The sequence below is a fragment of the Lynx canadensis genome, chromosome A1 (assembly GCF_007474595.2).
Source record: "Lynx canadensis isolate LIC74 chromosome A1, mLynCan4.pri.v2, whole genome shotgun sequence".
NCBI lineage: Eukaryota > Metazoa > Chordata > Mammalia > Carnivora > Felidae > Lynx > Lynx canadensis.
In genome coordinates this window covers 96380953-96453041 of record NC_044303.2, presented here as the reverse complement: position 1 = coordinate 96453041, position 72089 = coordinate 96380953, and the positions used below count along the sequence as shown (strand labels likewise).

The 72089-nt window shown below is 38.2% G+C and overlaps 1 non-coding gene across 1 annotated transcript; it reads right to left on the bottom strand.

Annotated features, from left to right (window-relative positions):
* Positions 1-70609: 70609 nt before the first annotated feature.
* Positions 70610-70716, bottom strand: LOC115526533. Its single transcript, XR_003972621.1, has one exon. It is a non-coding gene; the product is annotated as a U6 spliceosomal RNA (small nuclear RNA).
* Between the last annotated feature and the right edge of the window lie 1373 nt (positions 70717-72089).

Below are 72089 nucleotides of genomic sequence, written 5' to 3'. Positions count from 1 at the left end.
AACAGCAATCAGTACATACCTATCAATAATTACCTTGAATGTAAATAGACTAAATGTTCCAATCAAAAAATACAGAGTGACTGAATTAAAAACCAAACAAAAAGAGAAACAACAACAAAAACAAAAAAAAACAAGAACAATGTATTGGGTGCCTGCCAAAGACAGACTTGAGACATAAAGACATATATAGACTGAAAGTGAAAGATTGGAAAAAGGTAATTCATGTGAATACAAGCGAAAAAATTTTAGGTAGCACTATTCAGACAAAGTATACTTTAAAACAGAGAGTATAATAAGAGACCAAGAAGGGTATTACATAATGACAAAAGGATCAATCCAGCAATAGGATATAGCAATTTTAAATATCGATGCACCCAACACAGGAGTACCTAAATACAAAAGGCAAATACTAACAGATAGAAAGGGAGAAATTGACAATAATACAATAATAGTAGGAGACTTTAACACCCCACTTACATCAGTGGACAGATCATCCAGACAAAAAAATCACTAAGGAAAAACACTTTAAATGACACACTAGATGAAATGGACTTAAAAGATACATACAGAATATTCCATGCCCTAACAGCAGAATTAATATTCTTTTCAAGTACATGTGGACTATTTTCCAGGATACTTCACACATTGTATCACAGAAAAAGTCTCACAAATTTCAAGGACACTGAAATAATATCAAACTTATTTTCCAACCACAGTGGTTATGAAACTAGGAATCAATTACAATAAGAAATATGGAAAAAACATAAACCAACTATGGGTAAATAACATGCTCCTAAATAACCAATGGGCCAAAAAATACCTTGAGGCTAATGTCAATGGAAACACAACAGTTCAAAATCTTTGTACAAAGCAAAAGCAGTTCTAAGAGGGAAGTTGCTAGTGATACAGGTCTATTTGAAGAAACAAGAAAAATTTCAATTAAACAGTCCAAACTTATACCCAAAGAACTAGAAAAAGAAGAAAAAAAACAAAGCCCAAATTTAGTAGAAGGAAGGAAATAATAAAGATTAGAGCAGAAAAAAAAAAAGAAATATAGAGTAAAAAAACAACAACGACAACAAAAGATAAAACTAAGACTTTGCTTTTTGAAAATAAACAAAATTGATAAACCTTTAGCTGGATTCATCAAGAAATCAGAGAGGACCAGAAATGAAACAGAAGTTAAAATTAATACCACAGAAATACAAAAGATTGTAAGACACTACAGTGAAAAATTGGACAACCTAGAAGAAAATTGGACAACTTAGAATAAATGGATAAATTCTAAGAAATCTAAAATGCCCAAAACTGAATCAAGAAGAAATAAAAAATCTGAATAGATCAATTATTAATAATGAAATAGTGTTGGCAATAAAAAAGCTGCCAACAAAAAACTCCAACACCAGATGGCCTCACAGATGAAATCTACTAAGCATCTAAAGAAGAGTTAATACTTATCCTTCTCAAACTATTCTGGAAAATAGAAGAGGAATGAATGCTTCCAAACTCATTCTGTAGAGCCAGCATTACCTTGATTCCAAAACCACACAATGACAGTAGGAAAAAAAAAAAATTACAGACCAATATCCCTGATTAACTTAGATGCAAAGATCCTCAATAAAATATTAACATACAGAATTTAAAAATGAATAGAAAGGATCATACACAAAGACTAAGTGGGATTTTGTTCAGGGATGCAAGGATGATTCAATTATGCAAATTAATCAGCACAGTACACATTATGAAAATGAAATATAAAAGTTGTATTATCACCTCAATAGATGCGGAAAGAGCATTTGACAAAATACGACACCAATTCATGATAGAAATTCTCAACAAAGTACGAAAAGAAGAAACCTACCTCACCATAATAAAGGCCATATATTACAAAACCATGGCTAACTTCATACTTAGCAGGGAAAAGCTGAAAGCTTTTCTTCTAAGATCAGACAAGACTAAGAGATCTACTTTCACCACGTGTTTTCAACGTAGTTTATGAAGTCATAATCAGGCCAATCAGACAAGAAAAAGAAATAACAGGCATCCAAATTGGTAAGGAAGATTCGACTGTCACCATTTGCAGATGAAATTATTCCATATATGTAAAGCTCTAAAGACTGAAGAAAAATAAAAGTAGATGTAATAAATAAATAGGTTCAATAAAGTTGCAGGATACAAATGACTATTTAGAAATCTGTTGTGTTTCTCTCCACTAGTAATGAAATGACAGAAAAAGAAATTAAGAAAACAAGGATGTTTACAGTTGCATTAAAAAGAGTAAAATACCGGGGCGCATGTGTGGTTCAGTTGGTTAAGTGGCCGACTTCGGCTCAGGTCATGATCTCGTGGTCTGTGAGTTCGAGCCCCGCGTCGGGCTCTGTGCTGACAGCTCAGAGCCTGGAGCCTGTTTCAGATTCTGTGTCTCCCTCTCTCTGACCCTCCCCTGTTCATGCTCTGTCTCTCCCTGTCTCAAAAATAAATAAAACTTTAAAAAAATTAAAAAAAAGAGTAAAATACCTAGGAATACATTTAAAAAAGGAGGTGAAATATTTGTACCCTAAAAACTTTAAGACACTGATGAAAGATATTGAAGACAACAGAAACAAATGGAAAGATATTCCATGTGCATGGATTATAAGAATTAATATTCTTAAATGCCCATTCTACCCAAAGTAATCTATTGATTTAATGCAGTGTAGATCAAAATACCAAGAATATTTTTCACAGAACTAAAATGAACATCCTAAAATACATATGGAAGTACAAAAGACCCTGACTAGCCAAGGAAAACTTGATAAAGAACAAAGCTGGAGGTATCATAATCCCAAAGCTCAAGATACACTAGAAAGTTATACTAATTAAAACAGTATGGCACTGGCACAAAAGTAGATACATAGATCATTGGAGAATAGAAAGTCCAGAAATAAATCCATATTTATATAGTAAACTAAACTATGACAAAGGAAGCAAGAATATTCAATGGGGAAAAGACCTTCTCTTCAATAAATGATGCTGGCAATGTGACAGCTATGAGCCAAAGAATGGAACTGGACTACTTTTTTGACAGTACTCAAAAATAAACTCAAAATGGGCTGAAAAAACTCCTAAAAGAAAGCACATGCAATAAACTTTTGGACAGTGGCCTTAGCATTATTTCTCTTCATATGTCTCCCCAGACAAGGGAGACAAAAGCAAAAATAAATAGTTGCGACAACATCAAACTAAAAAGCTCTTCCAGAGTGAAGGAAACCAACAACAAAATGAAAAGTCAGCCTTCTGAATGGGAAAATATATTTATAAATGATATATTTGCTAAGAGATTAATATCCAAAACATAAAATATACTGTTATAACTCAACAACAACAAAAACATCTGTTTAAAAAATGGGTAGAGGACCTGAATAGATACTTTTCCAAAGACAGAAAGGTGGCCACAAGGCACATTAAAAGATGCTCAACATCACTAATTATTAGGGAAATGCAAATCAAAACCACAAGGAGATAGCAAGTCACACCAGTCAGAATGGCTAGTATCAAACTGACAAGAAATAACATGTGTCAGAGAGAATGTGTGGAAATGAGCCCTCATGCACTGTTAGTAGGAATGAAAAATGGTGCAGCTACCGTGGAAAACAGTATGGAGATTCCTCAGATTAAAATAGAAATACACGATGATCTAATTCTACTTCTGAATTTTTACTTGAATTAAAATACTAATTCAAAAAGATATATGCACCCCTCTGTTTATTGCATCAGTATTTATAGTTGCAAAGATGTGCAAACACTCTATGCACTGATAGATGCATGGAGAAAGAAGATGTGGCATATCTGATGAACTATTACTCAGTCATAAAAAGAGTGAGATCTTGCTATTCAGGAGAACGTGAACGGACATAGAAGGTTTCTTGCAAAGTAAGTCAGAGAAAGACCAATACCATGTGATTCCACTTATATGTGCAATCTAAAAAACAAAACAAACTGACAAAAAAACAGAAACAGACTCATGAGCAGAGAGAACAAACTGGTGGTAGTTAGAGGGGTGGGTAGGGGGCACATGTGGAATGGGTAAAGGGGATTAAAAGGTCCAAACTTCCAGTTATAAAATAAGCAAGTGAGGGGAATGAAAAGTACACCATAGGGACTATAATAAAAATATTGTGCCAGCTTTGCATGGTGGCAGATGGTAGCTACATTTATCGTGGTAAGCATTTTGTAATGCACGTAATTGTCAACTTACTATGTTGTGCAACTAAAGCTAATATAATATTTTATGCTGGCATTTCAAATAAAAATAAAAATAAACCTTCCCCAAATCTTTGATTTCACATACTTAGATTCATAAAAAGAAAATATTAAATTGTCTTTGTGTCAAAATGTAAACTAAATTCTTATTCATTATACATAACTTTCTAAAGTTTAGTTAAAAATACTCTTGGTATTATATACTGTTATAGTTACAGAGCTGGTACTTTAAAAAATAATACTGTGATATAATTTATATAGTATCCTTTTTTTTTTCCTCTAGTGGTAAAGAGTATAGAATGATAGAAGCTTTTATTGACACAGTAAAAGGCAAACTTTCTAAATGGAGAGAAAGTGATTCATTCAACTTTCTTATTTGTGTTTTTTTTTTCAAAACAATTTTTATGGCCTGGTTTATGGGAATAATGCAGAAGTAAACTTTCAAGAAGGCTGACAATTAAGTGAAGCTACAAATGATGAATATACAAAAGTGTATTATCTCATATAATCTAGACTAGTGAATAAAGAAGGCAGATCTTAAAATCCTTCAACATTTTAAAGGCATTGTTATAGTTAACTAGCTAGTAAGTGAAGTTTGTTTCTCAGAAAACTTTTAAGTAGAGGTGACAGGAAAAGAAGGGTAACATCAAAAAATATATATTTCAGTAGAAAGGGCTCACTTATGCCAATGAAAGGGCCAGAGTGAGCATTATTTTAACTGGGGAAAATGGCAGGTAATGCCTTGACTAGCCTTGGTGAGTTTCCAAAGGGGAATAGTAGGGAAAAGACCTGGAAAGTTGATTCTGTAGTCCCTGTATGCTTGGCTGTCAATGTCTAACACGATTCCTTGATATTGCACTGGAAATGATAAGGAAAAAATGTATCTTATACATATGAAAAACAACGTTGATAAGAGGCATCACTGCCTTGTTATGATTTCGTAGTTGACACTGTGAAAGCCACAAATAAACAGTGGGAATCATCCCTGCCTTCCAGGAGTCTGCCATACAACACCAAGCAACCAGAAGAAACCCCTAACTATGCTATAATTATTACTTACTCTGCATTTACACATTTTGGTAGTGACAGAACATGGCAAATGCTTAGGTGAATCAGAATTAGCTGAATTCCATCTTATGAAGAATTTTGGGAGGAGAAGAGTTTTAAAAACAGGAGTTGAAACCTAGGCATTTCAGGGGTGCGTGGGTGGCTCAGTCGTTTGGGCATCCTATTTTGGCTCAGGTCATGATCTCATGGTCAGTGAGTTCGAGCCCTGTGTTGGGCTCTGTGCTGACAGCTCGGAGCCTGGAGCCTGCTTCAGATTCTGTGTCTCCCTCTGTCTCTGACCCTCCCCCGTTCATGCTCTGTCTCTCTGTGTCTCAAAAATAAATAAACATTAAAAAATTTAAAAAAAAGAAACTTAGACCTTTCTTTCCCTTTGTCTTGGGGGGGGGTTGTCTGTCTGGGGATGGAGGTCACTTTTATTTCCCTCCTTTTAATATAGGAATAGCTTATTCTGATCTCACTCCTTGCATGACTAAAAATTAAATACTTTTTTAATTCAGTGAGAAATAATTTATTAGACTGGTGAAAAAGAATGGGATCTTCCAAAGGATGATGTGTTCAGGAAACTAGCAGCTACAAACAAATGTACAAAAAACTACATTACTATTTAGTCTGGTAATACTAAGGAAGGACGCTGCTGGTAACTCCATATGGGATCGGCTACAACAATGACATCAACTCCTGATGAACTCAATGCAAACATAGGGAAATGTGAAACTTCCCCTCGTTAATCAACCAAGCCCAGAAAATAACTTTTCCATAGATCTTGAAGATAACTAAATGTACACTGAGTGAATATTGGTAAATTTGATGATCTGGGTAAATATCACCTGTGTCTTAAAAAGAAAATAAGTACCTGAAATAGATATGTTACTGAAAAAGTAGGAAAAGTTTAGGGACACAGCATAAAATGTAGTTGTATATGTAAAGAACCTTAGAACACTTTTCCCCCCTTTTTCTCCCATGAAGGCTGGACACTGTTCGGTAATGGACAAGCAGTGATAGTAGAATTTAATGAGCCACTCTGAAGGGATGTAATCTAACCTCCACTGCAAACTTCAATCTTATTAAAACAACCAGACTGCACATTTATCAAAAGTCTGGTTCTTTGGAATGAAAGCCTGGTGCGATAAAGGTGCTGTAGCCTCTTTACCATAACTTTTATTTATACCCTCCTTAGAACAAATTTTCTGATTCAATAACCATTACCACGTATTCACTGATACCTTATTTAAAAAAATAATACAGTGTCATTTCTGTCTCAGTGAAGCACTGATGAAATATTCAGAAGTTAAGGGTAAGTAATAAAAGGCTCATTTGGCTAGAAATAAGCTCATTATTGTTTGCTATCCTTGCCTTCTGAGACTGAAGATCAGGGCCTTGCTGTGATGATTTCTTTTGCCTCATGCATTTACGGGGTACTCTCCTGTGCTGTAACTGGAGTTAGAACCTACTGAACACAACCTGAGGGGGGGCAGAATATGTCTCCTCAAAAAATACCACTTTGACATACTGATTATTTTGAATTAAAGTTGTTTAAGAAACAGCAGGTGCAAGGACATTCTGACCCTCCAGTGTCTCTCTGAGAGCAGGAAATGAATTTCCTATGGGAGTGCACCCTCCCTATACCAGGAGGGAAGAAAGCATCCTTATCACCAGAGATAGGAAATTCAGGGCTAAGAAAACTGCATAAGAAAGATTGTTACTTCATCACTTTTTTACTACCCCAAGTCCAAAATCCTTTGTTTTGTCAATTCTACACAAATGTATTGTTTCTTTATCTAAAGGGTATAAAGGCTATCCGGTCACTTCTTTGAGCCTCCTATCTTTGGGACTTCATATAATTAGAGAATAGACAGAGAACCGAGAAGAGAAGAAGGAAAAGTTTTCTTCCCCTACATTCAGTAACATTTGGAAATTTCTTTATTTTTCCAATTAATTTGAATCACTCCATATACATGTTTTTAAAGACTTTTATCAAGCCATGTTTTACATGTGTGATGTTGAACACTATACACTGAGGAAGGATGAATGGAGATAAAAGCCTAAAGATACAGTGTGATTATCAGGTTCTATCAGGAAAGTAAAGGTCCACTGATATATTTGTAAGATGATACTGGAGTAGAGTGGCTTCTAATGCAATATGACTGTGTCCTTGTAAGAAGAGAAAAGACACAGAGATAGATGATAATCACAGAGAAGGCATGTGAGGAAATGGAGAGAGAGAATGCCACGTGTTGACAAGAGTGGGGATTGGAGTGAAGCATTTGTAAGTCAAGGATTGCCAACAACACCAGAAGCTAAGGGAAAGGCATTGTACTGATCATCCCCCAGAACCTTCAGACAGAGCAAACGGTGCTCTGTCTGTCTGGAGCTCAAACTCAGCCTCCAGAACTGTGAGAGAGTATCTGTTTTTTAAAGCCACCCAGTTTGTGGTACTTTATTATGGTAGCTCTGGGAAACTAATACGCTCCCCCAGAATGCTACTGGAAGGCAGATCAAATTCCCAGCTAGTGTGGAGAAACCCAGCTCAAGCCTGGGCTTGGGAGCAGTTAGGAAAACCAGAGGCAATGGTCTTTATAAATAAGTGTTAGCACTTTGGGAAGACATTACAGATAGTGAATGAGACCTAAAATTTTAAAAATGGAACATTTGCACTTAGGAGCAGATAAGGACCTCAATGAGCCATCCATAGATGTTGAGGGAAGTTGAGTGGTGTCAATATTGGCTATTACGCAGACGGGGCACAGGCACAGTTCTCCTATGACCTGGGCTCACGACAGAATCCAACTCTTGGCCGTATACTAAGTTTTAAAGTAAATTTGCTTAGGGGCGCCTGGGTGGCTCAGTCGGTTGAGCGTCCGACTTCGACTCAGGTCATGATCTCTCAGTCCGTGGGTTTGAGCCCCGCATCAGGCTCTGTGCTGACAGCTCAGAGCCTGGAGCCTGTTTTGGATTCTGTGTCTCCCTCTCTCTCTGACCCTCCCCGACTCATGCTCTGTCTCTCTCCCTGTCAAAAATAATCATTAAACAAAAATTTAGAGTAAATTTGTTTATATTGATCAATTAAGTAACAAATGCAGGGGGGCAGTAAAATTGTTCTCCTCAATTTATCACTTGAAAAACATATTGGTGGACCTTTCTTCCACGATACAGCCTGTGAATCATGCTGTTATTTCCAAATAAGGTTACATTCAGAGGTACTGGGGTTAGGATGTCAACATGTTGTTTTGGGAGAACATAATTCAAGAGTGTTCAAACTTGACTAAGAGCTTCCCAGGCACCAAAACAAAAGGGATTCTATGAATCAATAAGGAATCATCTCATTCAGATAAGGGAAAACCCAATGGTTCCTTAGATGAAGTCACACTTTTATAATTTGCCAGAGAGCTTTTTCAGGTGAGACCTTCTAGAGATCATTCTGAAGTATGTAATTCCTCGGATTCACCAACCACAACATACACAAGATACACAGGCTGTGACAGAATGGCCTGGAAGCAATGGCAACATCACGGTATGTTCACTGTTGCCACGTATTCACAGACTTTTCAGAACACTTGAATCATTTTTTTTTTAGGTTGTGAGTAGAGCTTTTATTAAGGGAAGATTATTAAGGTAAATCTTCCATTTGTCTAAGACAAATAAATTTGTGGAGTCACAAAAATGAAGGAGCAATTTCAGCCAGAGTGAAGTGAGTTGTTGTATCATATGACACAATTTTGGAAAGCAGTGCTGTCCTCCCAACCAAGTGTCTCCATTACTTGCTTCCCAGTGCTAGAAATTTATTGCCGAGGAAGCTAAGACTTTTATTCCATACTAAATACTAAAACGTAGAAGGCAAGTGTGTACTCCAAAAATTAAAAAAGGAAAGAAAATACAGTGAAAGTCATACTGATGTGTTAACGATCTGTTCTTTCTTGCTAGTAGAGGGCATGGAAGTCAAACATATGTATGCTATCATTTACTAATCCATGCCCTTACCAGGCATTATTAATCAATCATGGTTTTATTTTTTTTTATTTTTATTTTTTATGAACATTTCTTTAATTTGAAATGTGTAAGGAAAGATCACATTAAAAACCAAACTATCTCCCACTATTTTTCTGGCCCTCTACCTGATGCCCATTTTTTTTTCCCAGAAGCCCATGCTCGCAAAATGAGATGCATGCCCAGCCATGGGCAGAGCCTGTTCCTCTGTCCTTCATCTATTCTTTTGTGTCTAGCAGCCCAGTCAGGCCAGTGTATCATTCCAGAGCTCCTTAAGTATTTCATGGCAACTTTCTTCCATTTCATTAAAAATCAAATCTGCAGATTTTATTGTACCCATAATGTGATGAAAATAAATAAAGTTTAGGAAATGGCTATTGCATTGCCATTAGGTAGAACTTTTATGGATACTGAAGTTGAGACAATAACCTTTTCTTCTTACACCCAAGCTGAATTTTTCAGTGGAACAGGCTGGTACCCTACTCCAAACTACCCCCAAGTACATTTATCTCTGCACCGGTAAAGTGGGGACAATAAATATTAAGGAGTTTTGAGATCTGTATGTGTATGCCTAATGTGTGACTATTCTAGCAAGGTTTTTGAAGGTTTAAATAAGTGACAGTGACAATGTTGAACTTTTGAGCCTGTACTGTCAGAAAAAAAAATAGTTAATAAATTCCTCCATCATTTTCTCTCTAACCCCCATACCCCCACATACATTGTTTGCATTCTGAGACACTGCTATCTGCAAAGGCCAACTTGGAACCTTGTGTGTTTCAAGATACCACGCACTTCTGCCCTTCCTAATGAATGTCCCCTTTTATCAAACCCAGTTGTCCTTTCTGTGAGATGTTTCTCATTAATGAAAATTCTCCATATTTCACTGAACTGAGTAAAACCATCTCCTTAATGATCTTGTGCATTATGTCTTGACAGCAACTATCATTTATTTTTATTTTTATTTTTCAAACTAAACACAAACTTTAGGCCATATAGTTTAATTATGACATGGAATCAATCTGTTTTTAATGAGTCAATCCTATGGAAATATTGCCTCATTAAGAGTTAAAGAATCCATGCTATTTTTTCTTTTAAAAACCACTGGCTACTTTATAGAATTGACATCTCTTTTATTAGAAAACACACAGAAAAGAGAAGAGGTTTGCTCTTTGTGATTATTATTTTTTTTTTTTTACATTTGCTCCTGTAAGACATATGTTTTGGCCTGTGGTAAAATTTTATTTATTATGTAGTTAACCAACCAATGTACAAGTCTATTAAGTTTTATAAGAATGTGTTTAGGTTTTAAGATAAAACAATTGACCTGGGGAGTTCTTTTAACCCACAGGGCAGCTCATCTTTACCTAGTCCTGTGTCTATGCATAAATATTCTTACCTGACTATAACGTGGGTAAAGTTAGAAAACCAGAGTCATAATCCTTTAAAGAAATAGCAGCATTTGTTTCCATTTAATGAGAGAGTTCCTTTTGCATGCATTCTTAAAGAATTCTACCCAATTTAACTACTGGGATATTCTGAAGGTTGCCATTTACAGATATGGATCATTCATTTTGAGTCAAATTCTTAGTTTTTGGAGGATCAAAACCTACACACCTGAAGACTGATGGGGATTCTATTTGAAAGTATTCAGTTAGGGCTGGAAAGTACATGTCCATAATGGATAAGTTAAAGTTGCCTTTTTTTCTCAGCAGTTCTGGCTGATTCATTCAGAGCCTGAGGCTGTTCTGGATTTATAGTGCACCTTATTCACTTAGAATAATATAAATAGCTTTTCTTTTTATCAAAAAGCAGATAACTAAAGTGAACAAAATTACAAGACATGTATGTATGTATTTAAGAAAGCGAATTGTTGAACAGACTCTCGGGGATGATGGCAGTGTAGGAGGAGGATCCTGAGCTCACCTCCTCCCCTGGACTCACCAAGACAACTACATGTAATGCTTCTCATTCTGAAAACAACCTGAAAACGGGCAAAACAGACCTTCCATAGTTGAAGATATAAAGAGAAGGCCACACAGCAAAGGGGAAAAGCAGCAGAGACACGGTTGGGAACCAAATACCCCGTGTGGTTGCCCACAAAAGGGAGGGATATTACAAGCACAGAGGAGTAAGGAGATCAAGCCCCACACTGGGCACACTTGGCCTTCAGGACCTTCACCAGGAACAAGAGATACATAATATCTGGCTTTGAAAATCAACAGGGCTTAACTCTGAAAGAGTCAGAGGGCTATAGGAAATGGAGTCTCCAAATGTAAAGGGACAGCATGCTGTATCAATCAGTGTGATACTTAGATCAGAGGTAGAAGTATGAAAAAAGCCTGGGTTATATATGGAAATGTGCCGAATAATTTTAGGACATGTGCTGGAGGAAGAAGAATCTGAAGGAGCTTTCTCCAAGGATAGAAGAATTGGTGGATGCCATTTTTCTTGCTTTCTTTCAACTTATCAGACATCTTCAGGAGTCAGTTCTAACATTCTGTATCTACCTTGCTTACACATATTGCTCCACTCTGGTGTCCCCCTGCAGACCTGCCCCACCCAACACAACCACCTGGGAAAGTGCCCCTCCATGTGGCTCCAGCCCTGCCACACCCAGCAGGCAGCCTCAGTTGGACCGGCATCCCCACAGAGAGACTATGGCCTGGCCACTGGGTGTGAAATGGCACTACTCCAGACTAACCCCAGCCCCAGGGAGAGGGGAATTAGCCCTAAACACCAGGGTGCCCACAGTAGCTACAGGTGACCTGTCAGTCAGCCAAGCTGGGGCATCCCTTGCCCACCAGTGCAACCATGGCAAAGACCAGGAGAACAGAATGGCAAACACAGGCCACACAGGGGACATCCCTGGGGCATCTGGTTCTGGTGATGGCGGGGGGGGGGGGCAGGGGGGGGATTGTGCCACAGGGCACCATTGGATTACTTTTATATGAAGCCATTACTTTCAAGACCAGGAAAGAGCTGACTTACTTCAGACAAAGTAATGAACACAGACAGTATGACAAAATGAATCAGAGTAATATGTTCCAAATGAAAGAATAAGATAGAAAAACAGAAACAGAGCTAAGGAATCTACCTAATAAACAGTTCCAATGGTCATAAAGATGTTCATCAGTGTGAGAGAAGATGAATAAACTCAGTGAGAACTTCAAGAGATAGAAAACATAAAAACTGTAAGAGATAGAACTTCAAGAGATAGAAAATACAAAAAGAACAAGTTGATGTGCTGCTTACCATAGATACACTTCAGACCTAAAGATACATGCACACTCCAAGTGAAGGGATGGAAAAAGATATTCCATTTGGATGGAAGGAAAAACAAAACAAAACTTGGGGAGCAATATTTAGATTAGACAAAACACTCTTTAAAACAAAGTACGACAAGAGATGAGAGCATTATATAATGATAAAGTCATCAATGCAACATGGGGACTTAGCAATTATTAATATCTATGTAGCCAACAGAAGATCACCTAAGTATAAAATGTAAATATTAATAGACACAGAGGGATAAGTTGACAGTAATACAATAATAGTTGAGGACTGTAACATCCCACTTGTATCAATGAATATATCATCCAGACAGAAAATCAATAAGGAAATGGTAGCTTTGAATGACACATTAGACCAGATGGATTTAACAGATATAGACAGAATATTCCGCGCCAAAACAGCAAAATGCACATTCTCTTCAAGTACACATGGAATATTCTCCAGGATATATCACAGGTTAAATCACAGAACAAGTCTCAATCAACTTAAGAAGATTGAAATCATAGTTGGCATTTTTTTCTGACCATAACAGTATGAAACTAGGAATCAACTACCAGTAAAAAAAAAAAAAAAGTAGGAAAACCCCCACAAATACATGGATACATGGAGGCTAAACAACATGCTACTTAATAGAAAATGGGTGAACAAAGAAATCAAAGAGGGATACTTAGAAAAACAATGAAAACAGAAACACAATTGTTCAAAATCTTTGAGAAGCAGCAAAAGCAGTTCTAAGAGGGAAGTGTACAGTGATATAGGCCAACCTCAAGAAACAAAATTTTATACAAGCAATCTAACCTTATACCTCAAGGAATTAAAAAAAAAAAAAAAAAAAAGAAAAACAAAGCTCAAAGTTAGTCCGGGGAGGGAGGATAATAGAGTTCAGAACAGAAAGCAAGAAAATGAGACTAAGAAATAATTGTAAGAGATCAATGAAACTAAGAACTGTTTCTTTAAAAAGATAAACAAAAATGTTAAACCTTTAGCCAGATTCATCAAGGAAACAGAGAGAACATTTAAATAAATAAAATCAAAAATGAAAGAGAAAAAGTTATAACCAACACCACAGAAATACAAAGGATTATAAGAGACTGCTGCAAAACATAATATTCTGACAAATCAGACAACCTAGAAGAACTGGATAAATTCCTAAAAGCACGATCTTCTGAGACTGAATCAGGAAGGAATAGAAAATATGAACAGTGACTACTAATAAAGTTGAACTCGTAATAAAAACAACAACAACAACAACAACAACAACAACTACTCCAGACAAAATAAAGTCCATGACCAGATGGCTTCACAGGTAAATTCTACAAAACATTTAAAGAAGAATTAATACCTATAGTTTTCAGACCGTTGTGAAAAATGGAAAAGGAACAAATGCTTCCAAATTCATTTTATGAGGCTAGCGTTACTCTGATACCAAAACTGGACAAAGATACTACAAAAAAAAAATCACACATCAATATCTCTGATGAGCATAAATACAAAAATCCTCAACAAAATATTAGCAAATGGAATTCAAAAATACATTAAAAGGATCATTCACAATGACCAACTGGGATTTATATCAAGGATACAAGGACGGTTCACCATCTGCATTTAGTCAGTGTGATATACCACATTAACAAAACGAAGAATAAGAAAAAAAAACCCACAATAATCTCAATAGATGCAGAAAAAGCATTTAAGAAAATGTAAATACATTCATGGTAAATACATTCAACAAAGTGGGCACCGAATGAGCATGCCTCAACATAATAAAGGCCATATATGAAAAACCCATAGCTAATATCATAGTCAATGGTAAAAGGCTTAAAACTCTCCTCAAACATCAGGAATAAGACAAGAATATCCCCTATAACCACCTGTATTCAACAAAGTGCTGAAAGCCCTAGCCATAGCAGTCAGACATGGAAAAGAAATAAAAGAAATCCAAATTGGTGAAGAACTAAAACTGTCACTATTGGCAGATGACCAGATACTGTATATGGAAAATCCTACAAAGGCTCCACCAAAAACTATTATAAGTAATAAATGAATTCAGAACATGTGAAGGATACAAAGTGAGCACACAGAAATCTGTTTCATTTCTACACACTAATAACAAAGTAGCAGAAAAAGGAAAGTATGAAAACATTCTCAGTTATGATTGCATCAAAAAGATTAAATACCTAAGAATAAATTTCACCAAGGATCTACACTCTAAAAACTATAAAAACACTCTAAAAACTATAAAAATGTTTTCACTGATGAAAGAAATTAAAGATGACACAAATAAATGGAAGCTACATCATGCTCATATACTGGAAGAATATTATTAAACTGTCCATGCTACTGAAAGGAATCGGAAAATTTAATTCAATCCCTATCAAAATACCAGAAGTATTTTCCCAGTAGTAAGACAAGTAATTCTAAAATTTGTATGAAATCACAAGATTCTAAATAACCAGAGCAATTTTGAGAAAGAAGAACAAAGCTTTGGGTATCACAATCCTAGATTTGAAACTATTCTCCAAAGCTATATTGCAGGGAATAACCAAAATAAGTTAAGGGAATTAAGAGATAAAGACTTCAGATTATAAAACCAGTCACAGGATGTAAAGTACAGCATAGGGAACGTGGTCAAATAGATTGTAATAACTCTGTATAGTGACAGATGGTAATTACACTTACCATGATGAAGCATTTCATAATGTATGTAATTGCCATATCACTATGTTTTGCTTCTGAAAGTATTATTATATCTAAACTATACTTCAATTAAAAATTTAAAAATATTAAAATTAAAGAAAATAAACAGTAAGCGTTCAGAAACAATTTTTATACAACTGCATTGTAAAGATTAGGTACATATTATGTGTATATACACACACGCCAATATATACATACTCTCATACATATATAAATATATATACTAATATGTTGACATATTTATAAGGGCCACCCATAACTATTTATTAAGTATAATAAAATAAAGAATATTTAGCCAATCAAGTGCCTACCACTGGTTGCCACCTTTACCTGGGGGGAAAACAAAAACAAAGCAAACAAAAAACCAACCCTGTACTTATTTAAGCACGTTGTATAGCACAAACATTTTGACTTCAAGCTTCACATTTGTTTTAGATAAGTATATTCATTGATCAACTCCCATAACAGGTAAGCTATGGGATGATTCATATAATCAATTAATTACTCCGAATGAGGACATTGTCTTCAAATAAGGTACACTTACCCAAAGGAGGAAAATCCAAAGGAAGTTTGTGATTTAGAGGAAGATTTTTCTGGCACTCTTTCAATTAGCTTCCTTGACCATAAATGAGAAAACTAGAAGAACTCCCTGTGATTTATCTGGTTTCACTCTTATTAGACAGTGCAGCAGTGGGGATGTTCAAGTGGAGCACCTCCTAAAATGTGAAACACCAGAAATGAGTATGGCGCTAGGCTACACAGAAGGACTCTACAGTCACATAAATTGTGACACACCACATGCTGTGTCCACCTAATGGAAACCCACTGTAGAGATAAACTTCGCCATGATATAGCTGCCTCAGCATCCGTTTTGTGTGGCCAGGTAGCCTGCAGGGGCCTTGAACTGATACTAGCTCCTTTCAAGAGGTGATAGCACAAGCAAATGTAAGCTCCTTGCATGGCTTCCTAGCAGCCCTTGCGAGCAACAGTCTCTCCAGGACTTTTCTCTTGTGTGCCCCTTAGAGAAGACCCCTGTGGAGCTTACCAAAACATTTTTTTGGTTTTTGGTTTGAACTAACCAATCCAGTCTTAGTCTGGAATCCCAAATACTGCACTCATGGACCCTAACAAAGATGGTACCTTAGGTCTCGTCTCTCTGCACTCCGCCTTGACCTCTCCGTGTGGTGGCCTCTTAAGGCCTGCAGTACATTTCCTCTAATACCTCAGTGCAATCTACTTCTCTACTGCAATTTCCATTGTGGTCTTTTGCTGAACCATCTGACACCCCAGGTCTCCGCTTAGCAAATGTTAACAAAGTCACAACACTCATAAGCTATCTTACACATTCTGATGTCTTGCAATAAAAAAAAAAATGTTTAATTTCAATTTTATTTAAATGTGTTTAGTGTGTAATTTTATTTAATGATGGAGTGAATTCTACACTAACTTATTAGGTAGTTTCAAGAAGCATCGACCAGGTATATTCACATTCACTATTATCCACAACATTCTCTATTGTAAACATATGCAGAAAAACAAGGGGACTTCTCAAAAGCCTCAGAGTCAGGTTGCAAAGACGAATGTGTCGCTATTTGTGATTTATAGTCATCCAAACGACCTTTGTAATACGAATAAACAATGCTATGGTGACCTGATCTTCCAATCTTTCCAGAGAGGCATGATTATCCCTCCTCTCTGATGTCACAATGGAAGCCCAGATGGCCAGCAGTGGGAGGAGAATGTCACATGGAATCTCCTCTAAATAGAGTTGATTGGATGAATCAATCACAATCAATATTAATTATTAATCAGTACAGGAAGCTCTACTCCAAGACACCTCCGAAAGTACTAGCTGGATGGAAAAAATTTTTTTTAAGTTTATTTATTTATTTTGAGAGAGAGTGTGTGTGCAAGCAGGGGGATGCAGAGAGTGAGGGAGAGAGAGAATCCCACGCAGGCTCCATGTTACCAGCACAGAGCCTGCTGTGGGGCTCGAATCCTTGAACTATCAGATCATGACCTGAGAGCCAAAATCAAGAGATGGATGCTTAACTGAGTGAGCCACCCAGGCACCTCTGAACAATTTTTTACTCATAGGTCACAGTGCTTTGTGCTGTGACTCACTCCTTTGTCCAAAACTGACTGAGCCAAGGACTAGAAGTTGACTTGAAAGCATACGCCTTATTATATGTTGTTATGTTTACAAAGGTCACTTTATGAACCATCTAGTCTTTTAAATTGGAGTCTCTCTGTGTGTCATTCAATGAATCGAGAAGTGTCACCTATATTTTAATTGGTTGATGTAACTTCCAAAAGAGTTCTATCACTATAGCATTAGTACTCATTAATAGGTCTGAACTAAGATTCAATGTCCATTGTCCAAGATTGGTCAGTGTCAGAGACCCAAGGCATGGTTGGTTCAACATTCAAGCCAAAGGTCCTCTGATCTTTTTCTATCTTCCTTTCTTACTCTCTCTACAGTCAAGATAAACTCAAGAATCACTCTTCCCCTAACTTTCATGATTCTTCTATCTGGGGTTTTTGCTTCATCAGAGAAGTTTTATGCAGTACTACAGATGCCCTTGTATCCTTTTAATTTTTGCAGTCTGTCAGAAATAATCATTCAGGTTTATATAAAAATCAATGTGATGTCCAGTGAACTTGGCCTAATATACATGAGCAGGGAACAGTTATTATGGGAATTTATTGATCTCGTCTTATTTTTGTTGCGTTATAAAGCATATTCATTTATTCAATGTAGCCAAATTCTCTTTCCTTCTAAAAATTGCCCTTATGAAAATATTAACTGATACAGAATCACAGGAAAAAAAAGATGATCATGATACTTAGAAGAGTTTTTTTCCTTTCTCACAATGAAAAATGGCAACTCATCTAAGAAAAAAACAAGCTCTCTACAAGTTTAAGTTCCTAGTCAACCCTTGAGATACTATTGTAATCCCAGTAAAATGAATTTACTTATTATGCCTCTTTTCAAGAAGATCCTCCCTTTTCTTCCTCCGCATTGTAATTGTTTTGCTCATCACTGTTCGTATTTATGCATTAAGAGAGATTTTTCATACATTCTTGGAGAAGAACCCACTGGTCTTGGCTTTTCTGGTTGTAGCTTCCCAACTTTTGTCATGAATAAATGGTTTTTAGTACTTTGCAGGGAAAGGTTGGCCTTATCCCCTATCACCAATGCTGTCTCCCATTGAGCATTTTGGTTCTTTCAACTTTTGCCATTCAAAAACACCCAGTGTTATTGATCCAGCCAATGAATTTCAAAGAGATTCTATAACTCTCGATATTCCAGTCCTTCTAACTGTGGAAAAAAAAAAAAAAAAACAACTAAGGGTAGTATGAGAAAACACTGTGGAAAGTACTCAAAGGTCTGAAAAATATATGCTCTTAGACAAAGAAAGAGATACAAGGCTTATTCCTAGGAATGAGTACCAGAGCTCACCCTCTAAGGGATAGCTGGTTAACCGGGAATAAAACAGAAGAAGAATAGAAGAAATATTCTTGTGCTCCAGCAAAAGGGATGATTTTGGAAGAAGGCAAGAAAGAGTAAAGTTTTGCTAGTTTTACTTTAGCCCCAAAATATGTTAACACACAGCGGAGAAGCATACAATGCTAACCAGTGTGATTGTATCCTACAGCTGCCCCATCTGCCCAAGGAAATGAGCCACTTGTGGGAATGCTCATATCTGAAATATGTATTTATGTCTTCCAACAACCGTTTCTTCTCATTTCACTTTTTTATAAAAAAATGTTTATTTATTTATTTTGAGAGAGACAGAGCACAAGCAGGGGAGGGGTAGAGATAAAAGGGAGAAAGAGAATCCTAAGCAGGCTCCATGCTGCCAGCACAGAGCCCAACACGGGGCTTGAACTCACAAACTGCGAGATCATGACCTGAGCCGAAATCAAGAGCTTAACGGACTAAGTCACCCAGGCAACCCTCATTTCACTTTTTTTTTCTAGCCTGCCCGGCTTTTGCTCAACAGATAGGATTCACCATTTCATTTTCAGTTCTATGCATGTCATCTGCGACCAGAGCCACCTGAATGTACCATACAGACCAGACCCAAGGAAATGCTGTCTTTCCATGTCCAGTCTGTTCTGACTGGTGGCTAACATGGGCTCCAGTTTCTCACTTAAGATATTCTGGATATTTTTTCCCTTGGGTTTTGCCTATTTTAAAAGTTAATCCCAGATGGTTCACAGTTACCTTTTTTTTTCCCCCTGCTCTCCATCTATGTCCTTCTTCTGTTTCTCTGTTAGCTGACTTTAATTACTACCAAACACCTCATTTTTCAGTCTGGCTTTACTTTCATTAGGTGTCATTGACTCAGGGCCAAGCAATTGTGCCAGATCCTTGGTAAACACTTTTTTTCTGTAAATTCTGGCTTTTTTTTTTTTTTTTGCCTTTGGAAGTTTGTTTTGTATTATTTATTAGATTTTATTTGTTTAAGAGCAGTTGTAGGTTTTCAGAAAAATTGCAGACTACACAGAATCCCCATATATTCCTTTCTCCAACCATCCCTCAAATACAGTTTTACCAATTAACTAACATCTTTCATTCGTGCAGAAGGTACATGTTTTATAATGAATGCACTCATGTTGATACATGATGAACTAAAATCTATCATTTACATTAAGTTTCATGTTTTGTATTGTTCAGTTCTACGAGTTTTGACAAGTCTGGAATGGTATGTACCCACCATTATAGTATCAGAGAGAATAGTCTTGCTGCCTTAAAAGTGCTGTATGTTCCAACTCTTCATCCCTACTCCCTCTCTCTGAACCCCTAGCAAACACTGATGTTTTATTATCTCTGTGGTTTTGACTTTTCTAGAACATCCTGTTGTTGGAAACATACAGTAGGGGTCTTTTACAAACCAACTTCTTTCACTTAGAAATATGGATTTAAGTTTCTTCCATGTATTTTGTAATTTGGTAGCTCCTTTTATTTTTTTTAAGTTGAATTATTTTGAGACAGAGAGAGAAGGAGAGAGTGAGTGGGGTAGGGGCTGAGGGAGAGGGGAGAGAGGATCCCAAGCAGGGTCTGCACTGTCAGCACAGAGCCTGATTTGGGGCTCGAGCTCACCAACTGTGAGACCGTGACTTAAGCCAAAACCAAGAGTCAGACCTTAACTCACTGAGCCACCCAGGCACCCCTAGCTCCTTTCTTTAATCCCTACCATCTTGTATCTTTTCTCTGCTCCATTTTTTTTTTCAATTTCATTTGGCCATTCTCACCTATTAGATCCCCTAATGTGTGATCCCTTAGACCTCTCCTCCTAATATTTCTGTCACTGTATTCATGTTTTTGGTCTTTTCCTATGGATTCTACAAGAATGTCATGGCCTCTAGTTTAAGTTGTTTTTTTTTCAATTTACCAATAATTTCCTCCATTGCAGATTTTCATCAGCAGTAATGCTTTTCATTTCCATGAATTATTTCAGGATTCCAATGATTCCTATCTATTGGAATGACTTTATATTACAAGCAACTGTCTCCTCTCCTCCTGACTGCTTGAATGCATTGCTAGACTCCCTACCCCATAATCTCCCACCTTCTGCAACCTAGTCTCCAGAGTTTCTAGAATGATATTCTAAAAACACATGTGCTCATGTCATTTTCTTACTTATAGTTCTATAGTTGCTTCCACTAGACTTAAGGTAAAATTTAAATTCCTCAGTATGGCTTCCTAGACTGGAGATAACCTAGCCCTTGCTTCCCTGTCCAGCCTAATCTTTTACAGGTTTGCTTTCACACTCTCCTGGCCCCTTGGTTCTTTGATCATATTTTTTTTTCTTCTTTTTAAAGCTTCCCATTTGATTTTTCTTCTACATGCTTCATATTTTCCCCGGGTCTTGGCCTGGCTAATTTCTGTCTTGCTTTAAATGTCACTTGCTCAGGGAAGCCTTCCTTGATTGCATAGATTTGATGAGCAGCCCCCTGTTATCTGTGTGACATGTGGTACAGTTCATCTCCGTAGCACTGTGGACACTCATAATTAATTTTAAGTAAGTGGGCTTAGGCGAGTGGCTACCATCTGAATGCAAACTTCGTTAAGGTCAAGAAGGGTGTCTTTGTTCATAATGGGGTACTCAGAGCGTAGCCTGGGGCAGCTAAGCAATAAATACTTGCAGAAGGAATGATTTTCCTCACCTCTGCATGGGGCTATTGTGGTTTCACAGATGCAATATCTCAAAAATCTTATTAAAAATACAAATTAAACATTTGAAAATGTCATTTTCTTCTTTGCACTACTCTATTTCAGAGGATATATTTGCTCTGCTTTCTTTGGAACATATTGTATTATCCTTTTCAAGATATGCTATTTTTTTCCATTTACTATGTAAGTATTAATCTCATTGATAAAGATGAATATGTTGAAACAGAAATAAACTTTCTTTGGGATTGGTGAGGATATCTATCTCAAATTACAGTAAATCTATTATTTCCTCTGGCTTTCATGGGGATTGGAAACATTTACTATGCAAATCCAGAGATATGGCGGCCCAGGAAGAGTGAGAAAATGAGAGTGGGACTTAAAAAGTGTGGCTATGCAATGAACACTTTGTTTCATGTTTCCCAAAACCATCAGGAGTCCTGTTTAGGGCCTGCCAGGGCTGCTCTTGTCAGAAGCCAGTCCCTACAGGGTCCCTTTAATGGAGCATGAGGCTTTCTGCTCATTGTGGCTTTAAGCAAACAGAACGTTTGCTATAGGCAGCTATTGGCTTGAAATAGGTCTCCTGATTGTCCTGCAGCACAGGTGGCCTTACCGCTGACCTTACAGGTCAAAGATGTGAATGGGATTGTACCACTGCTTACTATAGTTATTCCTATGCACATTATTCTTAAGCAGACAAGAGGCAATTGCCTTTTCTTTCATCTCCCCTCATGTTCTCTAGCCTTAGCTGAAATATCTCATCGTTTCCAACATGGAACCCATGTTTCTTTTATTATGCTTGTTTCTTCGGGATTCCGATGTTTTCACGGAAGTTTTAGAGACAAATAAAACTTCTCCAGCTTCTCCAGCTGTCACACGCATTGGAAATATGACTTACTTGTGGGCTCCTAGGAAATGATGACAGGCAGAAGTGCATTGCCATTGTGCGGGCATTAGCCATGAAGGTCTAAGGGCAAGCTCACGGACAGTGGTGGTTCATCAGCTTAGCTTTGGAGGCGATCGATCCTATACTTTAGGAGGTCAGTGGTCTCCCCTATCTTGATTTCACTTCCCTTTCTCCCCAGACAGGTGCTGTGGTGTTTTCTGTCTGGGGCATCTTCATTCTGCCATGAACTTGGCTGGATAACTGGCACTCTTCATCCTCTGTCAATACAAGTTAATGAGTTTCATACTTGACTGCAGCCTGTTAGAAATGGAGCAGTGGTGGGGACTTCTTCCCAGTGACAGGAAGAAGCACGCACCTTGAGCACCAGAGAAATATTTGTACACTAGTAATTTCCTTCTACAGGTTTAATGCACCTTGTAGGCTATGTTCTCATGTTGTGATGGAAGCACCATTTGATGAATGGACTTAAGTTTTATGGACTCGTTCAACAACAACAACAAAAAAAAACACAACATGCAATGTGATTATGCACTCAATACTTCAAATGGGGGAAATTTATAACAGAAGATCTTGCTCCTTCCTTCACTTTAAAGGTGTAGGTTCAGAAAGAGAAGTTTGCATTAGACACCTCTATTTCTCTCCCAACAAAATGAGTTTAATGCTTCTGTCTTTAAGGGCATTAGATCTAATACTTTAATTTGATTTAATTTAAGCAGCTTTACAGTCTTATATAAGCCAAACCAATTTGCTTTTGGATTCATCAACCCTTCTAATGAAATTCATAATTGTCTGTGAGAAAATGGAATGTTGCCTATTTCAGAAAAGCCAAAGGAAATATTAATTTTCTTTTGAGCAAATAATGCTTTTCCAAAATCAGTCTGTAAGTAAGTCTAGACTTGACTGAAATAATTCCACCTTTCATTTTTTTTAAACTGTTTTTTTTTCTGATGGTAAAAGTTCACTAGATTTTGGTTAAATAACTTTATCTTTGAGAATAAATTCTGTAAAATGGTTTTCTGGAAAAAGAAGCACTGAATATGACATTAATTATTGCATTTGTTCACTTTTTTAAAGGAAAAAAAGAAACAACTATTAAGTAATACTTAATTTTTAAAAATATTTTATTTTTGAGACAGAGAGAGAGAGAAAGACCATGAGAGAAACAGTCCAGGGGAGGGGCCGAGAAAGACAGAGACACAGAATCTGAAACAGGCTCCAGGCTCCAAGCTGTCAGCACAGGGCCCGACACAGGGCTTGAACTAGGTAACGGTGAGATCCTAACCTGAGCCAAAGTTAAGCGTTTAACCAATGGAGCCACCCAGGCGCCCCTATTAAGTAATACTTAAGGTAAGTATTTTAATAGCTCCACTGATTATTTAACACTTGACAATGAACTTATGAAATGTTAAAAGAATGGATATCCTATTTTTGTATTCTCCAGTGAAGCTTAAGAGTTGAGGAATTCATGGATTGTCTTTTTTCTCTTTTCATTTTGCTTTGCCTTTATGTCATTGACACTTGGACCATCTAAGGCCATAGGAGGGGGACTTCTTTTCTGGTCAAAACGACTGTGAAGTTTTCTTTATCCCTGAGTATATGGATTTGGAGAATTCTTTCTAGGAGAACATAGTCCAGCAAAACTTACACCACTGCCTTCCCCACCTAGGAATCATTTATTTGTTCCTGGGTGTCAAGCATTAGTCTAGATATTTACCATTTATCAACTGATACAATACTCATAACAACCTGTGAGCTGGATACTATTTTTATCTTCATATAAAAGATTAGGGAGCTGAAGAACAGAGAGGTTAAGTGGCTTACTCAGACTCACATACCTACTAAGTTGCAGAACAGAAATTAAAATCCAGACAGTAGGGCTTTTAGAATATAACAAAGCATGGAACATTCCATAGTGTTTATATAATATCATGAGGGTTCTTTTTTCCCCCACATTTTATACTTTAAAACATCTTTTCCTTCCTTCCTTCCTTCCTTTTCTTTCTTTCTTTCTTTCTTTCTTTCTTTCTTTCTTTCTTTCTTTCTTTTCTTTTCTTTTCTTTTCTTTTCTTTTCTTTTCTTTTCTTTTCTTTTCTTTTTTGTCTTTTTTTTTTCCAGAGAATATAGCAGAGGATCCCCCTTCAGTGATGCAAATGAGAAATTAAACAGATCAAACAGATCAAGTGGTGTTATCCCTGTCAGTCATCTTGGGTCAATCATATGGGGACAAACTAAGTCTCGTCCAAGGTAAGTGATCACCGAGACAGTGGGCTTTTGAAATCTTTATTTGATCTTTTAACACAGAGAAGCCCAAAGAGAAAACCTAACCATGTGTTAGGGACTGAATGTTTGCATCCCCCCAAATTCCTATGTTGAAATCCAAATGCCCAATATGATGGTGTTGAGAAGAGAGGCCTCCCAAAGGAGGCGACTAGGTGAGATGAGGTGATGAGAATGAGGTCCTCAAGGTGGGATTGGTAGCCTTGCAAGAGTAAGATGTGAGATTAGACTCCCTCCCTCTGCCATGTGAGGTCACGGTGAGAAGGAGGTCATCTGCAAGCCAGAAAAAGAGCCCATGCTATGCTACCACCCTCATCTCAGACTTCTCCCCTCCAGAACTGTGAGAAATAAATGGCTACTGAGTAAGCTACACAGTCTATGATATTTTGTTGTTGGAACCAAAGCTGGCTAAAATACGACCAGATTGTTGAGAAATCCATGTGAGTAGTACCTAGATTCGTACTTAATATTCTCCTAACTATAAAAGAATATTGATAAGAAAGAAAAAAAAAAGACTGATTGATGTCTATTCTCTAGAATTCTTTCACCCCATGATTTATAAGACAGAACTTCTTCTTTGTGGAGAAGTTTTCATGACTATTTTCCTGATCTTTGGTCCAAAGCTCTCCTGATATACCATAATATCATCAAGGCAGAAATTTTATTCTCACTGTAATTCCTTTTCTTTCCCAAATAAGGCAAAGAAATTCTCAACTCTACCCCATGAAGAACCCGCCTCAGGATTTTCCTCCAGCCTAGGAATCCCTTGTCTCATGGCTCTTTTCTTGGTATGGAAGAAGGAGTGTCTAAGTGACATTGAACCCAGGTCACATACATAGTTGGCCCAAACTTTACTCTTAATCAATTGTCTTAGCCATTTTATGGTTTTTATCTAATTGTTTATTCGTGGGCTGAGCTAATACCTCGCAGCCAAGCAAATTTTTATGGCTGTGTATGTAATTTCTGAACAAATAGGGTGTATAATGGAAGTGAAAGTGCTGACATTGTGCTTTCTGTAATGGCCTGAGTAGACTCAGGATTACAAAGTACACTTTTATTGCAATCCTTCCACCGGGCCATTTATATGAAGCATGGATTGAAATATAATTTAGAACTGTGATGTGGTACTTGAACCCAGTAGCTAGAATATGAAAACCATCAAACAAATAAACAGACAAATGTAAATGATCCAGAAACAGAAAACAGCGGGCTCACCAAGGCCTCTAATAATTTAAACATGGCCATCTGAGTCTTGTAGACTGAGTGTCTAAATCAGGCTTTTTGAATAAAGAAAAATATTTACCCTTAGTTCAAATCTAAATCACCTTTGACTTAAAATAGTAAGATAGTTGAAACTAAGGTGCTTTTTCCCTAAATCAAAGAAAAAAAAAACCTCATTTTTTTTTCATTTTTAAATAAAGGTGTGTGGGGGGGGGATACTTCTCAGAAAACTAAATTTAGGAAATAATATTATGGATCTTATCCATCCTTTCTAAAGATTAATCTGAATATTTCCCCCCACAAACTAGAAAGTAAAATAAGCAAGAGAAAAGGGAAATGAAGGCCATTTCTCGTTTTCATAGTATTTACTAAATATCATTAAAGTAGGTGGGTGGTAAGGAGGGTTAATTCTGAAATATCATGGTGATAAATTCAGCAAACATCACCATGGGAGATTGTTCCAGTGGGAAAAGGAGGAGGTGAGTTAATAATTGAATGTATTTCTCTTCTCTAAAAGCTGTTTTGTCATTGTCTTTTTCTTCTTTTCTTTGCTGATCCCACCCCCTACCCTGACTTAACTGGTAACAAAAGCGAGACTTAGGTGGGGAGCTACAGAAATGTTTACTTACTGAACCAGAGAAAACGGATGAGTGCAAGAAAGAGGACAATGAGCTGCCTTGGGGACATGTCATTTTCAAAGAAGTTGATGTACTCATTCAGTATTTGGGGGACACTGGATCGTGCCAGAATTTTGGAATTGCGTTCTAAGTAGCACATATTTTGGGCTGTTTTTCTTTCTTGTTGAGTTCTTTTTAGGCTTCAAGTTTCTTCTTTCCTGTCCTATAAGCTCTCCAGTGTCTTTTGTTTTTCTGCTTTTGGGTTATTTGAAATCTCTCACTCTATAGGTCTATACATCTCCCTGCTGTATCCTTCATGATTTTCCTTCGCTACTAGACCAGAGAAATACTGGTGTGTGTGCGTGTATGTATGTGCATATATATATATATATACATATATATATATATGTACATATACATACACATGTACAATGTATGTAAGCAATGTGTATGTGTATATATGTGTATATGTGTGTGTGCTTACATATGTAAGCAATGTATGTGTGTGTGTATTTATATGTGTGTGTATATATATATACACACACATATATATATGTGTGTGTGTGTGTGTGTGTGTGTGTGTGTATACGCACACACGCACACATTGCTTACCCAGGTGCTTCGCTATGTGGCAAAATATTTCAAGAACACTGCACATTCCAGGTCGATTCTACATCCCTCACCAGCTAGCTCACCAACTTGCTTGAGCAAGCTACTAAACCTTGATAAACTTTTGGGTACTCTACAAAAATCTGGTAAAACCTACTTGATGATACGAGATGACATAGTTAAAGCCCCCAGGAAGAATACGTTGCACATTTGCAGATACTTGATAAATATGGTATGTATGGGACTCAATGATTTGAATGTCACAGAATCATAAATGCTAAAGTAGGAAAGTAATTAGATAATTGAGTATATCCTCCTTATTTACAGATGACAAAGCTGAGGTTCAGAGAAGTCAAGTGTCTTACTAAAGGTCATCAAATAATTGGAACTGGGGTTAGAATCTAGGTCTTAGGCACGATTTAATGAATTCTGTTCACGTTATTTCATACACCCCAAAGCCTTGCACCATTCTGAATTTTGCTGGCTTCTTACTGTGCCCATCCACCCACACCCTAGTTTAAGACAAATCTCCCTTTTCCTCTCTCACGTGTATCTCTTTTGTGTGGGGGGGAAAGAAAATTGTCTTATTATCTCATAATTGTGGCCTATGAAAGTAACTGGCCTGTTGCTGACTGAATACCTTCTTCTCCTTTCTCGGCCATTCCTACTGATAGGTACTTCCTTAGCCTCTGCGTTAGATCTGCCAGATTCGATTCTCTTTCTGCGATGCTAATTTCCCCTCAGACAACCAGTTCCTAATTCTGCCTCCTCTGATATCTTCGAACACTGGATTCAGTTGAAATGACCTTCCTTCTCTAGAATGTTCAATTTTCGAAATGTGTCCTAGCCAAGGATGTAAAACGCACCCTGCATTTCGTGGCAATGTTACAATTTACTTCCACAGCAGCTCAGAATGATTGAACAACACGTTACAAATGCCCTTTTCCCTCACAGGAAGATACCGTGAGGATTCCACCTTTTCATACCCCACTGAAAAACAGAGGGAAAAAGGTCCACCTTCTCCAAAAAAGAAGAAAACACTTAGGCTGAAACACAGCTAACGTTCCTCGGTTTCGGGATTTCTGGTTCTCCCGAATCATTGTTCTATTTTCTTCACAAGCATTGGGCTAAATGTCCATATTGCTTGATAAAATCCCATATGATAATATATAATTACATAAATTTTTATAAAACATTTGAAGCTATAAAATTACCTATTTCTGTTTTTAATCACAAAGAAATAAAACTTAAGGCATAGAGCTTAAGCTCTACCTAATTGCTTCCACTTTTCTTTCTCCGAAAGCAACTGTTAACATGAAGGCAGCCTTGTCATTCTTTTTTATTTTTTTATTTTTTTAATTTTTTTGAGACACAGAGAGACAGTGCATGAGCAGGGGAGGGGCAGAGAGAGAGGGAGACACAGAATCTGAAGCAGGCTCCAGGCTCTGAGCTGTCAGCACAGAGCCCGATGCGGGGCTCGAACCCACGAACTGTGAGATCCTGACCTGAGCTAAAGTCCTACGCTTAACCAACTGAGCCACCCAGGCACCACGGCAGCCTTGTCATTCTAATTCATGTTTTTATAATGGAAGTATAGGCGTGTAATCCCTAAGCAGCACTGGTGTCTGTTTTAAACAAATTACAATATTATACTGTAGATCTCTTTGGTATAACGTTTCATTTCTTCCTTTTTTACACTTTATGTTTGAATTGCATATTAAGACATGTATTTCTAATCCATGAATTCCACCTGCGAAAAAGGTTTCCATCTGGTAAATATACCAGAGTTTCTTTATCACATCCCCTATTTTGGCTATAATCAGTCACGCCGAGTGAACTTTCCTGAACATGCCTCCTTTTGCACTGATGGGAGAGCACCCCCAGGGTGAATGCCTCAAAACTAAATTGCTGGTGAATCAGGTGTGAATGTCTTAAACCTAACTATATACTGATAGATTGGTTTACCTGTCCACCAACTGTAGAACTTAACTCCCATTTTATCTTCCTCCTGACAAATCCATGAGGTACTAGTTTTTACTTTTACTTTGCTTAAACATTTTTAAATATGGGGCGCCTGGGTGGCACAGTCAGTTGAGAGTCTGACTCTTGATTTTGGCTCAGGTCATGCAGAATGCACTTGAGATGCTCTCTCTCCCTTTCTCTCTGCCTCCCCCCCACTCATGCTTGGCTCATGCTTGCTCTCTCTCTCTCTCTCTCTCTCTGTCAAAATAAATAAATAAAACTTTAAAAAACTAAATTTTTTTTAAAGTTTATTTTTATTTACTTTGAGAGACAGATTGAGAGCAAGCAGAAGAGGGTCAGAGAGAGAGAGAGAGAGAGAGAGAGAGAGAGAGAGAGACAGAATGCCAGGCAGGCTCCACACTGCCAGCACAGATCCCAGTGTGGGCCTTGAACTCACAAACCATGAGATTATGACCTGAGCCAAAGTCATGAGTCAGAAACTCAACCCACTGAGCCACCCAGGTGCTCCTAAAATTTTTTATTTTATTTTTATTTATTTTTATTTGTTTTAATTTTTTTTAACATTTATTTATTTTTGAGACAGAGAGAGACAGAACATGAACAGGGGAGGGGCAGAGAGAGAGGGAGACACAGAATCTGAAACAGGCTCCAGGCTCAGAGCTGTCAGCACAGAGCCCGATGCGGGGCTCGAAGTCACGGACCACGAGATCATGATCTGAGCCGAAGTCGGACACTTAACCGACTGAGCCACCCAGGTGCCCCTAAAATTTTTTATTTTAAATAAAAATTGATAGTCTTTTTTCCCATTAGGTATGTGTACCCCTAGGTCCCAGAGATTTGTTTCCAAATACACTTCTTTGCCAAATGGAACCAGCACTCTTAGGAGAGCCCAGGCTGGTTCAGGGAAAGCATGAGAGGAGCCTGAATCTCATTATTCTGGAGAGTACAAAAAAAAAAAAGAGAGAGAGAGAGAGAGAGAGAGAGAGAGGAACAAAATAACATAGGAATCAATTTGATGGGGCTTCCACTTACCAAATCTAGAACAACTTAAGCACCAAAAATGAACAATGGCCCTTAACTGTTACCATGTTGGAAAAATACACTGCTACCTATAAGCAAGTAACAAATACATGATGAAGGCAGAAGGAACGTGTCAAATGACAAAAATAATACAATTGAATAATGAGTTTAATGTCCTTCATTCACAGGGAACCAATCCATGGGTTGGGGGAGCACAACACCTCACAAGCATGGAGCACTCTTCCTGAGGGATCTGGTTTCACAGAGAGTTAGGATAGGCCACTGGGAAACACAGTATGCTTGGCCAGGAGAACAGGGATCTCCTTAAGGCCAGCAGATCCTATCTGCCACAGTAAGGTAAGCCAGCTAAAGCTGAGATGAGGGATTCTGATTGGCTTATGTCCTCCTTTTTTTTTTTTAAGGTTTTTTTTTTATTTTTAATGTTTATTTATTTTTGAGAGAGAGAGAGAGAGAGAGAGAGAGAGAACAAGCGGGGGGGAGGGGCAGAGAGAGAGGGAGACACAGAATCCGAAGCAGGCTCCAGGCTCTGAGCTGTCAACACAGAGCCTGATGCGGGGCTCAGACTCATGAACTGTGAGATCATGACCTGAGCCAAATTTGGATGCTTAACCAACTGAGCCACCCAGGCGTCCCTGATTGGTTTATGTTCTAATTCCTTGACAGGTGTTTCCCATATATGCTGGCTGGCTTACATTCAGATTTGGGATGTGCTCCAGGCCACCCAGACCGCTTCCGTTTTGTGAGTCCTGATAAATGAATTAATTTTCCCAAATGACAGAGTTAGAAAACCACTAAATATGCACAAAAACACAGGAAAAATTTATATGGACAATTGTCATGGCTGGATGCTGAAAACCAAAGGTTCAAGTTTGTTGACAAATAAAATATTTACATAGTTTTAAAGTATCTTGCAATAGATGACTAACTCATTATAAAGGGATGTCTTTAAAAGGAAGGAAATCTGGCCGAAACTCCCTTACCTAAGGGATCAAGTTAATAGAACCACGAATGGAACAAATGGACACCCAGTGCCTCCCAACAGGTTGCTTTGAGAAAGATGCTGTATCACGTATGAAATCTTTCTGACAACCAACGGTGTAAGCTGAATTGAATAATGGAAAAAAAAGAGAAAAACCCAAAGTGGGGAATACGCTACCAACCACTGGGCCTGTGATGTTTTTAAATGTTTATTTCTTTATTTTGAGAGACAGAGAGCAGAGGAGGGGCAGAGAGAGAAAGTGAGAGAGGGAGAGAGAGGGAGAGACAGAGAATCCCAAGCAGGCCATGCCCTGTCAGCACGCAGCCAGATGTGGGACTCAAACCCATGAACCATGACATCACGACCTAAGCCAAAATCAAGAAATCAGACACTCAACCCACTGAACCACACAGGTGCGCCACCTGTTCTCTTTCAAAGGCCAAGGTCAGGTCATGAAAGGCCAAAAAAAAAAAAAAAAAAAAAAGAAAAGAAAAAAGAAAAAAGCAGGGGGAGGGGGCGGAGAGGCTGGCATATATTAAAGGAGAGAAAAAGCACTGTGAGTACCATCAGTGAAATTTGAATGTGCACTGTATTACATAATGATAATATATCAGTGTTAAATTTCTTACATTTGCTCAGTGGCTAAGTGAGAGCAATATTTAAGGGCACAGGGTCACGATGACCTCTGCAACTTACTGTCAAACGCTTCAGTCCCTCTCCCCCAAGGAATAAGAATGTGAATATTATTTCCTTATGATGAATGTACATGGCTTGACCATTCTGGGCAATACCTGCTCCATAATAATTTTGGAATATTCCTATTGAAAGCCTATTTGGCACTGAATCAGAACAGGAGTAATATAGGAAGTGTAGATTTTATTATCATCATCGTGCAGTTGGAGGCAGTGAGGTGTAGAAATTAGCAGACTTTGCTTCCAGTCCTGAGGCATTGATACCTGCAGAGGAAACTAGGATTAGAATTACAGTCTTCTTACTGAGGCAATCTCTTCCTTTTCTTTTTTAAAACTATGTTGAAACACGCTTGATTAACTAGAGGCTGAAGCCTTTGTGGGTGGTTTCATTCTGTTTTCAAGGCCAAACATGAGTACATTGTCATCACGGAGGCCACAAGTGACCAAAAATGTCAGCAAGCGATACCCTTTGATAGATGATCTCCAAGGAGCTGAATTCCGCCAACACATAAAAGCAAAGAATGCTCAGAACCCTCTGGAATGCCTGGTTGCTATTTGGATCACCTTGCAAGGTTCCTGTCCTTTTTTATTTTATTTTCCCCCCTAGGAACTAGTAACATCCTTGCAACCACAGGGATTTGCAAGATTCCTACATCTGTTGTTTTCCGAGGTCTTAATTTGATTTTGTAGTCCTCTTGATAGGGATCATCAGGTGGTGACTGTGTTATATGCAGACTTCAGAGCTCCCCCTCTCTCCTGCCACTTGATGAAAGCTCTCTTGGGAGTACGAATGCAAATACTCTCACTTCAGCAGTTTAATCTGCAGGCCTGGTGTGTGGATTCTCCATCATAGGGCAAGATTCACTGAATCTGTCTTGTGCTCTGACTCTGGGGAAGCCATCACTTGTCATCCCACCCAGTAGAGCATGCTGTAGCACCTGCTTTATACAGTGCCTTGCCACAGAGCATCCCTTCTGGTAGAACATCAAACAACCAAATAGTCTCCTGTATCCAAATGACAGGGCGGAGGGAGAAGGAGTCCATACCGAACTGTGCCAAAGTTCAGCTCTGTCTCTAGGGTAACGCATTCGCTTTTCTTTCTTGGTTCTCTAATTAAATACTGTTTAATGTTTACTTATCTTTGAGAGAGAAAGACAGAGTGCCAGTGAGGGACGGGCAGAGACAAAGGGAGACACAGAATCCGAAGCAGGCTCCAGGCTCAGACCTGTCAGCACAGAGCCTGGCATGGGGCTCGAACTCATGAACTGTAATATCGTGACCTGAGCCGAAATTGGACACTTAACCGACTGACTGAGCTACTCAGGCGCCCCCACTTTTCTCTTTCACAAAAAATAATGGTAGACAAATATCTAAACCTCATAAACACAACTGTCTACTTTCAAGTTGTGAGTGGCTCTTCTCATCCATTAATGGAGTAGAAGTGAAAATACATCTTATGGTAAAAGTAAACCTGCACTTGAAACAGCATTTTGCAAAAGTTTTCAAAACGCTTCAACCAGTTTCACTGAAGTTTCTACAACCCTTACAATTTACCTTTTGCTATTTTCCATTTTCAGAAACATATCCGCACTTCAAAAAAAGCAAACGTATATTAAATAACTACACTATCACATGTTACAATGTTTAAGGTTTCTATTAAACCCATGAAAAGGGCACTGCAATTCCTAATTTACAAAGAACTTGATGTTGGGAAAGTTTAAAGATGCCCAAGGTTCTTACAAAGCTAGAGAATGGCTTTTAATTTGTAGCAGATATTGGTCATTATGTACATAAAATCAGTTTCCCCTTCCCACCAGTTCTTTCCTGTGATAGATCCAAGGTTTACTCTGGGGGCACTTTCCCCCAATGTGACCCACCTTGTGGTAACGGCAGGGAATATTCTGTCTAGCTTAGAAGCTGAATCTTCTAAACTTATCACAGGTACTCTACCATGCTCTATGCCTACATTTACATATTTATATATTTATTCTGAGAGAGAGAGAGGTGGGGAGAGGGAGAGGGGGACAGAGGATCTAAAGCAGGCTCTGTGCTGACAGCAGAGATCCCTCGAACTCACGGACCATGAGAACCTGAGCTGAAGTTTGACGCTTAATCAACTGAGCCACCTAGGGGCCCTAGGGCACAGTTCTGACCAAAGTTATATTAAGGAAGATATGCTAGTGAGGGATTCTGGAAAGTTGTTTTATTGTTTTTTGCTCTTTAACCAAAGAAAAAAAAGTTTCTAATATTTATTTATTTTTGAGAGAGAGAGAGAGAGAGAGAGAGAGAGAAAGAGAGAGAGAATGACTAGGGGAAGAACAGAGAGAGAGGAAGACACAGAATTCAAAGCAGGCTTCAGGCTCTGAGCTGTCAGCACAGAACCCGCCATGGGACTTGAACCCACAAACTGTGAGATGAGGAACTTAGCCAAAATCAAAAGACAGAAGCTTAACGAACTCAGCTCCCCAGGCACCCCCCTGTGTGGATATTCATTTTTATTTTTTAATGTTTATTTATTTTTGAGAGAGAAAGAGACAGAGTATAAGCAGAGGAGGCACAAAGAGAGAGACACACACAAAGAATCCAAAGCAGGATCCAGAGTCTGAGCTGTCAGCATAGAACCCAATGTGGGACTTGAACTCCTGAACCGTGAAATCATGACTTGCGCCAAAATCAGAAGCTTAACCGACTGAGCCACCCAGGTGTCTGTTTTTTTTTCCCTCTCTTAAAAAGAGACTCAAAAAAAGAGAGTTGCCGTCTTTTTCTGCTGTGCACCATCTTTGCATGTGACAACTTCTGTGTCAGCCATTTTGTGTCCTTGAGGAGAGCCAGCATGAGGCTAAGACCAATTCTCTGAGGATGGCAGAGCAGTTAGAAAATTTCTAGATCCCTGAGGGCATCTCTGTGCTCCTAAACTGACCAACCTCAGAGCTGCTTCAGCTCAGGCCTTCTTACTTTGAGGAGAAATTCATTTAACTTTGCGGAAGCCATTTGAGCCACATCCCAAGTCATCCTGCCTGATACACAATCCATGATGTCTGACTCAAAAGCCAGAAACAATTTTTCACAGAAACACCATGACTAGCCTCCACAGGTACACATTTTTCACTGAATAATTATAGCTGTCGATGAGAATTACCATCAGTCTTTACAAACAGAATTCACCAGTCCAACTATCCACTGGAGCCAGGCAGTTAACCCAAATGGTGAAGGTAGGTTTTAGGAAGCCCGGAGAATGGAGATGTACCTTAGAAACTGCAAGCTTGCTTCCAACAAATTGCTGCCCACATTTCCAATTTTTATGTTTTTAATTTCTTTTTAATGTCTTTATTTATTTTTGAGACAGAGAGAGACAGAGCATGAGCAGGGGAGGGGCAGAGAGAGAGGGAGACACAGAATCCGAAGCAGGCTCCAGGCTCTGAGCTGTCAGCACAGAGCCCGACATGGGGCTCGAACTCACGGACTGTAAGATCATGACCTGAGCTGAAGTGGGACGCTCAACCGACTGAGCCACCCAGGCGCCCCTATTTTTAAAATTTTTTTAATATTTATTTTTGAGAGAGAGAGAGAGAGAGAGAGAGAAAGCATGAGCAGAGGAGGGGCAGAGAGAGAGAGAGGGAGACACAGAATCCAAAGCAGGTTTTAGGCTTGGAGTTGTCAGCACAGAGCCCAACATAGGGCTCAAACCCATGAACCAGCAAATCATGATCTGAGCTGAAGCTGAGTGCTCAAATGAATGAGCCACCCAGGCACCCCCAGATTCTCCAATTATTTAAGAGAAGCTTCAAAATCCAGAAATCTGGGGGGATAATCTCGTGATTTATAAATTGTGACCACCAATTCATTTTAAAAATATGCAAGCATGGGGCCCCTGGGTGGCTCAGTCGGTTAAGCATCTGACTTCAGCTCAGGTTAGGACCTCACAGTTCGTGAGTTCGAGCCCCACATCGGGCTCTGTGCTGACAGCTCTGAGCCTGGAGCCTGCTTCAGATTCTGTGTCTCCTTCTCTCTCTCTCTGCCCCTCCCCCACTCATGCGCGCGCGCGCGCGCGCGCGCGCGCGCTCTCTCTCTCTCTCTCTCTCTCTCTCAAATAAATTTCCAAAAAAATAAAAATAAAAATATGTAAGCAGAACAAAGCAGGCACATAAGTTGTATTGGGTCCCTTAGTTGTAATTTTCTAACTTCCTTGGAAGAGGACAGTATTATTCATTTCTAGTGTCATTGTATCCTATATAAAATAAACTGTGTGATTTTTACACTAGCCTTCAGAAAACACAAACCCAACAATGCCAGGGAGATGGTTCTTTATCTCCAATCTAACTCAAGCAGAAACAGCACAAATCAGACCAGGGGCAAGCTGCCATGATTTATATCTTTGAGGGAATTTTGTTTGGCCAAATAATTGCCTCTGCAGAAATTTTAAGTTTTAGCTCTCAAGAAAAAATAATTTTTTTATGGAAAGTTTTCTTTTATGACTCCAAAGTGCTACAAAGAATTTTTTTTTTAATTTTTTTTTTAACGTTTATTTTTTATGTTTGAGACAGAGAGAGACAAAGCATGAACGGGGGAGGGTCAGAGAGAGGGAGACACAGAATCTGAAACAGGCTCCAGGCTCTGAGCTGTCAGCACAGAGCCCGACGTGGGGCTCAAACTCACGGACCGCGAGATCATGACCTGAGCCGAAGTCGGCCGCCCAACCGACTGAGCCACCCAGGCGCCCCTACAAAGAATTTTTTAAAGTTTACGATTGTAGGAAGCTCCTGGTAAGATTTTGAAACTCACCTAATGTTTGATTGAAATGTCACAGGCTTACCTGAGTCATTAAGGTGTAGCCAGGGCTAAAGGATAAGTGAACTCGAGAAATGGCTTCAGAATGATATGATCCCAATGTGACAGATCTGCGCCCCAAAGAATGTCCGTGGGGAAAATGCTTTTTTTTTCTTTTTCTTTACTTTTTACCTCTATGTATCCTAATTGTTATTGTAATACGTGACCCTTCTAGAACATCTAAAAAGTAGCAACAAAATTATAAAATATCACAACATTCATTAATAAAGTTGTCACCAATCAGAAGCAGCCACTATCAGAGGCACCTGGGTGGCTCAGTCAGTTAAGCATCCGACTTGGGCTCAGGTCACGATCTTGCCATTTGTGGATTTGAGCCCCACGTTGGGCTCTGTGCTGACAGCCCAGAGCCTGGAGCCTGCTTCAGATTCTGTCTCCCTCTCTCTCTTCCCTTCCCAACTCGTACTCTGTCTCTCTCCCAAAAATAAAATAAAGCATTTAAAAAAATTAAAAAAAAAAGCAGCCACTAATATTTTGGCATAGGTTCTCCCAATGTTCTTATTTTTCCAGATTTTTATCTTACCTACTGAGATCATATTACATAATCATTTCTGTATCCTGTGCTCCTATTTTAACATCATCCAGTCTCGATTTTAAGTGTGAATTTTGAAGCCAGCCTACTTTGTGATTATTTTTAAGCAGCAATACTCTTTCTTTCTCTCTCTCTCTCTCTGTATAGAAGCCCTATGACTTTTTTAAGTTCATTTATTTATTTTGAGAGAGAAAGAGCATGTGCCTGTGAGAGGGGGAAGAGCAGAGAGAGAGAGAGAGAGAGAGAGAGAGAGAGAGACAGAGAGAGAGCGGCAGGGGCGGGGAATCCCAAGCAGGCTCTGTGTTGTTAGAACAGAGCTGGACTCAAGGCTCAATCTCAAGAACCACGAGATCATGACCTGAGCCAAAATCAAGAGTTGGATGCCCAATGAAGTTGGATGGCTACCCAGGTGCCCCTGGAAATTTTAAAGTTTATGTTTGAAATCTAAGTGCTGTGCTGGCACTTAGTTTGCCCTAATTTTGCCTGGAATGCATGTGATTTGTGGAAAGGGATCCCTTTGTCATCTCAGGGACACATTTTGCAAATACTCTGCTGCTGTCCCAAGTATTGTGGGCCCTTCCAGAAAATTTCACTTGTGGGTTACATCTCCCTAGTTTTTTCCCCTTAGAGTTCCCTCCCACCCTGAGAGCTTTTCAAAAAATAATTTCAGAATTTTTATTTGCCATTTGAAACATTTTCAATTTTTTTGTTGAAAATACTAATAATTCCAACTCTTGGTTCTCTGTCTTACCTTTTTATAGTCCCAGTTTTATCTTTTTTTTTTTTTTTACACTTAATGTAGCATGATGAAGAAACACCACTTCCAAGAGTGTTTTTTCTTTTTTTTTTTATATATATATGAAATTTTTTGACAAATTGGTTTCCATACAACACCCAGTGCTCATCCCAAAAGGTGCCCTCCTCAATACCCATCACCCACCCTCCCCTCCCTCCCACCCCCCATCAACCCTCAGTTTGTTCTCAGTTTTTAACAGTTCCAAGAGTGTTTTTTCAAAGGCAAGAGGCAGAGACGTCCTGAGGCTCTTTTTTTTTTATTCTTTAATGTTTGTTTATGTTTGAAGTGAGAGGGAGGGGCAGAAAGAGAGGGGGAAGCGAGGATCCGAAGTGAGCTCTGTGCTGTCAGCACAGAGCACAATATGGGGTTCAAACTCAATGAACTGCGAGCCGAAGCCGGACACTCAACCAAATGGGCCACCCAGGTGCCCCAAGGTCCTGAGACCTCTTGTGTGGTCCCCGCTACCAGCAAGAACAACCTTTGGGCACATTTCGCTGGCATGCACTGCTTACCCACTTCATACTTACTTTCACAGCAAGTGAGAGTATTGGGTACAATCCAACTCTTTCCACTTGTGGCCATCTCTTGCCACGTTGCAGGCAAGTGACCATATGTGAATTAAAGTTGGAAGTTAAGAGCTCAAATTTATAGTTTATCATGGTAAGTTGATGACACTTATTCACCTTTATGTTCACATGAATGACTAAAATCAAATGAACAAAGGAAAACATCACCGACACAAAAAATTATATCCACATAGCACTAAGAGAATGATAAATGAGACAACAGTGAGTAGAGAATCCAACTAGTTGTGGGAAGATGGAAGAAAGACAGCAGAGGAGTCATAAGGGTAACGGAGAGGCCTAAATGCTTCTAGAGAGGAATAATGAGGAGGAAAAGTCTGCCCGTTAGAGACCCAAGAAAGCTCCAGGAACACTGAAGGCCAGCATGAGGCTTGGGATGGAAAAAATAGGGAGAAATGGTAGAAGGCTGTCTCCCAATACCTGCAGGAGACCAGAGGATGCCTGCCTGCCGACCATGGACATCCTTCCTCACAGAGGAGGGTATGTGGCAGGGCGGGGCTGATGCTGGGGACAATCTGGATGAGTCTGCAGTAAACTATGAGGTCTCCATACTTCCTCCCCATTCATCCTCAGAAAGCAGACAATCCTATCTGTGTAATACTTTCCTTTGAACCTCTGACCAACGTCACCTTAACGTTTCCCTCACTCTGATTGAACTTTAGACAGCTTTCTTCCTGACGGGAGGCATATGACCTCCCTTTTTCTTAGAGCATTTACTTTGGACAACTTGCAGTAATAAATTCTTTCTTTGCCCTGTGAGATGTAAATCTTCAGCGACCCAGGAATATCTTTCTCCAGGACACAGACGCTTTCCCTTTGAAATGCAATCATCAAGAAAGACAGTGCCTCAACCTCTAAGGTCTGTGGGAGGGCAGGGACCCAACTTCCGTGGGTGCCAATTAGCTGACACAGGGGACCTAGCCACACAGACCAGCCTCCTCCCAGCAAATTCCAGTACTTTTCCAGTAGGACACTCCAGTGTACCCCCATCTTCCATAGCAGAGGAGTTGAGTTCAATCTCTCTCCTTTGTTGTAATAATATTGAATCAAATCTTCCTTGCCTGTTCATTCCATCTGGTATTGTGTTCCTTTTCACAGCTCAAAGATCTCAGAGAGAGGACCCTCAGATACTGAAATACATGCGGCCAGGAGTGTTTCCTTTTCATATTGCACAGAGGCCCATTAGTGGCAAAGCCTACTCACCAACACAGAGCTTCTCATGAATCTTTCTTAAATAGGAGCTAACGGCCAAGACTCACGAGGCATTTGTGAAAAGCTTCCACTAGAAGATAGAGGAGTAGCCCAACAGAGCATTTCACTAAGTGTGGAGAGAGAACAGGAGAGAGAGGGAGAGAGAGAGAGATGAATACATGTGACAGAGTCAAAAACAGAGTATATTTTACAAAAGAGTATGTAAGTCAGAGGCATAATGGAATGAGAGTATTATAATTTGTACTGTTTTGGAAGAGGTTAGGATATGCATAAACTCCAAAATTCATTAGTAAGTGTGGTAAAATATCAAGGGTTTGAATTAAAGGAATACAAAGAGAATGGAGAGGTGAGAAAATAGAAAAGACGTGAGAAAATAAAAGAAAGAAGAATTCAAGAGACAGGAACACTTACCTATCCACCCCAATATGAAAAACAGGAAATGAATAAATAAAAGCAAAGGAAAGAGGAAAAAATGGAAGAAATATGATTTTTTTAAAAAGCCTAAAAGTGCCATTATGTACACTATCCATAAACTTGTCAATTAAAAGACAGAGATTTTAAGAAGTAACTCTTTTAAAAAAATTAGCTTTGTGCTATTTACAAGAGACAGACTTAAAATATAAGAATATAGTAAGATAGGGGAGCCTGGGTGGCTCAGTTAAGCGTCTCACTTCAGCTCAGGTCATGATCTCATGGTTTGTGGGTTCAGGCCCCTCATCGGGCTCTGTGCTGACAGCTCAGAGCCTGGAGCCTGCTTCGGATTCTGTGTCTCCCTCGCTCTCGGCTCCTCCCCCACTCATGCATGTGCTCTCTCTCTCTCCCTCTTTCTCAAAAATAAACATTAAGAAAAATTCAAGAACACAGTAAGATCAAAATAAAAGAATAGGAAAAGAAAAGCTGAGTAAATATTAAGAGAAGAAAGGTAACATTTTTCTGTGGCTTCTTTATACGCCATTAACTCAAACTTAGTAGCAGTGTTGCTTAGATGTTCTATATCCTATCCATTTTGATCCATTATTTTATCAATTATTCCAAGAAGTATCTTAAAAAAATAAAATAAAGTAATAAATTAAATAAAAAATAAAATAAAAATCAATTGATTAAAAATAAGTAAAAAAATAAATAAAAACATTTAAAAAAAGAAGTACGTTAAATCTCCCCTGATGGTGGTTATTTTGTTGATTTTTCCTTAGAACGTCACCAACCACAGCATCATTAACATTAATCCTGTACTTAGAAGTGCCAGGCCTGAGAAGTTTCTTTCAGAGCTTTTTAACTTAGTGAAGGAGTTCAAAACATTTTACGGGGCTTTAATGTAAGGGGACCGATCAAACTTCATTTGGGCTTAGAAGGAGTGCATAGGTCAAAGGAGAGCTAATTTTGCAAGTGGGAAAATGGAGGAATTATTCTTTGGATGAGCAAAGTTTAAATAACCACCTACTTGGGGGCGCCTGGGTGGCTCAGTCAGTTAAGCATCAGACTTCAGCTCAGGTCATGATCTCACTATTTGTGGATTTGAGCTCAAAACACAAGTAGGTATCCAGAGAGTATATTGGATCTGAATTGAAGTCTAAGTAATGTGCTTCCCTGTATTCATCTAATTACTGCTAATATGGAAATGTTACCTAAGTGAAGGTAAGCTGCAGACACATTTGAAAAAAAAGAAAAAAAAGACTAAAAACCACGGAGGTCATCAAATATTTTAGGAAGTGTATTTGCCTTAGTTTCTGGAACACAACTTTGCTTTCCACATATGAACGCCTGCCCACTCCAGCGTATGCCCACCCACCCTACAGTGGTGCCCTCCTCGTCTGCCAGATCTTAGAGCCCACACCACTCTTGCACTCTTACACACTCCTCACATATACTGGCTTCTCCCATAAACCCAGCTTGAGTTGTTTAAAGCTCCTTTCTGTTCATTATTTGTGAGCATATGCTCACAAACACTGAAGTAGAATTTTCGGGTTAAAGACTACATGTGGACTATTTATTTCTAGCATCACACCATGAGGGTTTAGCCTTCTGGGGTCCCAGCATATTATGTTAAGCTTCCTTCAGAAGGCTTCCCTGTTGCAGGCAGTGATTTGCTTTTTATTCCTCTTGCCTCCAAGGCTTTCAGAGCACAAGTCCAAATTGCCTGGGACCAGCAAATGCCACCCAGATGAAAAACAGCTTTAATCCTTGCTTACGCCCGTGGTTCTCTCTCTCCTTTTAGTTTTATCCTAGTGATTCCCTATTATCTTTTCACATTACCCTTGCTTTAAAGAAAAAGTTAAGAAGTGTTTCATGTGGCAGTTAAAATTAGTTTTGCTGAAGGAAGGGTGATACGAAAGACTTAGCCATTACCAGAAAGCAGAAATACCTTGATATTGTCTCTGATATTGACAAGCTTAAAAATTTACGAAACCGCGGGTGCCTGGGTGGCTCGGTCAGTTAAGCATCTGACTTTGGCTCAGGTCATGATTTCACGGTTCCCGAGTTTGAGACCCACACTGAGCCCTGCACGGACAGTGGGGAGGCTGCTTGAGATTCTATCTCCCTCACCCTCTGCCCCTCTCCCCCTCAAAATAAGTAAATAAACTTTAGAAAAAAAATAGAAAAAAAATGACAAAACTCGTCATATCATGTTGTATATTTAGGCAAACTAAACATGATCATCTTGGACTCTGAAAGATGAATTCAGGTTTTTATAGCCAATCTTCCTACTGGGGGAAGCTGCCTGCACTCAGAACTCTTAGTGACATCCATTTGTTGGATGGATATTCTACTGAGGATCTTGTTGACTTAGATACGTTCTTATTTGTAATGTCATTGCTTGGGTGATTGCATTATTATTTTTTTTCCTTTTTATATACTCAGAGGAAGCCCTAGGACTTTAGGAAATGCTGCTGACATCTTACTTGTAGGAAAGTGTGGTTAGATATGAGGGAACTCAACTGGGATGCTTACAGCTAAGGAGAGTAAAACCCCATCCCAGAAAGAAGAAGTCTTCACCACACAGCAGGGACACAGCATCAACCGGAATCTACAACACCCCCTTCCATGTATTCATTACTCCAGGCTTCACACTGGAGAAAGACCAATGAAGTCCTTGATGGGAAGTGAAATGTAGAATCAAAAGATTAGGGGCACCTGGGTGGCTCAGTCTGTTGAGCAGCCGACTTTTGGTCAGGTTGTGATCTTGTGGTTCAAGGGCTTGCCCCTCTCCCGTGTAGGGCTCACTGCTGTCAGCACAGAGCCTGCTTTGGATCCTCCATCCCTCTCTCACTCTCTCTACCCCTTGCCCGCTATGCGCTCTCTCTCTCAAAAAAAAAAAAAAAAAAAAAAAAAAAAAAAAAAAAAAAAAAAGATTAAAGTGGCACAATTTCAAAGACTTTGTCTACATTTGGTATCACAGTTGTAAGAAATAGGAAGAAGGAAACTGTGGAAGTCTGGCTAAAAGTATGGCTCCCTAGCACCAGTTTGGCGTGGTTCTAGAAACTACCAGCAAGCCATTCAGTAATGACAGGAAGAACAAAAAGAGGAAGGAGGAAAGGCCAAGTTTATCTTGGTAGGGGGAAAGGATGGCAAGGGGAAGTAATTGTTCAGAGCCTATCACAGGCCAGATACCATATTGGGTGCTGGGGTCTAGGAGTAAGTGAAACACATTTCCTATCCTCATACATTTCCAGTCTCACACAGGATATACTATCAAAGTAAAATATTAAGTAAATCATTAAGGATAAAGATGCTGCAAAGGAAACATGTATGTCTAGGCATGAATTTAGAGGGTTAACTACATAATTCTACAAAAAGCCATGCCCTTGTAATTCTTCTTATCTTTGGCTTGCATGGATTCTAATATCCTGAAGATGCCAATTTTTGAACTTGCCCTGAATATATAAAGACACATTAAAAAGCTGTATATATGTTCACTTTAAGGAGGCAGCGTGGCATTTGGGCTTTTGGCTTATGTCATTAAAACAACTTGATCTTGGGGTGCCCGGGTGGGTCAGTCGGTTATGCACCTGACTTCGGCTCAGGTCATGATCTCACAGTTGGTGAGTTCGAGCCTCATGTCAGACTCTGTGCTGACAGCTCGAAGCCTGAAGCCTGCTTCAGATTCTGCATCTCCCTCTCTCTCTTAAAGTAAATAAGTAAATAAAGTAAATAAACATTACTCTTAAAAGTAAATAAACATTAAAAAAAATTTTAAAGGGGCTCTTGAGTGGCTCAGTCAGTTAAGTGTCCAACTTCGGCTCAGGTCATGATCTCACAGTTTCTGAGTTCGAGCCCTGCATTGGGCTCCGGGCTGACAGCTCAGAGCCTGGAGCCCGCTTCAGATTCTGTGTCTCGCTCTGTCTGCCCCTCTGCTGCTTGCACTCTGTCTCCTGCATTGTCTCAAAAATAAATAAATACTAAAAAAAAAATTAATTAAAAAAAAAGACTTGATCTCCTTTCTTGCACAACAAATACAAACACACAGCCAACTTTTACTATGTCAGCCTGGAAAATTCACAATCTAGATTTCTAATTTAGGAAAGTGGTGCTTGTTTTTACTAGTGTGTCCAATCAAATTACAGACCCTACCCTAGATACAACTCATCTGGACTCGGTAGGATGTGTCTGTTACAATCCATTTGTGCTATTTGCAGTAGATATTTCATGCTATGATGTACTGTGGAAAGAAATAAAAATGGATGACAGAAAACATATATATTTTTTCTTGGCAAATTAACTGAATTTCAAAATAGGTTCATGACACTATCCTATGATATAGTCTCTTTTGTTAACTGATGCGACTGAACCCAAAGGCGTCTACTGTGATGAACTTCCTTTCTAAGCACCAGAGATTTTGATATCAACAGCTTTGTGGTTGTACCCTAAAATGCCTACGGAAAAAAATGATGTATGATCTCATTGCTATGAGAATGCAGAATATTTTTTTCATTTTTCTTTTCTTAACACTTATTTTTTGAGAGACAGAGAGACAGAGTGAGAGTGGGAGAGGGGCAGAGAGACAGGGAGACACAGAATCTGAAGCAGGCTCCAGGCTCTGAGCTGTCAGCACTGAGCCCCATGCAGGACTTAAACCCAGGAACCATGAGATCATGACCTGAGTCAAGGTCAGACACTTAACTGACTGAGCCACCCAGGAGCCCATAAGCTTTCTAAACTCAGGAGGTCAATGGGCTTCGGTGGGTGGTCTTGCTTTCATGGAATATAAAGATCAGGCCCTTGGAAAAGTACAGACTCTGTCTCCCAGATCTGCTTCCTACAAATCTTTATTTTCAGTAAGACATTAAGTGATCTTCATGAAAATCAAAGGAGACGATTTTCCTATATATCTGTTTCGTATGGGTAACTTCCATTTTCTTGCTGATGACTTTTGTATGTAAGAATATGTATACACACTATGCTTTAAGGACCTAGATGACATATACAAGCACACACACTTATTGAAAACAGTCTTTGGTATGGCCCGCCATTCAGAAAACATAGGTAGGTTCATGCTTATAAATTTGCTTGAGTGTTAGTTCTTGTGTTTTGTTTTGTTTTGTTTTGTTTTTCCAGGGACAAAAAGAAAATAAAATCTGCTCTAGTTTCTCCTAAAAGCCCACAGAAGTCCTAGCAAGATTTAAGATTCTCAAAAACATCAATAATGATTTCGTATAGGGATAGGAAAAATAAACTTTAAAAGTGCTTTCTAATCAAGAGTAACTCAGATCGGTATGTTGGAATCCAAACTAATTCTTCTTTATTTTTTACTACCACTCATAACATGAAAATGGCATGTCCTTCTGACTTCCTGTGAAAGGATGCTTTTTGGTGGGAGCACTGGAAGCAATTTTACTTAATGCATGTCAGGCAAAGGTATTAAATTTAAGGCAGAGAGCTCAAATTGGCTACCATTCAAGAATAGTAAATGGAGGTTTGGCAGAAACCAATACCTGTGCACCACTCTGTCTCGGGCGCATTCACGGAGCACATTTAGTGATTGAGCGGCTAGCCAAGGGCCTAAGAGGCACCTCACACCCTTCTTCATTATACTCCTTGTCAAATAGCCAAAGAGGGTATATTACATCACCTTTCATTAGGGATATTACATTCATGCAACACATATCAAGGGGAGGTATTTAAAAATTATAATATAACCTTAACGTATTTGTACTGAGCAAAAGATAGACTGTAAGTACCGTCATATGTTGCTAACATACAACAGGTTCACTCGGATAAAAATTTTGGGAGTGTATTTGAGAATGTTCATTAGAAATGAACATTTCTAATTACATTAATGGTAAGTCTATTAAGTGCTTTCTGTTACACTACTTTAAGAGGAGAGGACAAAAAAATACCTTACTCAGAAAGAACTGTGTATTAGTCTATTTTGAAATTCAGACATCTCAGTTAACAGGCCTTCTTAAAGCGTCAAGTGCTATTATTTACATATTGAATACCCTGGGAAGAATTATTTCAAATAAAAAGCAGCTCTTTAGAAGCTGCATCGTGAATTTTATGGGTTGTATGATAACACGGGTATATACCTAGCTAGCGCACAATGAGTGGATAGAAATGGATGACCCATCCCCCTATTATGTACCCAGTAGAAACATACACAGACTCGTGACAGTAAAAACCATACACCTCTTCTCACTGGGTGACACTATCTTCCAGATAGGTCTTTGGAGTATGGTCCTTTCCTCAAGGACCCCCTCACATGCCTACAAATGTTATGATCTTCTCTATACCCCTGGAGAAGAACAACTGTTGTAATTCAGGGAGTCAGCAACGGATCAAAGATCAACCCACAAATGGAGGGCCAGAAACTAGGCTTGCGTACGATCTCTCCAACCTCAGATCACTTAAATTTCCTCACTGTGTTTTGGTAAGTCCTCTCTTTAATAATCAAAGTCTGTGCGGAAGCCCTTCATTTACAGCATTTCGGTCATTTCCTTCTGTAGCCCTCGCCATATACGAGACAGACAACCCAATACACACACACACTCCACTAATTCTTAGAGGCACTCTGATGCTCAGCTGATATGACCCAGAATTTTATTCTTTTTCATGCCCTTACAAATCTTTAATTAGTCCAAAATTATCTAGTGTGATGTCACCATGAAAATGTCCAGAACATTCTAAAACATAAGGGGCAGGGCGGTGCAAAGGCTTACATTCTATTACAGCTTACCACTCGGATCTCAGTGCACATGCACAGGAATCACTGTCTTGATCATTAAATTTGCCTCTGAGGATTAAACAGAAAATCTATTCAAAAGGTTTGGGGAGCTATAAATTGTTGAATGGCTGTGACTGGACCGTGTTTAGCTCCTGATCCATGCAACTGTCGCTGCCCCCAAAAGGAGTTGTTTTCTTTAGCTTGTAACTTGAGGTTAGCAGAGATGCTCACAGTATTTTTAAAATAAATCCACTTCTCAGGTCTTTGCCCCAGATTAAGTAGCTCCAGCTGCTGCCCTCATACCTGCCACTGATTTATCCAAATCCCTGCTCTTATATTTAAATATAAGAATTCTCTTATTTTAATGGCAAACGCCAACTGCTACAGAAAGCTTTTTTTAAGGTTCCAGCTGGACGGCACAAGCTGATTCAGTGTGTGCACACTGAGATGCTCCACTGTTCCTGACCCCGGGGCAGGGCTGTTTTCTCCCTGGGACCTGCTGTAGTATGTCCTCCGTGCTTTCTTCAGGAAACATGACATGTTCTATCTTAAGTTACTTATTAAAGCACACGTCTCATCTCTTACCATGGTGGATAAACTCCTGAAAGCCAGACTCTGTGCTTGGTTAATGTTTATATTGGCTGCAACATCTTTTATAGTACTTCACAATGCATGCTTAATAGCAAGCTCCTGAATGTATCAATGCATGAATGAAAAAATGAATGTGATTCCTTCACTTCATTTTTCCCTGGTATTTCTGCCTCCGAACATCGCTCTGTTTGTTTTCATTCCTTTTCTGACATATTACAGTAACACTGTTAAAATGTAGATTAGCCTTATAGGGTACAGAATATCTCTTTACCATAGTGATTTCTATGATTAAAAGAAGTTTCCTTTCTACCTGACAGTCCTTTTTCAGTCTTTTCTTTCTTAGCCTGTTCTTTAACGTCAACATTTCTCAGGGCTCCATTGTTGGGGTTCCTTTCTTTTCTTTCTCCCCATAATTCTGAGAGATTTGAACCATTCCTGTCTTCAATTACAGGTGACCCCTGAACAGCACAGGTGACCCTAAAACTCAAACAGCACTAACTGTGCCCTGTACAGCTGAAAATTCTTGTCTTTGACTCCCTCAACTTTCAACTACTACTAGCTTACTGTTGACCAGAAGGCTTACCCATAATATGAACAGTTGATTAACACGTATTTTGTATGTCATATATACTATGAACTGTATTTTTGCAATAAGTAAGCTACAGAAAGAAAATGTTGTTAATAAAATTATACAATGGTAGGGGCGCCTGGGTAGCTCAGTCGGTTAGGCGTCCAACTTCAGCTCAGGTCATGATCTCACGCTTCGCGAGATAAGGCCCTGCGTTGGGCTCTGTGATGACAGCTCAGAGCCTGGAACCTACTTCGTATTCTGTGTCTCCCTCTCTCTCTGCCCTCTCCCACTTACACACTCTTACTCAATAAGTAAACATTAAAAAATTTTTTAAAAATTATATGATTGTATAAGGAAAATACATTTACAGCACGGTACTGTGTTCATAAAACAACAGGTATATAAGTGAACTCATGCAGTTCAAGCCCATGTTGTTTTAAGAGTAAACTGTACATTTAACGAAGAATTAATTTCAAGTCTTTAACTCGAATCCAGATTCTTCTCCTAAACCTTTTATCTCTTTATCCAACTACCTAGGCCCAGAGTCACTTACATGACCCAAGGAAGACCCTACTCAATATGGGCAAATGTGAAGTCATCAACTTTGTTAACCATCTTCCCCATCCCCCTCAACTGCTCTTCCATTTTAGTCTACTTTGCCAGAGGATGGCCCAACGGGCCACCAGTCCGGTGCCCAAGACAGCGCTCTGGATGCTGTTCACAACTCCGCCTTCTCCCTTTCATGCGCTTGACACTAATACATCCATCTGTCTCTGGATTTGACTTCCCTCACTCTATTCTCAATGGTACTTGCCTACTGTAGGTCGTCATCATCTCCTTCCAACGATACATTAATGACTGCTAACCAAAATACTGTCTTCTTAGCTTAGAGACCCTGCCCTCTATCCATTCACGTAAGAGCCAAGGGAATTGTCCTTAAACTCAAATTCGATTGTGAAGCTCCTCTGCCTAAAAGCCTACCACAAGGTCCCTACTGTGCTTCAAATTCAGTCCAAAGCCTTTTAGGTGGCTTACAAGGTCCTACACAATCTCTCATCTATTGATGTCTAATCCGCCTTGCTCACCAGCTCCCCCCACCACCCCCCGCCCCCAGCCCCCGGCTGTGCTCACAACTTCTCTTAGCTCCTGGAAAACATCCTGCTCTCCCTTTCCTGCATTTGAGCCCCTGCCTACACCAGCTTCACCCCCATCCACCCCACAGTAGTGCTGGACTATCTCCCCTTCATCTGTCAGATCTGTGACCCCACATGACTCTTGTACTCTTTTCTACTCCGAATGTACACCAGATTCTCCTGTAAATGTAGCTCAAGTTATTTAAAGTTACTTCCTGGTCATTACCGCCCACGTTCATATTTTCTGCTCTAAATCTTATCTCTGACTTTTATATTTACATTATATTTTTTTCTTAAAACACTAATTGGGATGGCATGATAGTAACACATCATTCTATCTGCAGATCCATTCATATAGTTATTTACTTACTATTTCATGTTTACACATAAAATTATATATACATTAAATAATAAATATATAAATTTAAACATACATTTAAAAATTGTTTCATATGTATGAACCCATTTCATATATATATATATGTATATATATGTATATATATGTGTGTGTGTGTGTATATATATATCAATTAAAAAAACAGACTCTTTATGAACAGGCTGACACAGACTGTTTAATGATGAGCTGTAGTTAGCACCAAATACATGGGTTTATCGTTTCAGAAATTCATCATTTTAACAATTTGGAAAGGACATTTTTTTTAAATTATGAGAGATACATACCAAGTGTAGAAACGGCTTTGCATTGCTGCCAGAGAGTTTTCTTAGACGTTGAGAATAAACTTTAATTGTAGGATAATTATAACTTTTCAAATTAACCTATTCTAGAATGTAGAATTTCTATCCAGGGACTTTAAAATACCTTCAGTCTTGAGTACTGAAGAAACCAGTGTTCGCTTTCCCGAGACAAATTAATGATCCCATATTCTGCACTTCAGCATTTTACAGCAGGATCTGCTGTAGGTACATAGGTTCAGAATAACTCAGACAAAAGTACCTGGTGAAACAAATTGCTCAAAATGAAAACTTGTACATGTTGCCATTTTCCTCTTTCATTAGTTTAGAGCAAAGTTTCTTTAATGTCTTGAATAATTCTGATTTTTTTTTTTTTTTTTTTTTTTTTGTGCAGAAGAAAAAGGAGAAAGGTACGGTAGCCTAGGCATTTCTAACTGACAGCTGCAGTCCTGTTTAACTAAATCCACCAAAGGAATCCGGTTAAAGATATAGTGCTGAATGTTTTCATTTCCTTCTTTGTAAGAGTTTAGTAGGTTCAATTGGCAGGATCTTGAAGCCCAAGCGGGTTTGTAATGTTATTTTCCATCTACTAAGATGTATTAGAACGGTTTATGGAAACAAGGAATGGAATCGCAATGTGGGTTTTTTGTTTTGTTTTGTTTTGTTTTTGACATGTTAGAAAACTTTATTGGGAGACAGAGTAGGAAATGTCTACCAAACCAAAAGTGAGTAGAACTCATCTCTCAGGCTTGTACATTTTGTGGGCTATGTACCCTAACCCATGTGGAGTAGAAACTATTTAGGAAGATTTAGGGATAGTAAGACACTTTCACCTTGTCTCAGTAAGTCATGACTATGTAAAGATATGGATAGAATATGTAAGTTCTGAGTAAAAATCATGCCATTAGATTATTGAATTGAATGCATATGGCATGCCAACATCACAAAAGAAATGGAATGGCAGGTGCTTTTTATGCTAGACAGGAGAGGTATCTGATTTCTGTAACAGCAGAAGGATTTTTTTTTAAGTCCCTTTCAAGAATACAAATCAATCACAATACCATGAAGAAAGTTTTCAGGTTCCTTTGTTATGTACACACGAAACACTCAAAGTCAAAATTCTATTTTAAACTCATGAGGAGAAAATCAGGACAAAAGAAATACTGTTTTGAATCTCCACAAAAAAAAAAAAAAAAAAAAAAAAAAGGATTCAGGAGAATCAAGATCACAAAAATAACTTTAGGCGGCATTGGTGAGATAAGAAAATCAGCATTATGCCCTGCATCATAGCAGTAGTGCCCTTGAAAATACAACAGCGTGGATTAGCTCTAACTACTACATGGTGAATAATATAGAAATCCTGAAAACGATTTATATTCTTTTATAGGAATGCTGGTTGTAACGGAGTGTTATCAGCATGTGAGGCTTGAATTTCATTTCATGGAAAGGAATCGGAATATGCTTTCCAGAAAGAAATCATCTATGTTTTAAAATAGGACAATTGATAACAATGAAGTAGGAAAAAATACATTTCTAGAACTTGACCCAAACAAGATCGTTACCCCCAGCCTAATCTGATAGCCCTCACAAAATTTCAGCATGTTAAGATGGGGGATAAAAGCTATGATAAACATTCCATTTTCTTCATATTTTATCCTCACCTTTATTAAAAAAAAAAAAACACTTTCAAAGTCCGCTTGCACGTTACATTTCCTATTTAATTTTTCAGTTCTGTCAATAAGTTGATACTACCCCAGATGGCCTGTATATTTTTCTTAAACACGGTTAAGAGCTTGAAATTATTGGGGCGTCTGGGTGAGTCAGTTGATTAAGCATCTGACTTCAGCTCAGGCCATGATCTCACGGTTCATAGGTTCAAGCCCCGCATCGGGCTCTGTGCTGACAGCTCAGGGCTTCGGATTCGGTGTCTCCCTCTCTCTCTGCCCCTCCCCTGCTCATGTGCACTCTCTCTCTTGTTCTCTCTCTCTTAAAAACTTAAAAAAATTAAAACAATAGCTTGAAATTATTATATGTTCCACGTTCCATATGAAATTCTAAGTATTCCAAAGGCAATTTTGGTCCAGAGGTCCTAAGCTTAAACACGATGCTATAAATGATATTGACTGTTTGAGATCTCTGGTTCCTTCCATATTTCAGATACATATTCTGACTGCCCATATTGTGAAGCTAGTGGTCAGGAGTGAATCTTGAGTTCAAAGAGAAATGTTTTTTTGTCTGTTTCTTATTAAGTATACAGGAGTTCCTTTGACCCAATAAATTGTTTTGCACTTTATGTAAAATGTCTCCGGGAAGGAAAAGAATTGAAATTGTTGGTAATGCAAATTACCCGAAAGTAAAGAGGTCAGAGAAGTGGTGATTTCCAGCTAGAAACTTTGCTTTTGTATTTTGAAGATAATTAACTGTCTGGAGAACTTTCATAAATATTTCAGCAGTTATATTTCATTGAATTTATGGAAGGTGAAATGAACTGTAAGTGGCATTTGCAAATTTCGTGAAACTTGAAGGTCTCATCATTATCAAATTTATTCTCCCTCAAGCCATCTTCCATTTACTCCCAGCCAAGCTATGTCACTCTCTTCGTTTTACATTTGTCCCCTTTGTTTGGCTCTTGAGTAGCCTTCGATTTTTCAAATTCTATCCATCTTAATGTCCCAGACATAATGTCCTTTGCTCCAGGAAAGATGACTTCAGTGGTTAAGGATTCTCTCCATTTTTTTAATCAAGAATATCATTCTCTGAATTATTAAAAAGAACAACAATTTACCAGGAATGTGTGTGGGTGTGTGCACTGTCATCCTGTATTGATCATCACCTTTTATCTCGTTCCTAGACTGTAGGTCTTTCAAGAACAGTGTCCATATGCATTCTTCTCTACCACCCAGGTTGGAAAGCTGCCAATTATCTCTACCTCTTTTTCACTAAAAGATTTACAAAGCAAGTAAAACTTGGGTTATCCACCTCAATGAATTCGACTTCCATGAGTCAGGATAAATTTCACCAGAGGTGAAGCAACCTACACTTTACATTCAACATGATTTTGGTATTCAACAGGAGCTTTACCTTGACCTTTCCTTGTAATTGCCTGAAGACATACTCAATGATTACATGGTTCGCTCTGAGGCATTCTACGCTGGCATTCCATAAATCATGGATCTTCAGACTAATAAAAACTAAAAAACTAAAAAGTCTGCCAGTGTTAAAAAAAAAAAAAAAGCACAATGACTGGGTGATTCTGTCCAAAATCAGAGTGAATGGGTGGGTTTATCTGTTAATTTTATGCATTAACTTGGCTGGGCCACAGTGCCAAGATATTTCGTCCGACATTATTCTGTTTTTTTCTTTTTTTTCTGGAGTGTGCTTTGGGATGAGAGTAACTTTTAAATAAGTGTTTATATGAAATAAGTGTTTCTATGAGTTTGATATTTTTAGATTCCACCTGTATGTGAGATCCTGAAATACCTTTCTCTTTCTGTCTGACTGATTTTATTTAGCATAATGCCCTCAAAAGTTCATCCATAATTGCTCAAATTGGAGGAACCGAGGGGACCAACAGGAAGGAGTTTATTAGGTGGCCTTATCTATCTGGAGGGGTAATGAATACCAAGGCAGTGAAGAGAGTTTACCTTTACTCCCTCATCCCACATTTACTCCCTAGATTACCTGGTCCTAAGTGCCACAGAAATATGTAGTGAGGACTGTTTTAGGAGTCAAGGTTCTTAGCAACTGATACTTTACTATCAGTTGTTTTAGGGTTTCCTCTGTCCTTCCGGCAGCCTAAGTGCATTATTACCCTCTGACACCTACCATTTCACTATCCAGAGAGCCTTTCCTCTTTTCTCGACTTGAATCCTTTCTTTAAGTCTCCTGGGACTAAGCTCAAATATTACCTCCACAGAGAACCCTTCCCTGAACACTTTAACTAGGACTCGTGACTTACTCAGTGATTCTCCACCCCTTATTCTATTTTTTTCATAGTAATTATCATCATCTGAAACCCTATGACTTTATTATTCATTGTATTTTGTCTATCACCCCATCAATATTTAAACTCTATTAAATCAGTTGTAAAAGATTAAATTATGGTTCTTTTCTGTCTTGTTCATCTCTGTTCTGAGAATAGTGCCTGGCATGAATATGCTCCTGGTATTTTGTTGAATGAATACATGAAGTACTAGGGAGGCCCAGAGGAAGAAGTGTTTAGTGCTGGCCAGCTGGCTAGGAGTGACAGAAAAGCCTTCTCATGGGTGCTGAGTGTCGAACTGGATCTTAAAGAATGAGGAGCGTTTTAGGTAAACAGAGATGGAAAGATGTCAGGCAGAAAGTAATGCTTGCATGGAAGCCAGAGTGATAAAAGGCACAGACTGAGATGCGCAGTGAGTAGCTCAGGGTTGTAGGAGCAGAGGGTACACATCCCAAAGTCATGGCAGCCTAAAGGCAGGTGGGGTCCAGACTGTCAAAGTTCTGTAGGTCAATTTTAGAATTTGTTTGACACAAGGACAAAAGATAAAAGACTGTGAAGGAGGGACTTGGTAAGATCAGATCTGTTTTAATTTTTTTTAATGTTTATTTATTTTTGAGAGAGAGAGAGCATGAGCAGATGAGGTGCAGAGAAAGAGAGAGAGAGGATCCCAAGAAGGCTCCACACCAACAGCAGTGAGTCTGATGTGGGGCTTGAACCCACAAACCATGGTGGTCATGACCGGAGCCAGAGTCAGACACTCTGACTGAGCTACCCAGGACACCCACAGATCTGTTTTAAAGCAATGATTCTCAAAGTGTGCGTGTGTATGTGTGTGTGTATGTGTGTGTGTGTGTTTTCATAATAAAACTGACATTATTCCTTCCCTCCCCCCACTGGTTTGCCATTTGCACTGATGTTTGAAAAGCAATAGTGGCTAAAACTCCTGGTGTCTCAGTCCCTGTGAAGTTTAGGGCAGCCAAGTACACCAGTAGTCTTTATATTCCTCATTGCCATGTACTTGCAATTAAAAAGAAACAGCCAGTTTCACTTAGGAATGACCTTGATGAGGGAACACAAATTGCTGGTTTTATTCAATTATTATCCTGAGACCATGTCTTGAATATTCTGTGTAATAACACGGAAAGTATACACAAAGCATTTGTGGTGTGAACTAGAGCTCGCTCAGGGAAAAACATTTTTGTTGGAATGTCAAGTTGAACTAGGTCACAAAAAATAATTTTTACTTGAAAGAATAGTTAAGAAATAATGGATGGTTATTTAGACTTGGGTATTTGACCGATATATTTCAAAAAATGAATGAAGCGTGGCTGTCACTTCAGGGAAAACAACAGAAAGTGTGTTCGATTCAGTAGCATGTACTTAAAACAGCAATAGAGAGTATTTGTTATTGAATGATATTGATGTGGAAAATAAAGGAAAATGAAAAGTTAAATTTCCTTACAACTTATAGCCCATTGACAAGTCCTTGACACAGGCAGAGTGACATTGCTCTAGGAGCACAGCTGCCTCGATGATGTCACTTTGCTAAGGGCAAAAGGCACTGTTAGACCAACCTCCAGGATCCCCTAAGTCTACTTTAACATACAGAAATTTCTCTGGAAACTTCCTTTATCTCTACCCCCCAAGTATATGTTAGCAATCATCTTCCAAGCATATGGCCCATTGATTTACATCTGAAGGGTCTTATGAATGAGGTTTCACTAGACAATAAGAAATGACCTTTTCCTAACAATAGCTAGCCCCCCTCAAGGTTCTAGAAACTTTGCTTCCAAAATTCCTTGGAGACCTCCTGCTGTCCCTGACCCCTTCCAAGTTGAAGGCATATAATCACCTGTCGCAACCCCAGTGCATCTCCTTCTGCCCATGGGTCCTGTACCATGTTCTAATAAGAACACCTTTTTGCACCAAAGATGTCTCAAGAATTCTTTCTTGGCCATTGGCTCCAAACTTCAACATTTCCACATCAGTATCATTTGTGTTTTCAAGGAAACTTGGAATTTTGAAAACTTGTATTTGCCTTTGATAGCTTAATGGAGAATACATACAGTCATACCTGATGAGACCAGTGGGGCTAATGAGTGCTTTCTTATTGATATTTTATAACGAAATGGGTCAACATTTGGAAGACTGACATAATTCAATGAATTAATGCTTTGCTAGTAACTACTGCATCATGCTAAAAATAATAGTGCCTGGGTAAAATCCATTGAAATGCAAGATAAACCAGTGGGTTTTAATCTAAAAGATTATCAAAAGTCAATTGATATAGTTGGATGTTCTTAACTGCATTCAATCTTTAAGATTCTACCTCTTGTTGAGTTTTGATGTAGTATCAAATGGTATTAACAATAATCTGAAAAGACTAATAAACTTGTCCTTTTTCCAACTACAAGTCTGTTGAGTCCATATTCTTTTTATGTACCTTAACCCAAACAGATGTTAACAGATTGAAGGCAGATCTAGATGAGAGAATTCAGTTGTCTGAATTCTGAATGCTGAATTAGTGGTCTTCTGTTAAGCCATACATTAAAGATTTGTAAAAGTGTAAAACAATGTATTCTTGCCAATTTCCTATTGTTTTGGAAAACATGGTTTCTATTTATGTTTGCATATGATTCATTTGTTGTTGTCATTTTAAAATAAATTAGTAACTACACATTTTGTATATGTTTCAACTTGAATTTCTAATATAAGCAATCCCCACTTTACAATCTGCTATGTGGAATGAAATCCATGTCTACTGGAACCATGATTTTGGTTCTTACACAGCTTTGTGGTAACTCAGGTAAAATCTTGGACATTAATGAGTTACAGGTAGCACAGTAACATACAAAACGAGGACAACCTGTAGAGTAAATATCAATAGATATAACCCACTCTCTCTTCTCTCCTCTCCTCTCCTCTCCTCTCCTCTCCTCTCCTCTCCTCTCCTCTCCTCTCCTCTCCTCTCCCCTCCTCTCCCCTCCCTTTTCTTTCCTCTTCTCTCCTCTCCTCTCCTCTTCTCTCCTCTTCTCTCTTCTCTCTCTCTCTCTCTCTCAAAATGAATACATAAAACTTGAAAGAAAACTACCCTGAAGAACAACTAAGATGAGCATACTGGTGTGTAAGGAGAGTAAACCAGAGGCATATGACAAGACTAAGTCATCTGGGAGACCCCTTTGCTGTGTTTGGGCAAGACTCTTAACCTGGTGGTGCTTCAAACCATTTATATTATTCCCCTTATGTTATTGGGAAATTCTATGAATGTAGTTAATTTCTAGAAAACCTTTTTAAAAAATGTAACTGCAGGACTTAAAAAAATTTAGGACAATGTTTAGAAGCGTACCCTAAAAGGTTAAAAGTGGGGTGTGACAGGAGGTAGAGAGTAATGTTTCTGTGGGTGTTATTTTCCCCCCAAAAAAGAAAACAGTGCCTGATTTACAATCATCAGCCTCAGTCACAGTCTGTTGCAATTGTCTGAGTCCCTGTCCCAGAGGACAGCTCTCCCACGCTTCCTCTGGCCATCTGGAACAGCCCTTCTGCACCTAATGGACTCCATGATTCTTCCCATTTCTGAGCTCCCTGTTTCTTCTTCTTCTTCCTTTTTTTTTTTTTTATTTCTGACCTCTTGCCTTCCTTCTAATAAAATAATCACATTCTTCCTTCTCTTTTCAAATGCTTAGTCATTCCCCTGCTGTAATGTGGCTATTTGTAACCTTCTCAACCCTCTTCCTGGTAATAGCTTGAGATGTCATCTATGAAATACTTTCTCATCAGGGGCTTATGGTTTTATGTGAATTCATGGTCACCGAGTTAAACCCAGTTATAAATGATCGCATGGAAAAGTAGCAGTGTTACCATTTTTCTATGCCAATACGCAAAGCATGAAGGACTAATTCTACTTTATAATTTTAATATACTATGGAGGTTACAAGGCATGTTTATCACCTGTATCTCACGTGGAGCTTGTGGAGCTCACAACACCTCTACAGAGAAAGCAAGGCAGACCTTCTGATGCTGATGCCATTTCCTTATTTTCACAAGTGAAAAACATTCTATGATGATTTAGGTCTTATTTTGCAGAGTCCCGAAGACTCAGGTTTTCAGAGTCCCACTTCGGAGTTCTTTTCCCTTGCTCATGACATTTCTAAGTCTTAAAATTTATTAAAAATGAGCTGGATAAATGAATAAACCATTTAGTGAGACAGGGAGTGCTTTTCTTCTCCCAGTATAAAATGCATTGTTCAAGAAAAATAAGAACTCAAGAATTTAAATCTCTGTTTTCATCACTCTGGCTAGGTGACCAGCCTTAACTGGTGGTCTTCTAATGGTTTCTAAGCACTTAACGATCCCAGAAGATAAGTGAGATCCCATAACCCGGAACTCAAACATCTAGACATAGTTCAAAGAAAAATAATGATACATAAAATGGAGAAATTTATGCATGAGCAAAGATTAAAGGAACATGTGTATTTAATTGGCTAAGTAATACGCAAACTAGGAGTGTTATGAAAATGTGGAAAATGAGAATCTTGTATCTGAGCTCAAAGTTGGTAGAAATAATAACATGTAATTTAAGAATAGTCAAATGAGTCTAAGTTGGAGGAAAAAAGTGGAATCATCAAAGAATAGTATCCTCGGGGAAATAGTAAACATTATGTCATGCATTATTTAAAATAAGCTAACAAAGAATTGGGTTTGAATTATAAATAACACCCAAAACTGAACAAGCTTCTGTCAGTCCTCTGTTAAGTGTATTTGCCTTGCTGACATATGAAACCCTGATATTATTAGCAGCTCTGGACAAATACTCTGACAAGGCTTTTCCCTTGCTAACATATGTTCCATAGGTTATATGAACTCAAGCTTGATTGGTGAGACAAAGCATGAACTGTAAGTCACTGAATGTTACTAAGTTCCCAATCTAAGGGGCTTTTTTCTTTATCCATGTATTCTTAAACTATTACAATGGAAACCATGTCGTCACACTGGGATTTATCCTAAGATATAAACAGACAAAGAAACCTTGGATTGCAAGTAACCTGTTCTATGAGTGTTATGCAAGACCATCAAATGTTTCTCATAAATTTTAACTTGATAAATGAGCGATGTCTTGCAAGAGGAGTAGTACATGATGCCGAATGTCACGTGATCACAACCGAGCCAATGGTTCTTGAAATTCACTTTGATAAATGACTGCGGTGGATTACAAGCATGTTGCCAGAATGGATTATGCTCCCAGATCAAGGTTGTAATGTGCATATATATACATATACATATATATATAATAAATATTATATATATATATATATATATATATATATATATATATATATATATAGTATTCGTCTCCATTTCTGGCTCACAGTTCCCAAAATCTTTGGAATTTCCTAAGTGTTAGGAGTGATTAAGGTGTGTTTGGTTAGGTTAGTGAGGTGACTTTTTTTGCAAAGCACTTAAGGATGGGGGCTGGTTGCCAGTGGAGCCAACCATTTGATAGAGGGTTGGAAATTTCAGTCCTACTCTCTGACCTCCAGGGAGGGAAGAGGAACTTGAGGTTAAATGAACTGCCAATGGCCAATGCTTTATGAATTATGTCTATGTGATGAAAGCTCCATAAAGACCCAGAAGACAAATTTCAGAGAACGTCCAGGTGAACAGTTGGAGAGGTGAGGAGAGTGGTACATCCTGAGGATGGCATAGAAGCTCCCTACACCTTCCCCATGTGTGTCCTTCCCCATACCTTGTCCTATGCGTGTCATTGATTATGGCTGTTCCTCAGTTGTATCCTTTTATAGTAAACTGGCCATCTAGTCAGAAAGTGTTTCTCTGAGTTCTGTGAGTTGCTCTAGCTAATAAATCAAACCTGAGGAGGAGGTCGGAGGAACCTCTTACTGAGAGAGCTAGTTGATCTGAAGTACAGATAATAACCTGGACCTGCCAATGGCATCTGAAGTTGGGGGGCTGGGAGGCAGAAACTGTGCAGTCTTGTAATATGGAGACTTCAATCCATAAAGTATGACGCTATCTCCTGGTACACAGTGTCAGAATTGAGTTGAATGTCAGAATTCTTAGACCCCCAGCTCTTGTCCAAGAATTGTTGGTTGGTGTAGAAAAAAACCACTGCCCTCTCAACACCCATACACTGGAAAGTGGTGCTCAGAACACCAAAAGGGCATCATTTCCTAGAGTCAAACACCACCTATGCAATCACTGGGATATTCTGAAAACATCTGCTTACTCAATGAACGCTGAAAGGAAGGGAAAGAAAGAGTCAGTTTTCCTGTTCTTGCATCAAGTCCAAGTTTTTGTATTTTTCTTCTGTGTGCTGTTACTTTCTCCTTTTCATTTTGACTTTCCGTTTTCTTGCTGGAAAGTGACATCTGAATACTTCTGAGTCCATTTTTTCCCAAATACTCAGCCAACCCCTATTTTAAATTACATTACCAAGTCCTCTAGTGCTTCCTATTCTGACAAACTGTGGTCTTCATGGATTACGTATTTTTGTAGTTATATGGCAAAGGGAACTAACTTTGACTGGGATGGGTGAGTGATAGAATAAGCTTGGTGTTTTTCTGTTTACCCTTGTCCAACACTTATGATTTTGTATATGCTGTATCAGTAATGTATTCACATTTTATTCCAAGTTGATTATACTTGGTTATACAACAATTTGATCACAAATTTGTGGAGTGTCAGTTAAGTGCCATGCACTATTTTAGGCCCCAGAGATAGAGAAATAAATCAGATGCAGTCCCTCTCTGCCACAGTAGTTCTCTTTCTTCAAGTTAGAGAGCATTTATCACATCATCTTATAGTTAATGTCTTTGAGCTTAGAGGGGGGCATGGTATGCCATGAAAAGAGGGAGGCTAGAGCAACTAATCCAACCTAAAGAACAAAGAAATCTTTCCTGAAAAGAGCTCACTATTTCAGAAAGAGCTTCGATGTATTTAGCACTTTCTAGCTGACAAAACGTATTCTCACTCGGTCATTTTGAAAATGTTTATGGCATAGGGATTACTCGTTGCTATTGCTATGTTTTGCACTTGAGGAAGCTGATGTACAACACAGTTTATGTGTCCAGTGGAAGGTCCCATACAGGATAAGGCAATGAGATTTCAGTCTAGATTTTCTAGGTAGGAGTGTGGAATTCTACTGCCCCATGTTTCAAAGCCATTCTCTCTCAGCTTCTTTAAAGCCCCTGCCATTATCATAGCAAAGGATAACACCGCATCTCACAGTCCCTCATCTAAATAAAAACTGAAAAAAATTAGTCTGCATCTTTGACTCCCATTTTCATCAAAGAGGGCTGCTGGCTGATATGTTCTTTAGCATTACCAGCAGGAACATTCTAAAGGCTGTGCCATTTCCATGCATTTTTCATTCAGTGACTTTGGAGGCACTGTAACAACAGCATCTACTTTTCTTCATATGCATCTTGACATCGACCCGAGTAAAACTAACGTCCTGTCCTGTGCTTTAGCATGTCCCCTTTGTTATTAATGTCTCTAGTGAACAGGTACCATTTTTTTTTTCATTTTCCACTTTAGGTAAACATGTACTTCTGAAGAAAGCCTGGAGGGAGATTTTCTTCTGGTACAGAATAAAGACAACCTTACAAGCTGGCCATTATTGCTCTATGCCTGACTAGAGAACTGAATTAATCATTTTCTAAGTATGGGAATGGGGGGAAAACAAAGGTGGCTGAGAGAAGTGTAGTTAGTACCTGTTTATGCAACTGTCTAAACCCTCTGATGCTTTACAACGTCCCTGTCGGAGGAACAGGGAGCCAAAAACCTAAGAGCTGTAACTGACTGGGCAAATGGAAGTCTTTGCTTTAAGCTTTGTAGACAGACACCTGTTTGTGAAATTGGGGACCAGTTTTTTAATACTCATTTTTATGCAATATGTTCATGTATGAATTCTTCCTCCTAATCCCCAGAGACCACACCCATTAGAATATTCAATTTTTCATCATGGAACCTGTCATCCTGGACTGTCACTGAACAGTTGGGTTGAGTGTCACCCACACCCTAGAAAAGTGATTAACTGGAATTTTAACACCCGTGCTAAGTGTGTGTGGCAGTGTAGGTATTTCTCAGTGGCTGACAGAATGATGTGGCTATAGACTGTCTAACTGAAACAGATTTGGTAGAACAGTTTCAATTATGTACCCAAAGAAAGATTCTGGACCAAATGCAGCCTCATCAAATGCAGTTCAGTGAGTCTGAAAGCAGGTGTAAATGTAGTGGAACCAGGAACTGCAGACCATGTAATTTGAAAATGTTCATCATCCAATATACTTTGAAGATTATAGACAGGGGCCAGGCTTGTTAAATAAGTTACCATTAAAAAAAATTGCATTTTGTGCTAAACCCAAAGGAAGGACAAATTATCACTGTTTTGCTTCGCTTTAAAAATGAAATTAAATGCACCATGTGGCAGTGTATTATGTAATTTACATATGTTATTATGGCAAAATTTTATTATTTTGCCTGATGCAATTAGCTGAAAAGATATAAATAAAACTGATAAGAATCTCTCTAATTTCTTTTTCTCTCTTGAATTTCAAATTATTTCCCTCATTACAGAAGATGTCAATGGCTTATCTTTATTCATTCAGCAGATATTTGTGAATGTCTGATATCCATTTGCCTTCCATAGAACACACACCAACACAAACATATCATATCAGGGATGGTAAGAGTTGCCTCTGTTAATCAATGGTTGCCTTCCTCCCCTAAGAATAACATGAGTGAATTTTTCAGTAAGTCCTAAAACAAAAAATATAATACGAAAGAAACGTAAAGCTTGCCACAGTCTGCCCTCACCATGAATATCAGCTAATATCACTTTCTTCATCGGAGGAAAATCCCACAGAGATGCTTTTTTTGCCTTCTAAATAGAAAGCTATTGTTTTTGTTTTATTTTCAATTTGGAAGTCAATGTAAAGATTCCGTAGGCTCCAATGAGCAGAAGTCTTTTGACTCATGAAATAGTATCAGTCCACAGAGCCAACATTTCCTAGTATTATCATGAGTTAAAGGGAGTTATAAAAACTGGGACTGAGCTTCCAGGAAATAACTTGAAGACAATGAAAGGAATATATGGACCTCTCCTCTTCTCTCCCAAAATATAGAACTGTCCTAAATGGAAATTTCCCACCGCCTAAAAACTAAAGAACACAAAACAAAACAAAACAAAACAAAACAAAACAAAACAAAAAAGGAATGAAGACTTGTCAGAGAAAAGGCTTTTTTCCCAGACCTAGGACAGAGGAGGTACAGGATGAGACTGGAACTTCATGCTGTGACAGAACTAAAGCAAGTCTCCCTTCCTCCCTTCAAGGATCTGGGACTGGCACAGGGATGAAGGCGTCAGCTTAGAGGACTGGACTGGTCAAACATATGACAGTTGGAACACCAAAATAATAAAATACAGCAAAAAAAAAAAATGAAACCATCAAAAAATAGGAATTCACACCCATAACCAAAAATAACAAGATGAATAAGCACATAAATAAAAGGAATAGAATTGAGGGTCCTTGCTTATAGGAGAATGTAAAGGCTGGCTCATAAAGGTAGATGAAAATCATTATTTTGTAACCATCAGGACAGGTTAGATCAAACAAAAATCATCAATGGATGCAAGTCCAGGGAACCTTTTGATGAGAATCAGGTATTTACATGATTTTTAAGTGTCTCCCCATGGACTGGTCATTAGTTGCAAGGGGTAAAAACAGTAATTATACAATGAAAAATTTTCATAATACCTGGGCCAGGTGATCAAAATTAATATAATTGGTTACAGATGGTCCTATGTGGTTCCAGATGTGATGCCCTGAGAAAGACACAACTTCACCTGTGCAATATCTCAGGTGAGAATGCAGACTCTTAAATTAATCATGAGGAAAGATCTGACAAACAGAAAATGAGAAACTGTTTTTTCCCAAAGGAAGGGTTATAGTCTTCAAGCTATGTCAATGTCATAGAAGAGGAAGACACGCTGTGAGAATGTTGTAGATTAAAGAAAGCTAAAGAAACATGACAATTAAATGAAATACATGATCCTAGACTTGATCCTATACTGGAGGGAAAAAAATGCTATAAAGACATTAGATTATCTCTATCTTTAGGAAATGCACAATAAAATATTGAGGGATAAAAAGGCAATGATGTATGAAACTTACCCTCAGTTATTAAATATATAACTATAAATATAAAAATATAAATATACTTATATATTTATATAAATATATAGTACATATAAATATAGTATATATAAATATATAAGTATATTTACATTTTATATTTATATATTTTATATTTATTTATATATTAAGTTTATATTTTATATATTTATATATACCATATGTATACAATATTTATACATACTATATATTTATACATTTATATTTATAGATTATATGTATGCATATATACACATATAAAGATAGAGCAAACAAAATTAGGTGAAATGCTAATGACAGGTGCATGTGGGTGAATGATATATGGGCATTCTGTGTACCATTTTTATTTTTACAAAGTTTAGTTATCTTGAAAATAATTTCCCAATCAAAAGTTAATTAAATATACAGTCTCACAGTCAACACTTCTTGTTCACAAACAAAAGGCTGAACAATAACAGATTTTGATAAGTCAAATTTTCTCCTTATAGATATGAGCAGAAAACCAGGACGGCTGAGATTAGAGACAAATCAATTGTGCTCAAAGTAAGAATCTAAACAAACAAATTAAACAATGATGCTTGAAAAATGCTATATATTTAAGGTAATTGAAAAGAATTTTGGGAAATTCTGATTAATACTCTGATGGGAAATTTTGAAAGGCTATTGAAATTGTTGGAACCTGTTATATAAACAAAGTAATCAGAATAATAGAGCAATTTCTGAAAATCACACATGTGTTTATCAAAATGAAATAGTTTAATAGGAGACCTGGAAAATAGACTCCAGAAAATCTTTTATATCAAAGAACAAAATCTGAAAGATGAAAAATCTAAGAGAAAAGTTAGGACATATAAACCGATACAATAAACACCATACAACAAATCTAACCTTCTTCAAATAGCTTTTCTAAAAAGAGGAAACAAAGAAAATTAAGGTGTGTGTATGAGAGAGTGGGAGGGGAGGTCAAAGAAATAATAGGAAAAAAATGTTCCATATCTGAAAAAAATGTTTTAACCTGGAAGACATTGAGTGAATGCTTAGCACAAGGAACGATTAAAAGCCACATCTAGAAGTACCACGGTCAAGTAGTAGAACGCAAAGAAGAAATACTAAAAAACTTTTGAGAGAGACAGAACAAGGAATAAACGGATTTCATACAAACAACAGATAATCTTCTTTCCCCATGATATTAAATTAAGAAAAGATGCCAGAAGGCAATGGAGCAGTAACTTCAACATTTGAGAAGACCCTAACCTGAATCGCTTCACGCCCAATTCATCATACAAGAGCATGGCCCAATTATTTTATCTTTTAATGATATATGTTTTTTTTTTTAATCAACATTGAATACTTAATTTTAGCAAAAGTAAGGCAGAGAATTTAAGATTTTTTAAGAGACTTGGACAACTAGATCAGGAAGAAAAATAAATCGCAAGGGCATTTCCCAGTTTAAGTTCAAGAAAATTTCACATTCAGAAAGATATTCTATTCTACAAAAGAACAAGCCTGCTTAATCCATAAGAAAACACAGCAAATAAGTGGAAATTCCAAGTAATCAAAAAAAAAGTGTACATTGCATTTCTGACCTAACTAAAAAAATACACAATATTAAGATGAAGAAGGATTGTATGAATTATGAAAAATGCACAGTGGTGTAAACCAACATCACACTCAGTACACAAAACTCTTCCTTCACCCTTCCAAACATTCCCTTATTGTATTTGTTTTTAGTCAACTACTTCCCACCCTTAATAACGAGAATAAATTGGTCTATTCTCTTACCTGAAAAGTTTGCTTTTTACCATTGTGCTAACTAAAATAAGTCAAAGAGAGAAAGTATTTCACTTATATGTAAAATATTGAAAAGTAATAAGAATAAATAAGTAAACCCAGGAAAATCATAGGGCAAGAGATAAGGTTTGTGGTTACCAGAGCTGGGTGATAGGGGGAGGGGAAGTTGGAGGAAGGTGGTCAAAAGGTAGAAACATCCAGGTAGAAGACAAATGAGCAGTAAGGATATAGCGTACGACAGGATGACTATAGCTAATACTGCTATACAATGTACAGGAAATTATTAAGAGAGTAGATACTAAGAGTTCTCATCATGAGGAAAATTTTTTTCTCTTCTTTTTATTCTATCTCTATAAGATGATATATGTTAACCACTTCTGGCAATCATTTCATGATATATGAAAATCAAACCATCACAATTGTATGCCTTCAACTTATACAGTAATGTACATCAATTGTTTCTCAATAAAAGTGGATTTTGGGGGGCCAACTCCTGAATGCTGTAAAAATTCAGTCACAGAATATGTAACCTTTTGGGCCTGGCTCCTTTGCCTAACCATAATGTGAGATGTACACGTATAAATGTTCTTCACATTGTTCCATAGTATGGATATACCACATGATTTGTCTATTCATTCACCAGCTGAAGAATATTCAGGTTGGTTTGTGATATGAGTAATTTTGAACAAAGTTGCTATAAACATTTACATAAAGATTTTTGAACTAGGCTTTCATTTCTCAAGTGATTAATGATGCTGAACATCTTCTTGTGTGCTTATTTGCCATTTGCATGACTTTGGAGAAGTGTGTGTTCAAACACTTTCCGCGTTTCCTTGGGCACCTGGGTGACTCAGTCAGTTGAGTGTCCAACTTCAGCTCAGGCCATGATGACATGGTCCTTGATTTCAAGCCCTGTGTCAGGCCCTGTGCTGACAGCTCAGACCTGGAGCCTGCTTCAGAATCTGTGTCTCCCTCTCTCTCTGCCCCTCCTCTGATTGAGCTCTGTCTCTCTCTCGCTCTCTCAAAAAACGAATATACATTAAAAAAAACAATAAAATGCTTTGCCCATTTCTATTAGGTTGTTCTCTTAAGTTTTGAGACTTCTGTATCTATATTAGTTACAAGTCCTTGATCACACATATGATGTACAAATATTTTCTCCTAGTGTTTGAATAATTTTTTTCTCTTAGTTTATTCCAAAGAGCAAAACTTGTAATTTTATGAAATCCAATTTTTCATTTTTTTAGTATCTAATAATTGTCTAATATAAAGCCAACAGATTTTTTTTTCCTATTTTTCTTCTAGAAATATAGTAGTGCCTTTTACATTTAGCTCTGTGATGAATTTTAACTTAATTTCTGGGTAAACTAGAAGGCATATGTGAAAGTTCCTTCAGAGAAGAGATTGAGGTTTTCTTTTAATTTTTTAAATGTTTATTTATTTTTGAGAGAGAGAGGGAGAGGGAGTGTGAGCAGGGAGGGGCAGAGAGAGGGAGACACAGAATCTGAAGCAGGTTCCAGGCTCTGAGTTGTCAGCGCAGAGCCCAATGCGGGGCTTGAACTCACAGACTGAGAGATCATGACCTGAGCCGAAGTCGGATGCTTAACTGACTGAGCCACCAAGGCACCATAAAGAGATAGAGAATATTAAAAATTAGGTGATATCAGGGTTTCCTGGGTAGCTCAGTGGGTTAAGCATCATACTCTTGATTTCAGATCAGGTCATGATTTCATGGTTTGTGAGATCAAGCCCTGTGTTGGGCTCCGGGCTGACAGCACAGAGCCTCCTTGGGTGCCCTCTCTCTCTCTTCCCACCCTGTTCTGAATGAATGAATGAATGAATGAATGAATAGAAACATATGATATTAGACCATGAGTTCCAGATGACTCTATGAAAATGTCTGAGAGAATGAGAAGGGATAGAGATGTAATTTGTATCAGAGATTGTAAGAAAGCTGTATGAAAGAAGGAGTCCACTGATAAGTGGCCACCTTGATGTCTTGTGTTTCTTGTGTTCATTGTGCAAACTATGAGATGAAGCACAGGTCCTGATGGTCTTTTATAGACAACCCCATGTAAGGTGGTAACCTTTGCGATGTTCCTGAATCTGCCTGTGTGACATCTTAGATCATGTCCCATGCTCTGCTTGAAACCTCAGGCCCTTCTCATTTCCTAACAGAAGAGTTATAAAAATGGCTTGTTTCATTCTTTTGGTTATTTGCCAGACGGGTGTACTTTTATTACAAGAAACTACCTGCAGAAAAACCCTATATGTAAAGATGGCAAAAATAGATTCATACAGACTCTTTGTTCCTCAGTGGTCACACTGAGGCATGGTCACATTCCACAACAGCACAGGTATTAAGGCCCTGGGGGGTGGATTTTGACCAGGTGGTGATGAGGTAGAAGAAACCTAAAAAGTAAATGCATCTTCCTTCATTCCCCAAGTCCTGAATAGTACAACTACTGTACAATGTAGTAGTTTCTTATACAATTTTCTGCAGATATTTCATGAGTCTGAACAATGAATCCCGAAGCTGCATCTAGTTTGGTACATATCCTCATGCATTTGCTCTCTCCTTCCCTGCCATACTTCTCTTTCTCCATCACAAGTGATTCTCTGGGATTGCATTCTCTGATACAGGGTTAGTATGTCAGCATTTGATTCATACTGTGTTTTCTAGAAATCAGGCCATAAATCAAGGGGAGAGGGAAGAGAAGAGGGTATTTTTAAGAGAAGGGAAGGTGTTCTGTTGGAACCTTAGTTAGTCATTTACTAAATGAGCCTTTTCATGGACCTGGACACTCCAGAAACTCATCCAATATCAGTGTGGAGAACAGATAGCATTTATATAAATACAGGATCAGAAAGTTCATATGTAACTTTAGAGAGACATGGAGAGACATGAATGCACGATATACACCTTTCCAAAAGAGCAGGTAACATTTAGGGAGAAAAATATTACCAAAGAGACAAGGGTCTGAGACTCATGTCCCCCTATAGAGTTAGTTGAAATAAAAGTTCTTCCCAATGAAGAAGTTGTGAGCGTATTTTGGTGAGTGTGTTTAGAGTTATTATTTAATTTCTTTGAAGTGGACTCATTGCTAATAGGCCAAGTCTTGTGAAAGAGGACAACAGTGAAGTACAGCATATTTCTTGGAGTAGAAAAGTAGTTCTACACTATGAAACTAGAAATCAACTACAAGAAAAGACATGGAAAGAGCACAAATACATGGAGGTTAAATAGCATGCTACTAAACAATGAATGGGTCAACCAAGAAATCAAAGAAGAAATGAAAAATTACATGGAAACAAGTGAAAATAAAAACATGAGAGTCCAAAACCTTTGAGATGCAACAAAATGAGGGAAGTTTATAGCAATACAGGCCTACCTCAAGAATCAAGAAAAATCTCTAATAAACAACCTAACTTTATAGCTCCTAGCTCCTAAAGCTCCTAATGGAGCTGGAACAACAACAACAAACAAAACCCAAACAGAGCCAAAGGAAGGAAATAATAAAGATTAGAGCAGAAATAAGTGATACAATAAATTAAAAAAAAAAAAAAAAAACAGAACAGATCAATGAAATCAGGAGCTGGTTCTTTGGAAAGCTCAACAAAATTGACAAACCAGTAGCCAGACTCACTTAAAAAAGAAAAAGGACGCCAATAAAAAAAAAAAAATCACTAATAACTAATGAAAGAGGAGAAATAACAACAAATGCCAGTGAAATACAAACAGCCATATGATAGTATTATGAAAACCTATATGCCCACAAATTAGAAAATTTAGAAGAAATGGATTAAACTCCTGGAAACTCCTAAAAACATATAACCTATCAACTCTAATGCAGGAAAAAACAGAAATTTTGAACAGACTAATTACCAACAATTAAATTGAATCAGTAATAAAAAAATCTCCCCCAAACAAAAGTTCAGGACCAAACAATTTCACAGGTAAATTCCACCAAACATTTCAAAAAGAGAAGATTCAAAAAAATAGAAGAGAACAAAAAAATTCCAAATTCATTCTACGAGGCCATTATCACCCTCATACCAAAACTATATAAAGACATCACACAATAAAAGAGAACTAAAGACCAAGATTTCTCATGAATATAGATGCAAAAATTTTCAACAAAATATTAGCAAACTGAATCCAACAATACATTAAAAACATCATATACCACAATCAAGTGTGGTTTATCCATAGGATGCAAGTGTGGTTCAATGTTCGCAAAACAATAAACATGATACATCACATTAATAAGAGAAAGGATAAGTATTATATGATCATTTCAACAGACGCAGAAAAAGCATTTGACAAAGTACAATATCCATGCATGATAAAAACTCTTTGCAAAGTAGTTCTAGTGGAAATACACCTCAACATAATATAGAAGGCCTTACATGAAAAACCCACAGCCAACATGATACTCAACAGAGACAACCTGGGACCTTGTCCTCTAATGTCAAGAACAGGACAAGAATGTCCACTCTCACCACTGTTATCCTAAAATTTGTGTGCAACTACAACAACAAAAAAACCCTCAAATACTAAAGCAACCTTGAAAAAGAAAAATGTGAAGGCATCACAATTCCAAATTTCAAGTTATATTACAAAGCAGTAATAATTAAGACAGTATGGTATTGGCATAAAAATTAGATGCATAGATCAAAGGAATACAATAGAAACTCCAGAAATAACCTCACAATGACATGGTTAATTACTCTTCATCTCATCTCATCTCATCTCATTAAGTCTCTTCATCTCATCCTTGAGCAGGGGCTATGCATATATTCTCTGTACCATTCCAATTTTAGCATATGTGCTGCTGAAGTGAGCACATCTTTGACAGTATCTTCAACAAATGGTGTTGGGAAAATGGGACAGCTACATGCAAAAGAATGAACCTGGACCACTTTCTTTTCACCATACATAAAAGTAAACTCAAAATGGAGACCTGAAACCAGAGACATCCTTGAAGAGAGCACAAGCAGTAATTTTCTGGTATCTGTCACAGCAACATTTTTCCAGCTATGTCTCCTGAGGCAAAGGAAATAAAAACAAAAATGGACTGCATCAAAATAAAAAGCTTCTGTACAGCAAAGGAAACAAGCAACAAAACTAAAAGGCAACCTATGGAAGGAAAGAAGATATTTGCAAATGACCTATCTGATAAAGGGTTAATATCCGAAATATATAAGGAAATGATTGAACTCAACACCCAAGAAACAATCCAATTAAAAAATGGGCAGAAGACACGATCAGACATTTCTCCATAGAAGACACACAGATGGCCAACAGACATAAGAACATCAACATCACTCATGATCAGGGAAATGCAAACCAAAACTACGAGGTATCACCTCACACCTATCAGAATGGCTAAAATAAAAAAACACAATAAACAAGTGTTGGTGAGGATGTGGAGAAAAGAGCACTTGTGCACTGTTGGTGGGAATACAAATTGGTACAGCCACTCTGGAAAACAGTATGGAAGTTCTTCAAAAAATTCAAAATAGAACCACATTATGATCTAGTAATCCCACTACTGGGTATTTACTCCAAAAATACAAAAACACTACTTCAAAGGGATATATATACCCCTATATTAATTGCAGTATTATGTATAATAGCCAAATTATGTAAAGAGCCCAAGTGTCCACTGACTGATGAATGGATAAAGAAGATGTGGCATGTATACAATGGACTATTCAGCCGCAAAAGGAATGAAATCTTGCCATTTGTAACAACACGAATGGAGCTAGAATAATGCTAAGAAAGTCACTCCATCACAGAAAGACAAATACCATATGATTTCACTCATATGTGGAATTTAAGAAATAAAACAAATGAGCAAAGGAAAAAAGAGAGAGAGAGAGAAAGACAAACCAAGAAACAGACCCTTAACTCTAGAGAACTGATGATTACCAGAGGGGCAGTGGGTGGTGGATGGCTGAAATAGGTGATGGGGATTTAAGAGGACACTTATCATGATGAAAACAAGAATAATGAAAAAAAAGAAAAGTAATTACAGGATACATTTATTTAAAACTAATAATTCCCCGGGCACCTGGATGGCTCAGTCGGTTGAGTGTCTGACTTTGGCTCAGGTCACAGTTCGTGGGTTCGAGCCCCATGGCAGGCTCTGTGCTGACAGCTCAGAGCCTGGAGCCTGCTTCGGATTCTGTGTCTCCCTCTCTCACTGCCCCTCCCC